Genomic DNA, 72,089 nt, shown 5'->3' with positions numbered 1-72,089 from the left:
AGCTATACCCTTTGGTCCTGGTGGTACCTTCACTCCAGCCAGTACCGGCTATGCTAGGTTATTATGACCGGGCGTACAACCACATATGTATTCTAATTAGGTTTGTCAAGTTTTGTGTTGTCCAAGCATTTCTGTTATATTGGTTTACCATAACCGAACAAGGGAAGTACTTCAAACTTCGGATAGTCAATAACGATTGTTTGTGTATAACAGGGAGTGACCAGGACTCAATGGTCACACCAAATCTCCAACCAACAACCGCCCACCCCCACCCCTCTTCCAAGCAGGTTCTGTGTAATATCTGATAGTGTTCACTTTACCAGGGGTTACTGTTGGGTTGTGATGATGAATACAAGTGATTGCGAGTCTGAACAAGTACAGTAGAGACAGTCTGAGCCAATCCTCATAATCTTTAAACAACAGAATTCTCACACCATTTGAATAGGGCCTATACTTGGTCCTTTCAATGTGGATTACATTCTAACGGCACTATAACTTTAACCTTTAACTAATCAGGAATTAAGTAATAAGATAATAAGACATAACAGCCCTTTTACTGGTCATATTATACCCTTTAATCCTGGTGGTACCCGTTAGTCCAGTCAGTATTCGTTACTTTAGGCTGTACCCTGTAATCCTGGTTGTGTCTATTTTCCAGTCAGTACTTGGTATACCAGACTGTACCTTTTGGCTCTGGTGGTACTCATTAGTCCTGCCAGTTCCCGCCATTCCAGGCTGTACCCTTTGGCTCTGGTGGTACCCGTTAGTCCTGCGAATTTCCGCCATTTCAGGCTGTACCCTTTGGCTCTGATGGTACTCGTTAGTCTTGCCAGTTCCCGCCATTCCCTTTGGCTCTGGTGGTGCCCGTTAGTCTTGCCAGTTCCTGCCATTCCAGGCTGTACCCTTTGGCACTGGTGGTACCCGTTAGTCCAGTCATTATTCGCTATTTTAGGCTGTACCCTGTAATCCTGGTGGTACCTATTTTCTAGTCAGTACTTGCTATTTCAGGCTGTACCTTTTGGCTCTGGTGGTACTCTGGTGCCAGTTCCCGCCATTCCAGGCTGTACCCTTTCGCATTTGTGGTACCCGTTAGTCCTGCAAGTTCGCGCCATTCCAGGCTATACCCTTTGGCTCTGGTGGTACCCGTTAGTCCTGCCAGTTCCCGCCATTCCAGGCTGTACCCTTTGGCTCTGGTGGTACTCAATATTCCAGGCTGTACCCTTTGGCTCTGGTGGTACCCGTTAGTCCCGCCAATTCCCGCCATTCCAGGCTGTACCCTTTCGCACTGGTGGTACCCGTTAGTCCAGACAGTGTTCTTTAATCCTTGCATTATATTTTAGTCCAGATGATATCCTTTAATCTAGAAAAGATAATACCCTTTATTTCCTGCAGTACTCTTTAGCTCAGACTGTATCCATTAATCCAGGAAGTGCACTTTAGTGCGGACAGTATCCCTCAGCCCAGAAGTACCCGTTAGTCCAGACATAAACCCTTAGTCTAGAAATACCTGTTAGTCCAGATAGTCCTATTTAGACCGGTTAGTTCAGACAGTACCCGAAACTTCAGTTTAATCAATAATTAGCATGTCTGGTGTACCTGAGGAAAAAACAATAATTGTTGCAATTACAGTGTAAGTATGTATGATATGTATGATCTTTTCTTGCATAAATAAGAATGAGTTTATAACGGAGAATATGAAATACACGTACGCTGGACGCTTCTTCCACAAGTACATCTGAACGCCATCTTGTAGCTAATCTCCAGTGTGTTTAAAAACACCAAGGTGATAAGTCAGTAATGGGATGGTTGTGGCAGCAGCCATTCTGTTATTGCCCGTGGGCGGAGAAATGTCTAACCCTTCGGGGGAACCAAACTGGGATGAGGTCCCGAGTCGACTTGGGGTAGTTTGGGGAAGTCTTAAAATTGGAAGAAATGAATGTGAATATCATAAAATGTGATATCCACTCAGACACTGGGGCTACTTAAAGCCTTCCCATGCAGACTACACAAAATTGCTGTTTGATAAAAAAAAATATTGCTTTAAATGTGTAAGTTTTCATTATCGAAGTAGCTGTTCTTCTTGAGTGTTTTTCTGCCCGTTGTTATTGTTAGATCCCTGTGAGCGCCGCACATCTGTATGATGCTGTAATGTTGTATGCTCAGGCATTGAGCGAAGTACTTGAGGAGAATGGAACTGAGACTGACGGCGTGGCAATATTCAATAAAATCAAAGGAAGGCCGTTTATGAGTAAGTTCTACCCATGGCGGTAAGTTTTTTTGCATTGTAGTATTAGGCTGCGAATGACATGGTGTGTAAACTAGGCATTGAATAACATTCGCACAGTTTGTGAATGGTCGGTGGGATTAAAACCTGGGCAACGCTTGGACCTCACTAAAGCATTTAAATTACCTCTGTAGAACTCCCAGGAAGTGTGAATCTCCGGCTGCTCACCTCAAAACTCAACTCCATCATCTTGGGAAACCACCCCAAACACTTGCCTCATTTCAAGACGGATTCTTCCAATTACTCTATGTCCTCTGCTTCTCTCAGGCCTAACATGACTTGACACCAAGACGAACTGGTTAAACTGGACGTGGGTTTTTTCTTGACTTCTAGAGAATATATCACCCTTGAACAGCCTTACCGAGGAGTCTAATTTGTCTTTTTGTAGGTGTTCAAGGCCACGATATTTCGATTGACGATAAAGGGGAATCCGAAGCCAATTACACCGTTCTGGGGTTGAAAACAGACGCCGCGGCGAATTTTGGGAAAGTATTGAGAACAGTCGGCAACTTCCTAATAAAGAATGACAGTGAAATCGTGAGTAAATCTCCAGTGTATAGACTGCATCACTCGTCATGAGATGTACGATGGTGAACTTGTTCACTATGGCCACTGGTACTCTTTTTTTCCTAATGTGATTGTACATACGGTAGACCCTGTTGTAAATATTTACATTAGTGCTCAGTACAAATACTTGCTTCAGGTAGACAGTTAGTTCACATGTTGTTGTTTTTCACTTAAGGATCATTATGATTTAAAATTCTTTGACGTTTTCCATTTACACAGACTACATGTATATGTACTAGTTGTAAGTTGGCGAGTGATCGCGATTGTAACACCTAAACATATAACCATCTTGCAGTTCCTATGTGCAGGCGACGTAACTTATTTGTACAGGTAGCTGTAAACTCAGTTGTCGTGTTTACAGTCGATTGTATGTACTATGTGCTTGAACAAACGGGCCCTGATCATACTGATAAACACCATCTTCCGGTCATTCCATTCAGGTCAGTGGCCCGTCTGATTTGTAGCCATACATGCCCAGATATGTACAGACTTCATCACTTGAGGATCATTGTTAACACTTTAGCTGACTTTCATATCGTTGGCGGGGTCTTCGTGGTCTACTGGTTAGCCTGCTAGCACAGCAGAAACACCCAGAACCCTCTTGTTAATGCGATTGATGTAAGTTGAAGTCCAACTCATGCTGGCTTCCCCTCCGCTCGAACGCTGGAAGGTCTTACACCAACCTGCGGATGTTCGTGGGTTTTTCCCGGACTCTGCCCGGTTTCCTACCACCATAATGCTGGCTGCCGTCGTGTAAGTTTAATATTCTTGAGTTCGACGTAAAATTCTACTCAAATATATATATGAACCAAAAGCATTGGCAACGAAGCTTTTCAATGTCGCGAAACAAGATGCTGGTCTTGATTGGTTCTGTGGCAAAAGAATATCCTGGTTGTTCCTGGGACTATCGCAAAACAAGGCACTGGTAGCGACCTTCTTCATTTCTCAGTGAAGATATATATTACAAATACAGACAATGAATGTTTAAGTGTGATATATCAAATTCACTCCTGTCCAGGAAACTTGTTTTGTTAAAATATCTACTTTGCAAGCAACATGAAGCAATAGTTTCTTTTTTCGCACTTGTGTATTTTTGCCGATTATAAAGCTGCACCATTTGGGACTCTTGTCTAACACAGTAATTTCAAACTATATAGGCCAGATAAATGATTAGAGTATTGTGTTCTATGATGGACGGCAATTTGTATTGTATTTGCAATGTCTCCAGCTAAGTCGGAACTTTTCACGTTTCAATAATTTTTGTTGGTTATACATGCTAAAAGTCAGCAGCCTTGTCTATCTTTTTTCACCATTTCTTCATAATTAAGTGTGAAAAGGCTCCAATGAATGACGTGGGTAAATAATTTCACGGAACTTTGAGTGTAGTACTTAACACCAAATGGGTATGATAAGAATTGAATTCAAATCAGCAATTCAGTAATTTTAATGAATGAAATGAGATATAATTCTGCTTTTAGTAAAGTTTAATTTTTCTGGATAGCAAAAATAGTGTATAAAGGTCTTTATTATAGATATTTTGGGAATTTCCAAAGGACTGTCATGCACTGTCATTAAAACGCAACTTATTTGTTACTAAAATTGAATTTTACGAGGCAGTCACTTATTTTCGGTACTCTGTTAAAGCCTGATGGATCTAAAACTTTCTTTAGAATGTTATTTTCTTGTCCACCTTACGCGGAGGACTTTATCCATTCACATGTTGGCCAGTTTGTAGACTTTCTGATTGTGACGCCACGGCTCTGAGAAGATGGTTCACTTTCTGTTCTTCTTTGACTACCCTATTGTAATTAGAGATGAATGCTTCGGACTTGTGCCCATTGAAGGCCATAATATCGCGTGCCTCAAAATTTGCCGAATCCCATGAGGAGATCGTTATAGCACGGATGCTGTGTAGATTCTTGAGAGCTTATTCTCAGAAGATAGGTTCTTCATAAGGGAGGCGAGCGTGTTTACCCCAAGAGCAGAGTTAATATACCAAGCTCCAGAGCTGCACATTTTGCCGCTGGTCTTTGCCACAGATCATTTCTATCGGAATAAAAGTCTGTCAGGCACGTCTTGTAGCCACTGGCCACAGGTGATGTCCTGTTCACATAAAAATCATGCTGTATTTCATCACGGTACGACATATAAATAAAATGTTTTCCACAAGAGGTTTGTCTAGTTTTAGTATGTTTGAAATGCAGCTCAAAATGTCACCGTTACTAATATAAATTAGGTTGTTACTCATATGAGTGTGTTACAAAAACGTGTACTGAAACATTGTCTAAATGAAACATACATTCAGTGGACAAGTGATATTCGACCCTTCGTGCACCTGCCTATTTTAGTTTCAGCCCTGAGAAGATGTCTTTCTCCTTAGTGTCAGATTAAATCAAAACTCAGAGTTAGATTACTACAACGTGAGCAAATGATTTTTTAAATTTTATGTCAAACATAAATACTAACAACCGATCTCTCCGTTTATACATTCGACTGTGCAAACTGCAGTGTCACTGTCTCGATGCTTTTGTACATCTCGTCCTTATGGAACATGTATGTTCATCCATCGCCATCTGTTATCAATAGAAGTTACACCAATATGTCGTTTAAATACAGTTATGAAAAACATATGTATTTCTTACAAAGTATGGTGTATTTTTGGATCAGTACACGAGGCAATGACCGTGGAGCCTGCTATCAATGTGGGCGCTGCCTTCCTCTGCGGCTGAACGTGGAAAGGTCTTGCAGAAACCTGCGTATGGTCGTGGGTTTCTCCGGTTTTCTCATACCACAATGCTGGGCGCCGTCGTATGAGTGAAAAATTCTTCAGTATGGTGTAAACAGACGATCCCAAATATCACTTGGTTGTTTTTTTTTTAATGCCGACCGATGTTCATCTAATCGCCTTCTAAATTGCTTTGTGCCGCCAAATTTAGACTGTGCCCATGACTAATTACGTACTTTTGCCCTTAAGAATTTTTTTTGGAAAACAGGATATTAATTGTTAAAGAGTTTACTTGTGGAAATATATGTTCATGAGACATCAATTCTGTCTCTCCCGCCTGCTTGTGTGAAAAATGACATCGAACCACACCTGTGTTGTATCAAGAGACAAGCCGTCGCTGGTGTACAGTTTGGTGATGCGGTCAACTATTCTTATTAGAGGATAGTGGCGAATGGCGGCTTCACGCTTTTCTTTCAACTCCACAAGAACAGGTTTGTACATTTCCGAACTGCGACTAAATCTTGGGACCGTTGCAATGTCAATCCTGTATTCTTCGCAGACATTCTGAGCCATACTGAATCCAAGAAATGTTAAGCCTGTATTCTTCCGTCAGTTTTGCGAGCTCCGACGAAAGACTTTGATAGGTGTTGATCCGACTGGTCAGATTGTTGATAGCACAGGTGCCACCTCCCTCGCCACCAAACTCCGTTAAGTACTGGTTGAAACATCTCACTGCGCACTCTGTGAACCGCTTAGTATTCTCACTGTCCTTTATATGCAGAATTGTGTGTAAATCTTCTTCGGTTGGCGCTTTGCATTGTTTTGGACCAGCTGTCTGACATTCAGCCGAGAATGCCATCACTGAGACGACTGAAGTAAACAACACTGTTCAGAAGAAGGCACGTGCAATGTCACTACTCAAACACCATCGTTCACTATAATACAATAGCGAATACCACATGATAGTGTCCAGACCAAACAAATCAGACATTCTCACACCTCGATAGAAGTGATGCGCAAAGCACGAGTTCGAGTTCAATAACGCCTGTCGAGAGCTGACAGTTCGTGATATCTCACCCTCAGCCTGCACTACATGTTATATTACAGCGAAAAATCAGTGTACTTGCACAGATAGTACTTAAATCGCTGAATCTGAACATCCACAGCGGAGCTAGGCATCGTCCAGTTGTTTAATTTATATACAGGCAGACGTCGGAGACACACAAGTCTAGGTAATTAAAATAGAATAAAGGCACGTAATCGTTGAGCATTAGCACAAGATTGTTGGCTATCGCCTCGTAAACGTCGGATATTACTTTGTGAGCGTAGCGTTGCTTTGTTTGTTTATATATATATATATATATATATATATATATATATATATATATATATATATATATATATATATATATATATATATATAGTAGACCTGTTTGAGACATTATAAGAATATGTATGTACTTAACACAGTTTTTTGTTGTATGTTTTGTGATTTTTATCTAGGAATTTGAGAAGACGCGAGGTATTGAATGGGTGAAAGGAACTGTTCCACTCAGCGAGCCCCTGTGCGGATTTCACAACGAAAAATGCCCCTCCAAAGGTGATACAAGAAAGAGACAGGAGAGTTCATAGACGGAAATTAAAACCATTTCCTCTAAATCCTAAAGGTTTTTATTTTACATAATAAATGGTTTATTCTGCTGAAGGATGGCAATGGTAATCAACTCAAAGAGTGACATTTTGCCAAATTACACATTATAGTGCCAAGGAAGAACTTCCAAAATATAACGAAGTTTGTGTGTGTGTGTGTGTGTGTGTGTGTGTGTGTGTGTGTGTGTGTGTGTGTAGTTAAACTGACGGTCAAAAGAAACTTTATCACTCATAAATTGAAATTTAACAGGGTTTTCAGCGAATTCGGTCTTCTTAACCCAGTAAAAATCCAATTTGTTCCAGCATATTCCCATAAGGGGAAAGTTACATGTAAGCCCATACCAGTCCGTTGCAACAGAAGGAGAAAAGTTATAAAATCAAGTGACCCGTGGACGGGCCGAAACCGCAAGGTAAAAAAGTGTACAAAATTTTAAAGCCAAGATATCAGACTTGCACAGTGTTAAAAACACCGTAGTGATGCCACGACGGACTGGAGTCAGTCTGAACAACGCGAGAGGGCCTTGGATATGGTGGCTATGAGAGCAACTCATGCTTGCAGTGCAATGTGTAACCGTTACAAATCTGATGCAGCGTTACAGGCAGACAGGACGGACCTCAGACAGAACAGGCAGACGTATGGTAACCACGCCCAGGGAAGACCGGTACTTGAGTGCCTGGCATTTGCGAAATCGTTTCCTGATTGTGACGTCATCATCGCTGAATACCTTAGGCCATCGGCTCAGTCGGCAGACAGTGTCAAGGAGACACCAGGATCACGGAATCCGCGCTTATCGGCCCTTCTTTCGGCTACATCCACGTCGTGTCCTTTACTGGCATGATAACGCCAGTGTCCATACTGCTCGAGAGCTCGAGTCGTGCAGAACTTCCTTGACGCTAACGACGTCAGCGTCTTACCATGGCCTGCACGTTCCCCAGACATGTCTCCCATTGAGACATCTCTGAGATGCCCTGGATCGCATCGTAAGACGACGAGCACAACTTTCAGCTAATCGGCAAGAACTGGCACACGCTCTTGACGAAGAATGGTATCGTATCTCACGTGACCTCACAGACGACTGACTTTCTCTATGCGTCGGAGAATTTTGCATGCATTGAAGCAAGGGGTGGCCACACAAGGTACTAACGAGGCGATTATGTCGAACTGAACAACTTTTTCCTCACTCACCCGATTGGTCATCAAACTGAAATGTCGAATCTCGTTACCCCAACTCAGATAAGCACATGTGATGGCTATATGGGCTGCTGTACATTCCCTTACTTTGGACGTGGATGACCTAAACATATTGTTGTTTTCAATACATTACTTTTCCAGCATCTGTTGTTTTGTGTTATTACAAAGTAGGGCCATTAAACCTATGATAAATTTTCCTTTGGCCGTCAGTTTAGTTGTGGCGTTGGGACACCAGCGGTGTATTTGATGAATTTTGCAGCTAAACACTTTGTCATTTGTTTGCTTTTTTAATTCTCAGCGACGGACTGGACGACAGTGGTCATATGTAGCACCTTGGCAGCTGTCGTGGCTGTCGTTGGTATTTTCCTTGCCAGGTATGGTTTAGAGTGCATATGTTTATATTGTCTTTGCTTTCACACCTATGAAGACCATAATTCACATTGTATGTCGATTCTGGAGAATCGAATTTTTATAATGTGGACCTTGTGTGGCATATCCCACGACAGAACAAATGTGGTGTTAAACCTCACACATTGATTTGATCATTCCACTAATATAGGTAACGTGTATCTCAACAATGTGACATTAGAACTCAAAATATATCGTTTAAATATTATTTTATTAAGTAAAATAAGTTCAAACATTTACATATTTATTTATTTGATTGGTTTTCTGTGCCGGCGGCAAGAATATTTCATGTTAATATGCACAGGTGTGTTGGTGGAATAAAACTGATAGAAGGCGCCCGCTGTACCTCAAAGGTGAAGAGAAACTGTGGCTGAACCAACCAGAGTTGATCTTATTGCTAGAAAAGCTAGCTCCTTTTCAGTACTTGATGACAGGAACTGTTTTTCTTTCTTTTTTTCGCAGACATTACATGTATGAACAAAAACTGGCACGATTACTGTGGAAAATCAACCAGAAAGACATCGTAATGCTGGAGGGAAACATGTCAACAACGACACCCAGGGTGTGTACGATTAATATATAGGCTATAGTTCCCGGGTTCAATTATGTTTTTTTATAATTTTATCGGCGGTTTCTTCGTAGTGAAGAATGTAAACATCTGAATGAAACCAGGGAGGCCGGGCTGACTTTCTGACACTAGGTTTTGTCGGTCTATGGCCAAATTATCTACCTGTAGATCACATTGTCTCCTGTGGACAACGGAGGACCACCAATGGTGGATTGTCTACAATCCAAAGTCTGGACTCTCTTGTATGATCATTTTACCAGAACCTTACGGTATAATATAAAGCAAAGCTTTCCATAAAGATTTTACTGTACTGCGGAAAATTTCCCAGCAGTAAATAAAACGAGGCTTTTCATAATCGTGTTAGTTGGCACTGGTCACTTACATTCCAAATCCCGTTACCCAAATCGAGGCTCTATTCAGCGTTCATGTGGCATTTAACCCATGCTAAAATACGAGAGAGAGGGCTGTGATATATAACATATTATCTTGACCATGGTTCCCCAGAAAAAAGTTCAGAACGCCCGTTGGAGTTTCCTGCTTGATGACCGGGCCGGTGGCGAGACTTCAAAACCGGGTAAGCATCTCTACACCAAAGTCGGGACGTTTCGAGGGAGTCTGGTGGCCATCAAACAGGTGCGAAAAAAGAATTTGGAAATAACGAGATCGGCTAAAAAGGAACTTCAGCTGAGAAAGGAGATGAACCATGATAACATCAACCGGTTTATAGGCGCCTGTATCGACCCACCTCACATCATGATAGTTAGCCAGTACTGCGCCAGAGGCAGCCTTAAGGTACGGCCAGAACATCCCACAAGTCTATCAACATGAAACTCCCATTTGCCTAACAAAGCCGCAGACTTTCATTTCCTTTACCGCTACATTAGTGTAAAATAGAGGACCCCAATTCATCAGTTAGATTCCTAACTGTTAAAATGTCAACTCCATGTAGCTCATATTGCTCCACTTTCACACTGAAAATCTTCATGTCTGAAGAGATGAATATTGGCATTTAATAAACGCCACTGCTTTTATGCTGTAGTTTCATGTTATATTTCACAAGTTTGTCTGTGACAGATTATCAATGCACGTCGTGTGTTTGTACGCACTGAGCAGGGGTTTACTAATGTCGGCTTGAGTCTCATTAATGTTTTTTTTTTTCTAATCGTCAGGACATTCTTCGGAATAAAGATCTTCACCTTGATGATATGTTTATAGCCTCGCTAGTGGCTGATTTAATTAAGGTTTGTACTACCCTTATTTTGGACGTATTTATATTCAGGGAGATTAAATTATACTACTGAGTGTTTCCACAAATGAACATCGCCCATGCCTGAAACTACAAGCATTTAGTTGTTTTGTAACCCTCTATCGAAGTCTATTAAATTCAGTATAATAAACGATTTACAGCATAGAGAGTAAAGTCAGAACAACGACGACAGTGTGATACATTGAAATGCGGCGTCTAGTAAGTCTACCCCAGTTAGGGTTTTATAATAATTGTTGATGTAAATGATTAGTTATTAGCAAATGGCGTGCGATTTGCTAATAATGAAGCATTTAATTCTACTTTAATTCTACTTGGGCCATATGGAACCGTGGCCCAAGTAGAACTAGGTAAAATCAGTTTGATAATTGTAATTAATTTGACGTCAGTGGTCTAGAATTACTCAAAATGCTGGGATGTCATAGCATTTAATACATAATAGTAAGAAAACAATACAAATGGAAAGACTCCTGGTTTGTGCACGAATACGATATAATAAAAAGCTTATAGTATTGAGAAAAAACAGAGCAGTGAGGACAGTTGGCACACGCCGCCGGTGAAATATAGCCTCTTGTCCAATTAGCAGCTCAGATTATATCAATTTTATGCACGTACAAGGTTTGGCGGAAGCAAACATCTTAATAATAATTAGGAGAAACCGTATGATTACTCGGTGTCATGGCATGTACACAGGTAATTCATTTTCAGCGAGATCACATTGGTCAGTCGGGAAAGAAGATCCTATAATACATTTATCACTTACCTTGAATATCTTCAGACTTCGTTAGATCCACTTAAAATTGTGAGACATTTATGAATGAGGAACTACTATTCAGGATAACTGATTTAAAAATTCACAGGGGATGGTGTTCTTACACGACAGTGAAGTAATATCCCACGGAAATTTAAAAAGCAGTAATTGTTTGGTGGACAGCAGGTGGGTTTTACAAATTGCGGACTTCGGACTTCATCACTGTTCCCAATCGGATAATCAGCCAACGGAGAGCGAAGCGAAGTATTACGAACGTACGTATGAAGAAGATACTTACAGTATGGACGTCAACTGGCCTAATTATAAACTTTGCCCACTGAAGAGCATTTTCTTTTGCATCAGACGTAAACTGACAAGCTACACAAGTAAACAAATTAAAATTTGCCCCTTGTCGTCATACCGAATGGCAGAGATATTGGTTCAGAACACAATTTTTTATGAATTGTATAAGGTTTAGTGTATTCAGAAAAAGTAATCTCAACGTACTTTTATCACCTTACTCTTTCCCCATTTTATCATGTCAATAACCAATAGTCTATGCTTTTATATTCGTATTACGTCATGAGGTCTTTGAACAGCTGAAAAGTGCTTCTGATAGATTTAATCACTTCTGGTATTTTCGGAGAAATGGTTTCATCCGGATTTTATCTGAACATTTCCACTTTTCCTTGAACTAGGCTTGCTGTGGACCGCCCCTGAGCTTTTACGAGACCCCAATCGACTCCCTAGGGGCACTCAAAAGGGAGATGTTTATTCCTTTGCTATTATCTTGTACGAACTAAATGGAAGAGAGGGACCATGGGGACACCAGGATATCTCATACAAAGGTAATAGGATACATTTTTATTACCCTATTTCTCGTCTCAAAATTGCCCTGAGAATGTACGTGTTTGTAAGTAGGCGTTAACTTTTAAGTCTTGCTAATAAATAATAAAATTTTCGTCGTAACTCTCACCGTACAGTCATTTGTCTCCAAAGCTATAAATAAAAAAGCCTGCCTTATTTGTCACAGTAGGTCATCAACACGACTTGCCTGAAAAACATCATCAGTTTAAATACGGAGCAATCAGCTTCCTCTAGTCAGAAGAAGTGGCAAGCCCTACTCTTGTATGATTGATTGTACTCACACACAATGAACAAAATTGGTATCTTTGGCCAAGTGGCGTAAATATCTTCTACAGTCTACACCGCTTGTTACATTGACGTGAATATATGAACTTGCTTGTGACATTTTTGTGGGCATATGCACTGGCTTGTGACATTGTTGTGGGTATATGCACTGGCTTGTAAAATTGTTGTGGTTATATGAACTGGCTTGTGACATTGTTGTGGGCATATGCACTAACTTGTGACATTGTTGTGGTAATGTGCGCTGACTTGTGACATTGTTGTGGTTATACTACTTTGAACTTGCTTGTGACATTGTTGTGGGTATACTAGTGTGAACTTGCTTGTGACATTGTTGTGGCTATATGCCCTGGCTTGTGACATTGTTGTGGGTATGCTACTTTGATCTTGCTTGAGACATTGTTTTGGGTATATGCACTGCATTGTGACATTGTTGTGGGTATACTGGTTTGAACTTGCTTGTGACACTGTTGTGGGCATATCCACTGGCTTGTGCCCTTGTTGTGGGTATATGCACCGGCTTGTGACATTATTGTGGGTACATTCTCTGGATTGTGACATTGTTGTGGGTATACTACTTTCAACTTGCTTGTAACATTGTTGTGGGCATATGCAATGGCTTGTGACGTTGTTGTTGGTATATGCACTGGCTTGTGACATTGTTGTGGGTATATGCACTGGCTTGTGGCCATGTTGTGGGCATATGCAATGGCTTATGACATTGTTGTGGGTATACTACTTTGAACTTGCTTGCGACATTCTTGTGGGTATATGCTCTGGCTTATGACATTGTTTTGGGTATACTACTTTGAACTTGCTTGTGACATTGTTGTGGGTATACTAGTGTTAATTTGCTAGAGACATTGTTGTGGGTACATGCCCTTGTTTGTGAGTTTGTTGTGGGTATACTAGTGTGAAATTGCTTGTGACATTGCTGAGGGCATGTGCCCTGGCTTGTGGCAATTTTGTGGGGATATGGACTGGCTTGTGACATTGTTGTGGGTAAATGCTCTGGCTTATGACATTGTTGTGGGTATATGCTCTGGCTTGTGACATTGTTGTTGGTATATGCTCTGGCTTATGACTTTGTTGTGGGTATACTACTTTGAACTTGCTTGCGACATTGTTGTGGGTATACTCTGGCTTGTGGCAATGTTTTGGGGATGTGGACTGGCTTGTGACATTGTTGTGGGTATATGCTCTGGCTTATGACATTGTTGTGGGTATATGCTCTGGCTTGTGACATTGTTGTGGGTATATGCTCTTGCTTATGACATTGTTGTGGGTATACTACTTTGAACTTGCTTGCGACATTGTTGTGGGTATACTCTGCCTTGTGGCAATGTTGTGGGTATATGGACTGGCTTGTGACATTGTTGTGGGTATATGCTCTGGCTTGTGGCTATGTTGTGGGTATATGGACTCGTTTGTGACATTGTTGTGGGTATATGGACTCGTTTGTGACATTGTTGTGGGTATATGCTCTGCCTTGTAACATTGTTGTCGGTATATGCTCTGGCTTGTAACATTGTTGTAGGTATATGCTCTGGCTTGTGGCAATGTTGTGCGTATATGGACTGGCTTGTGACGTGGTTGTGGGTATATGCCCTGTCTTGTGGCAATGTTGTAGGGATCTGGACTGGCTTGTGACATTGTTGTGGGTATATGCTCTGGCTTATGACATTTTTGTGGGTATATGCTCTGGATTGTGACATTGTTGTGGGTATATGCTCTGGCTTATGACATTGTTGTGGGTATACTACTTTGAACTTGCCTGCGACATTGTTGTGGGTATACTCTGGTTTGTGGCTATGTTGTGGGGATATGGATTGGCTTGTAACATTGTTGTGGGTATATGCTCTGGCTTATGACATTGTTGTGGGTATACTACTTTGAACTTGCTTGCGACATTGTTGTGGGTATACTCTGGTTTGTGGCTATGTTGTGGGGATATGGATTGGCTTGTGACATTGTTGTGGGTATATGCTCTGGCTTATGACATTGTTGTGGGTATATGCTCTGGCTTGTGACATTGTTGTGGGTATATGCTCTGGCTTATGACATTGTTGTGGGTATACTATTTTGAACTTGCCTGCGACATTGTTGTGGGTATACTCTGGCTTGTGGCAATGTTGTGGTGGATATGGACTGGCTTGTGACATTGTTGTGGTTATATGCTCTGGCTTGTGACATTGTTGTGAGTATATGCTCTGGCTTTTAACATTGTTGTCGGTATATGCTCTGGCTTGTAACATTGTAGGTATATGCTCTGGCTTAGGGCAATGTTTTGGGTATATGCTCTGGCTCGTGGCAATGTTGTGGGTATATGGACTGGCTTGTGACGTTGTTGTGGGTATATGCTCTGGCTTTTAACATTGTTGTCGGTATATGCTCTGGCTTGTAACATTGTTGTAGGTATATGCTCTGGCTTGTAACATTGTTGTAGGTATATGCTCTGGCTTGTGGCAATGTTGTGGGTATATGGACTGGCTTGTGACGTTGTTGTGGGTATACTACTGTGAACTTGCTTGGGACATTGTTTGGGTATACTCATGTGAACTTACTTGTGTCCATGTTGTGGGTATATACCCTGGCTTGTGACTTTGTTGTGGGTATATGCCCTGGCTTGCGAATTTGTTGTGGGTATGCAAGTGTGAAATTGCTTGTGACATTGTTGTGGGTATATGCCCTGGCTTGTGACTTTGTTGTGGGTATATCATAGTTTTTTTTTGTTGTGGGCATATTATAGTTTCCTGTAGCGAGTTACCTATATTCATCTCTCTGTAAAATCATACTCTCTACCAAAATTGCCTTTAGTCAGTGACACGTAGCAACACAAGCTCTATACATGGATATGTTGGAAGTCTTTACTATTGAAAGGAAAATATATAATGTTGAACACTTTTCATGATTTATAATGTTAAAATCCATGAGCTCGGTTACGCTCGGTTGTGCGACGCCTTGGGCAACGTCATAATTAATTTTTAAAAAAATCAGCGGCATAATGGATATTTGCGGAGTTGAACGTGTGTGAGCACTGGCTTGTGACGTGTGGTTATACTAGTATGAACTGGCTCGTGACATTGTTGTCGGTATACTAGTAGAAACTGGCATGTGACATTGCAGTGAGTATATGCACTGGATGGTGACATTGTTGTGGGTATATGCTTTGGCTCGTAACATTGTTTTGGGTATATGCCCTGGCTTGTGACTTTATTGTGGGTATACTACTTTGAACTTGCTTGTGACATTGTTTTGGGTATGTGCCCTGGCTTGTGACTTTGTTGTGGGTATACTATTATGAACTGGCTTGTGGCAATGTTGTCAGTATAAAATTACGATTTGTCTTGTGACATTGCTGTGGGTATTCTAGAGTAAACGGGCTTGTGACATTGTTGTGGTTATCCTAGAGTAAACGGGCTTGTGATATTGTTGTGTGTATCCTAGAGTAAACGGGCTTGTAACATTGTTGTGTGTATCCTAGAGTAAAAGGGCTTGTGACATTGTTGTGTGTATCCTAGAGTAAAAGGGCTTGTGACATTGTTGTGGGTATCCTAGAGTAAACGGGCCTGTGACATTGTTGTGGGTATCCTAGAGTAAACGGGCTTGTGACATTGTTGTGGGTATCCTAGAGTAAACGGGCTTGTGACATTGTTGTGGGTATCCTAGAGTAAACGGGCTTGTGACATTGTTGTGGGTATCCTAGAGTAAACGGGCTTGTGACATTGTTGTGGGTATCCTAGAGTAAACGGGCTTGTGACATTGTTGTGGGTATCCTAGAGTAAACGGGCTTGTGACATTGTTGTGTGTATCCTAGAGTAAACGGGCTTGTGACTTTGTTGTGGGTATCCTAGAGTAAACGGGCTTGTGACATTGTTGTGGTTATCCTAGAGTAAACGGGCTTGTGACATTGTTGTGGGTATCCTTGAGTAAACGGGCTTGTGACGTTGTGGGTATCCTAGAGTAAACGGGCTTGTGAAGTTGTGGGTATCCTAGAGTAAACGGGCTTGTGACATTGTTAGTTTTCATCCCACCTATAATAAGGATTTTATGGTTTTTGAACTTGAATGCTCTCATATAATTTACTTGAGAGCATATGGTTGTCTTTGCAGTTCTCATCGATAGAGTAAGGCATTTCTACGCCGGAGAGCTATTCCGTCCTGACCTGAGCAAACTGACATGTCCGGATTTTGTACGTGACTGTATTCGAGATTGCTGGAGCGAGGAGCCGGACAACAGACCCGACTTTAAAACAATCAGGTTACGATTGAAAGAAATTCAGCAGGGCCTGTAAGTACTGACCTGAAGTGACCCGCTGCTTGTAGGGTCACCGGGCTACGGAGCAGTTTGCCCTAGCATCAAGCTGTCTCATTGAAAATGCTTACACTCTCGCAAAATGTCAAAAAAAAACACCCAGACATTCCGGCACTTTTTCTTGCGCAAATCCACTAAGTGTACGCTCAAGTTCAGAGTTCATCTCTGACTTGTTTTACGGCTTGTTTGTTCAGATCATTACTCACTGCTCTTGCGAATAGCTTATTTCTTCTGCTGAATATTGAATCACTTAATCTTTTTGTGTCTTTTTGCAACCATCAAAGATCTATATCTACGCCAGAACAACTTTTTCATGTAATGTCTGTGCTAAAAATTGACAAAAGCCTCTTCATTTTGTTAAATATAGGAATAATAAAAATGTTGTGTTATGCTCTTAAAGTCCATCAAAGGAACGAATAGCTTTTGCAGATGGATTAGACTCTGCAATTTCTAACGCGTGTGCTGTGAATTTGGCAATCTGACTTTATCTATGGCCACAAGACAGAACTGTGTCATAGGAAGACTATAAATAATGGTATGGTGAAGAGGATCTGACAACTCACACTTTCTTTCTGTTTTTGTCGAACATAAGAAGTCTCTGTTAATGGGTGAATTTTGGAGATGTTATGTGTTTTAGTCTCTATGTGTTTGCCTTTTTTACAGGAAATCCAATATATTTGACAACATGTTGGCAATGATGGAGACATATGCAAATAACCTGGAGGCATTGGTGGCGGAAAGAACTAGCCAGCTTTCGGACGAGAAGAAGAAGACCGAAAATCTACTTCTGAGAATGTTGCCAAGGTAACCGCACACATTACCTGATTTGCAATTCAAAACCAATGTTTCATTTGTGGAGTTGTGTTTTACTTCAGCAGACTCGGTTCAGGGTAATGGCTGTCTGGCGAGCGATTCTCCGAGGACAGGATAGGTGGCATGAGAAGCCCCACGATCCTTTAAAATAACAGACAAAAACAGCGGCGTTGAGGATGAGTGATAGTAGCTTCAAAGAGATGACACAAGCGTCTGTAGCTGGTCTGTCTACAGTTGTCTCTGATTGCCTCACCATACTCCTGTCTTGCATCCATTCGGATGTTGATCGGGGATTTGGGAGAGAGGGTGGGGGTAGGCTAGGGATCTGTTAAACCCGTCGAAAAACGCAGACATTAGCACGTATTATTTCACGTCAGCAATGGAAATTTTAAAAAAGTAACTAGAAATGACATCTAGCTAATAAAGTTACGGTATGTTACGGCTGGTTATCCCAAAGTAGATTTACCTCTGGATAGGATCACCAACGAGAATTATTACGGCAGATTACTTATCTGTCTTTAAAAAAAACCTAACATGAGGCATTGGCTAACAAAACAGCGACGTGACTACGGGCGGGGATATCAAGTTAGGCTGGTGAATCTTCTTTACGAATATTCGCGTCTCACCTCTGTTGTCGTTGCCTTTCCTTAATCATCACGAGCAGACACAAAACGTTCGTTATCTCGGAGTAACGCGGGCCCATAGCAATATAACGATGGCCCGCCTCGATCTTGAGGACTAATAATTGAGCATCATCTGGAGTAGTCTAATGGTAAAACCTTACATCTTAACACCCACTGCCCTGTCTCTCATCATCGGTCCTTTTCATACCTTTAGACTTTGCCAGTCAAGTCGTGTTCAAATCTATCCAGGTCATAAACGTCCAACTGTTGGTTCCACTTTCCCCCACACATCATGTACATCCTCTGACTGTTGGCTCTACTTTACACACCCCGTCAAGTGCATCTTTCTACTGTTTTACCTACTTTCCTCCACACATCATGTACATCCTCCCTCTGTTGGCTCTACTTTCCTCCACACATCATGTACATCCTCCCTCTGTTGGCTCTACTTTCTTCCACACATCATGTACATCCTCCCTCTCTGTTGGCTCTACTTTTCTCCACACATCATGTACATCCTCCCTCTGTTGGCTCTACTTTTCTCCACACATCATGTACATCCTCCCACTGTTGGCTCTACTTTCCTCCACACATCATGTACATTCTTCAAATTTTGGATGTACTTTCCTCCACATATCATGTTCATCTACGCACTGTTAGTTCTACTTTCCTCCACACATCATGTTCACCTTCCTACTGTTGGCTCTACTTTCCTCCACACATCATGTACACCTTCCTATTGTTGGCTCTACTTTCCTCCACACATCATGTACATCCTCCGACTGATGGCTCTACTTTCCTTCACACATCTTGTACATCCTCCTACTGTTCGCTCTATTTTCTTCTACACATCGTGTGCATCCTTCTACTTTTGGCTTTACTTTCCTTTCACTTCATGTACATCAGTCTACTGTTTGCTCTCCTTTTCTCTATACGTCATCTAAATCCTCCTTTTGTTGGCTGTACTTGTCTCCTTACGTCATGTACATCCTCCTACTATTGGCTCTACTTTCTTCTACACATCATGTACACGTCTTTTTTGTTGACTCTGCTTTTCACTACACGTTATGTACATCTTTCTTTTGATAGCTCTACTTTTCTCTAAACGTCATCTACATCCCCCTTTCGTTCGCTCTATTTTCCTTACACGTTTTGTACACCATCCTACCGTTGGTTCTAGTTTCCTCCACACGTTATGGATATCCTCCCACTATTCACTCTACTTGTCTCTTTATGTTATGTACATCCTCCTTTTGTCGGCTCTACTTTTCTCTACACGTCATTTACATCCTCCTACTGTTGACTCTACTTTTCTCTACACGTCATGTACATCCCTTTTTGTTGACACTACTTTTCTCTACACGTCATGTACATCCCCCTTTTGTTGGCTCTACTTTTCTTTACACGTCATGTACATCCTCGTTTTTTTTTTTGGCTCTACTGTTCTCTACACGTTATGTACTTCCTTCTTTTGTTGGCTGTATTTTTCTCTACACGTCATGTACATCCCTCTTTTTGTTGGCTGTATTTTTCTCAACACCTCATGTACATCCCCCTTTTGTTGGCTCTACTTTTCTTTACACGTCATGTACATCCCCTTTTGTTGGCTCTACTTTTCTCTACACGTCATTTACATCCCCCTTTTGATGGCTCTGCTTTTGTCTACACGTCATTTACATCCCCCTTTTGTTGGCTGGAGATGAAGGATGACTTACAGTTGACTTTGTAGCAACTGAATTACAGTAATAAGTGAATTGACGTTTAAACTTCCATAAATGTACTATCTTCTTGAACAGTCTTTGAAGTAAAATATAAGAAAAGATTCCACAAATCCCATAATGCGGAGACTAATTAGCGCGTAGATAATTTCTGTGGAATTAATTAACCCGTCCTCGTGTTTCTCCTGTTTAGCCTGTCTTAGAGTCCAGCCTGTCTGATTGATTAGCCTGTCTGATTGTTTAGCCTGGATCGTCAGATATATTTTTGTAAGCTCAATAGATGTTGAGCTTACAAAAGATGTTGAGCTTTCGAAATTTGTTTGTTGTGGTCATCTACTCTGCTTGGGGACTAATTTGTGGTAATCACTGATATTACATGACATGCTTTTGTTATATAATACAGAGTAAATCCAGAACAAACATGTGTTTGGCCTGTGATAAACTACCATTTTTGTGACAGTACCTAAAATACACCCCACGTCCAAATATATAATTATATATTTATTTTAAGTATATCGCTTGTAAATGCAATCAGAAGATGAAATAGTGATCTGTGCAATAAAATGGGGTTAGGGAGAAATAATGCAAGGCAGTTTTTTGCGGTGAAGTAAACTCAGCTGATAGCAGTGTTTTCAATTCTTCTCAGATTTGTGGCGGAACAACTGAAGCGAGGGCAGCAAGTTGAGCCCGAGCAGTACGAAAGCGTGACAATATACTTCAGCGACATTGTTGGCTTTACGGCCATGTCAGCGGAAAGCACTCCCATGCAGGTTTGATATGCTTCAACATGCTCTAATATACCCTGATATACTTTACAATGGAACACATCATGCAGGATTGATCTGATTTGATATGCTCTAATATACCTTGATATATCTTGTAATGGAACAAATCATCATGCACGTTTGATATGCTTAGATACGTTGTTAATGGAGCACACCACTTTGCAGGTCTCATCTGTTCCAGTAAGATCAGTAATGGAACATAAAATCATGAATAATGATGTACAGCGTGTCAAAGTTACCCTAACCATTTAAAATTTTCCTGATAAAAGTAAGAAAATGCCTCAGTCCTGAAAGAAATATGTCGCACTTCAAGTCCTCTCTCAATGATTGCTTGTTCCTACAGGTTGTGGACTTGCTGAACGATCTGTACACGTGCTTTGACTCGATTGTGGGCCATTATGATGTGTACAAGGTGGAGACGATTGGTGATGCTTACATGGTTGTCAGTGGCTTGCCCATTAGAAATGGAAACAATCATGCAGGGGAGATTGCTTCAATGTCTCTGCATTTATTAGACGCAATTAAAACCTTTAAGATTCGGCACCGACAACATGACACAATTAAACTTCGCATTGGAATACACTCCGGTGAGTAGTCTGCGTGTTTGCAGTTATATTATATAACTATACTTAGATATTGTTTATGTTACCTTCCATATATATAAGTGAGATTTATACCACATATAACGGCAAGAATGCTTCCTTCCATATAAGTAAGATGTATATCACCATATATCACGGCAAGTGTGTTGTCTCTCATGTAAGTGAGATTTATACCAGCATGTGTCACGGCAAGAATGTTGCCTCCCATATCAATGAGATATATACTATCATATATTACGTCAAGGATGTTACCTCCCATATAAGTGAGATCTTTACAAGCAGGCATCAGGGCAAAAATCGTTTACTTGTATTCCCACATATTACAAATTCTCCATATTGTAATCCATTAAACTTAAGCATGTACTAGAGGACAATTCAGAAGGTATTAGAAGAATGCATCCATGTTAAGGTGCAGAGCGTTCTTTTTACGTTGCCTTTTCACAGCATATCTCAAGAATAATTTTATTACTGGAAAAAGAATGTAATACATTTATTATCTCCTTTCACACATGGCAAAGGATGGATTATGAAAACAAAAATATTAAACAATGCTTTGACAAGCTCCCTTGACCTTTCCATAAGAATTCCACCGTGGTCAATAACAAGGGTGCTGTCCGTCTTGGCCAGTTCATGGCCAGTCCTGATCTAACATACAGCAATTCACCTGCCCCAGTCTAGGAATAAACTATTTCCAACAAATATATCCACATTGTTTGGACATGTAATAGTGTCTTAGCCCTGTCGTAAATCTACACTGAATGACCATTACTTACGGCCCGATCCCTGCTAAGTATCTACTAAAACATCCAAATCATACTAAATCTGTTACTTTTTGCTGACCTCCAGTGAAATCTGGTTGATGTAAATGTTTAATGCAATTCGCGGCGACAGTGTGTCTGGAACGCTTAACATCATTCTAAACTTTTCTTGCCCAGAAGAGTCCACGGAACCTTTCTCCATGACGCAGAAGAAAGCCTTATTGACAGGTTAACAAAATCTTATAACTTCCATGACAGATCAATTACTTTTGTGCCTGCAGGTTGTTTTTGTTATGGGCATATGACGACTATATTCTACAATGTTTCCCTGTTGTTTGTCTTTCTAAATGTGTAGAGATTATATATATCCGAATGAGGGGGTAAAGTAACGATAAGAGAATATAACATGCTTATATTGACCAGTTCTTGCTATTTCAGGACCATGTGTAGCTGGTGTGGTTGGACTTAAGATGCCCCGATATTGCCTGTTTGGGGACACAGTGAACACTGCCTCTAGGCTAGAATCTACCGGCTTAGGTAAGTGCAAGCAATTTATCCCTACATACGCCTTTAACCTCACAGCCCGCCTGCAGAAATAAAACTTCCACCTTTAAGTAGCTCATCTCTGACACCTCATGTCATCTTTCGAGTTTAGAGTAGAAGCCGAACCTAATGTCAGCGTTAACAATAAACTGGTCGGCCATTACTAGACCCGAATCTTCGAGGCTGCTCAGCATCGAGCAAATGCAACAGCTGGTATAATCAATACCTCTGTAGATGCCAGAAATGTCAAAACGGCTAGAAATGTCACGATGTGGCATTTCTGGTCGACTTATCAATCAGAACTCCCGTGATGTGGAAGGATAGATAGAAGGAGGTCACTTGATTCGTCGAGTGGAAAGCCGGATAGACGGAGGTCAGTAGATTGGTCGAGTGGAAAGATGGATAGACAGAGGTCAGTAGATTATTGTAGCATGCGGATGGGTGGAAGGAGGCCAGTAGATACGTCGAGTGGAAGGATGGGTGAAAGGCCAGTAGATACGTCGAGTGAAAGAATGGGTGGAAGGAGGTCAGTAGATGGTTCGAGTGGAAGGATGGGTGAAAGGCGACCAGTAGATACGTCGAGTGGGGGGAAGGATAGAAGGTCACTAGATTGGTCTAGTGGAAAGATGGATAGACGGAGGTCAGTAGATTAGTGTAGTGTAAGGATGAATAATAGGAGGTCAGTAGATGGGTTGAGTGGAAGTATGGGTGGAAGGAGGCTAGTAGATACTTCGATTGAAGGGATGGATAGAAGGTCAGTAGATACTTCGAATGGAGGGATGGATAGAAGGTCAGTAGATGGGTCGAATGGAAAGATGGGTAATGGAAAGGAGGTCAGTAGATTGGTGGAGTGTAAAGATGAAATGAAGGAGATCAGTAGATGGGTTGAGTGGAAGGATGGGTGGAAGGAGGCCAGTAGATACTTCGAGTGGAGGGATGGATGAAAGGTCAGTAGATACTTCGAGTGGAGGGATGGGTGGAAGAGGACCAGTAGATACGTCGAGCGGAAGGATGGGTGGAAGGAGGTCTGTAGATACATTGAGTGGAAGGAGGCCAGTAGATGGTTCGAGTGGAAGGATGGGTTGAAGGGGGTCAGTAGATTAGTGGAGTGTAAAGATGAAAGATGGTCAGTGTAGATCTTCGAGTGGAAGGATGGGTGGAAGAATACCAGTAGACACGCCGAGTGAAAGAATGGGTGGAAGGGGACCAGTAGATACTTTGAGTGGAAGGAGGCCAGTAGATCGTTCGAGTGGAAGGATAAGTGGAAGGAGGTCAGTAGATTATTGGAGTGTAAATATGAAATGAAGGAGGTCAGTAGATGGTCGAGTGGAAGGATGGGTGGAAGGAGGCCTGTAGATACGTGGAGGGAAAGGATGGGTGGAAGGAGACCATTGGAAGTCGAGTGGAAGGATTGATAGACGGACGGTTAAACGAGAGATTAGTGGACTAAAATGTTGACAAGACCACTGAATACAGCACACCCAGTACTTTAATTAAAAGCATGTAATGTCTGTAATACTTTGGTCCGACAGTGTGGATAAATCCTTGTAAATTCTGCAGTGTGACCTTTCTGTCTTATATGTCAGCCAGAATTAACACATTGAGATATTCTAGCGGTGGGAAATTTTTCTTTGTGGTACAAGTATTGTGATGTGCGATCAATTAGTATGCTATATCTGTGTCTTTATCAGCTCTGAAGATCCACGTGAGTCAGGAATGTCGGGACTTGTTGCTGCAGCTGGGCGGTTACTATTTGGACGAGCGTGGCCTGGTCAACATGAAGGTGAGCAAGCGATACACTACTGCTGGTTCTCATGATCCGCCAAAGGCAGTAATTAGTTTTACTGTCCTGAGACCAGCAGTCAAAACTGCACTCTTGAGGTAAAATTCTACACAATAACTCCAGTTCAGAACTTAGAAGAGCTGTAAATAGGGTTGAGTCAGAGGCATGTGTCCAACAATCCGAATTGTTAGACAATCAAAAACAGTATTGTAGATTGTGGATTGTGTGGATCAAACAGAGCTGGATCAAGAAGCCGATTACAAGTCTCAGGATTAAAGCCATGCAATGTTTTAAGCTAAAACTGCACTTATAAAGCAATAAGATGAAGAATGTTTTGTGTTGCGCTGATTTGTGCTTTAACACTGTGTTAAAATTTCGGAAAGCTATTTAGGGGCATTTTTGCTAGAATCATAAAGATATAAGAGATGAAGTACATATCTGCTATTCGTACTTTAGTTTAAAGATTAAGAATATAGTATTTTGGGGAGAAACATCGTGGTAAATCCATTTGACAAATGAAGTATATTCAAGTATGCATGATGAACATATTAAGAATAAGCTAAAAAGTACAAACTATCGAAAATGGAGGTCTGGCAATTTTTGTACTGGACTACCCGTAACAGCTCTCGGGTTCGTTTGAAATTATATTATATTATTGTTCACTCAAGTGTGGTACGCCAGCTGTCTCATGCTGACGGCTTGCAGTTGATGATTTTGATACTTTTGATAAGCCAGCTACGATCAGGCATCCAGTCAGTGATCAATCCATTTATTGCCAAGTAGGGATGGAGGGCTCTCTATCAACCTTGCCAGCTAAAATTAATGATTTCCATAATACAAAACATGTTTTGGGATCAGCTGCCGCGAAAGATCGCTTTTGGACGTCTTGAATGATTGAACAAACTGGAAGCATCTTTTTTGTCAGTTAGGACTTTCCAAATAATAATTGTGCTGGGATTTTGGGGATTGAAATACTGCTCTCTCTGATTTTCTGTGGAAAAAGAGGCTTGCTGCTCTCCTGGTGCCCCTCGTAAATGATCATATCTTGACCTGAGGCAAACCCCCTGGCATCTTACCGACACCATGAAATAAATATTCTTTGTTAAGAACATAGGTAAACATTTTGGTCTGCACAGCTAATTCCCTTGCTGGAAGAATTTTCGATAAGATTTTACAGTATTTATCATTTAATGATTCCGGCCTCATATTAGCATATCACAGAATTTTTCTATAGAACTTCGCTAATCGATTTTCTGGTGACTTTTGCCGAAATGACGTTTTTCTAAGTTATGTCTCCTGAAACAGTTATTTTTTCGGAGGAGCGCTATGTTTGCAAATTTTTGTACAAGTAGGCTCTTCTACGAAATATACAAATGAAACACTAACGAAATCGTGTTAGAAGCTAAAATTTGAACAAGCCATATGAATTCATTTGCCGCTTTATGTTTTCAGGGTAAAGGTGAAGTTCGTACTTATTTTCTGGTAGGAGAGGATAGATCTCACCGCTTGTTTAGGATCTCAGAGAGGACGAAATCGTCCTCATCCGATTCCATGGATGACGTTACAACAGGCTACTTTTCCCACAGCCAGGACTCCTCTATGACAGAAACGACGCGCTATGACACATCGCTATTAAATGACTCTGACCTTGAGCGTGAATCTCTGCTGTGCAATGGCAGTCACGCCAGTTCAGTGTACAAGCTGCTGGACGAGCACACGAAAGACTGTCCAACACAATCTAGACGGAAAAGATTGTCGTATAAAGAGACCAGTTTGGAGTGTGAAACGTTTTCTTTGATCGGTGCACCAAAGGACCCACCAGCAGGGGGAACAGCCGAATATGTATTGTAATAGGTGACAGGACTTTGCATAGATGTCACGGACGCATAAGTTTAGTCAGTATATTTGCTAGATTAGTATCTTATCATGGTCATTAGATCAGACAATTAATCTGACCAAATTCACCTCAGACCAAAAATCAGTTGTTGACTGCTACTTGTGTTATGTAATGAGAAAAACTGGTGGACAGGATTATATCAAATTAACAACGTTTATCGCCCAGAGAATTTGAAAGGTGCTGGGGGATGTTTATTCTTGTGATACATCACGTCGACACATTGTGCGTGTTGCGGCGACACATTGTGCGTGTTGCGACGACACATTGTGTGTGTTACGATATATTGTGCGTGATACTACACATCGTTCGTGATACTACACATTGTGCGTGTTACGATATATTGTGCGTGATACGACACATTGTGTGTGATAATACACATTGTGTATGATACCACATTGTGCGTGATACTACACATTGTACGTGATACTATACAGTGTGCGTGTTACGATATATTGTGCGTGATACTACCCATTGTGCGTGATACTTCACATTGTGCGTGTTACGACACATTGTGCGTGTTACGACACATTGTGCGTGATACTACCCATTGTGCGTGTTACGACACATTGTGCGTGTTACGACACATTGAGCGTGATACGACACATTGTGCGTGTCACGACACATTGTGCGTGTTACGACACATTGTGCGTATTACGACACACGACACATTGTGCGTATTACGACATACTGTGCGTGATAGTACACATTGTGCGTGTTACGACACATTGTGCGTGTCACGACATATTGTGCGTATTACTACACAGGAAAAAATATTGTGTACCAGCCGGCAATGATCGAATCACCATTGAAAGAGACAGTGTAACCTAGGCCATGAGTATCGCCACTGAACGGGGCATTGTAACCTTGAGCAAGGGCATTGTTCCGTTTTACAAAAGATCGTCTCATTGAGACCACGAGTTTAAAATGCTGTTTGGATTGGATCGTTATGAGTGATATAGACAAACACTTGCAGACTTTTCATCTGGCTCAGAAAGCCTTTGTTAAATATTGCAGCATTTTTGACTTCTCAGGGCGTTGGAGAGCGTCACAGACCTGACTGTTTAACAGACGGTTTGTGTGGTATCTTGCTGAAGATGCCAAATATAGACATTTACATAGACGAGTTAAGCTAGTACCTGAAATCCGTAAACTGTAAGCACATTTTAAACATATTTACCTATAGCGTTAATATGAAAGATATTATAATGTGTGTGAATGTAGGTATAATATATATATATATATATATATATATATATATATATATATATATATATATATATATATATATATATATATATATATATATATATATATATATTATACCTCGTATAAGGTATAAGAACCAAATGTGATAATTCTGAAGTGAATGTTGCTGTTGGTACAGTCAGGTGCACACCAGCTTGACGATGTTCACGTGTTCTGTCACGGTCCTACTTACCCTTAACCTGGTATACATGTGTCAATATTTCCGCTGAATGCAGGGACGAGTCCGGTGCTTTTGGTGTGTCTTCATTATAAGCCGCTATGCTGTATTTAACACTGGCTTATAAAGTAAGATAAGTTTACCAAAGGGTCAATCAGAAATCCACGAGGCAGATTTGTTTATATTAAAACCCATTATTTTCACTATTCGGTGTTTCAGTTTCCAAAATTCCGCTGACATGTTCCTGCGGACATGTTGACAGCGTATGTTGTGGAACGTTAAGAAACCTAAAATAGCACAGCTTTTCTTACTTATGGCGTGAAACTCAGGCAGGTTAAAATCTTGAAACGTCGAAGTAATAAATACGGTTCCCATGATGGCAATATATCATGTTTAAATAACGAGAGAATTAAAAATAAAAATTATATTTGTATACTTGAGCAATGTTTTCTGCGATTTTCTGCGATGAAATTGGTGTTTTGTTGAGCTATGCCAAACACTGATAATTGCACTCGCAACATCGTTTTAGCCGCTCCCGTTATTGCCTGAAAGCTGAAAAACCTGCACATCCTGACATCGTGACTCAGATAGCTAACTGACACAATCCGGGCGAACTGAAGTAATCCACAACAATCGTTTAGTTCTCGGCTGCAGTACATTATTGTTGTTGTATAAGTACTGTGACACCGTGCTGTGACACCGTATATTGTTGTATAAGTGCTGTGACACCGTATTTTAGCCATTGCCTGAGTTGTGTAACCCAGCTTTCCTGTAACTATCTTCGACTTATTTGAGGTATTTCTGAGACACATCTATCTTCATCAATGCAAATTTGTAGTCCGTCGCCAAAGATTTTTTTTAGCCACTGCATGTCACTTGTCGATATATCAAAATACTCCAATCTGATGGCATGCCTGTGATGTCCAGTCTCACGGCATGCCTGTGATGTCCAGCCTCACGAAATGCCTGTTGTGTCCAATCTCAATGCATGTCTGTGATGTCCAATCTCACGGCATGAATGTTATGTCCAATCTCACCACGTGCCTGTTATGTTCAGTTTCAAAGCATACACTTCCTTTCGTTAACCCCCCCTAAAATATACTGAAAAAAGCCTGGGTTTTACACGCTGGTAGTTCTTTAACTCGTTGACCTTGTATATCGCCAGCTGAGTAAACCATATCCGCCTTGTCATCTACAAAGAGACACTGAAATAGTCTAAGGGAGGTAATTGTAGTATACTGAAAAGAGATCGCGATCATTGTCGCGGCGCCATTAACGTGGAATGTTATTTGGCCACAGACCCCTATTAGTTTTCCATAAGCGACAATGTTAACGTTTAGCGCTGTAGCTCAGTCCCAAACATTCCGTGGCCAATAAGCTTTGGTGCATACCTGGCCCAGCCTGTGAGAAAGGAGCCATAAAAACCTTGACATAGGTTGACCGTCAAAATCTGGACCTTTGCATGCCGGCAGCTGGGAGAGGTGCCTGGCAATGCCAAGGGGACGTCACTCGCAGCCTCACCACCACCTGTCTCCTTGTGTCCTCTCGCCCAGAATTTCAAACTTTCATCATTAAAACTCATACCTGCCCAAAGCTTAGACAATTTCCATCATTTTGATACCAATCATGCACCTGTGCACCAAAAACGGCAGGCTGACAGCAAAAAAAAGACTTTACACTCTAAAATACACAGAACTACAATCGTCCCTACTGAAAAACGGAAGTTGTAATGGGGGTCTGTGTCCTATCACACCAGCCAACTTTTTTCAAAATCAATAATTTTTGCACCACATAATTCTTACCACCTCTAAACCTCACACATAAAGTTAGGGCTTGATACATGCAAAAACTTTTGAGTAGGAGGAATCTAACTTGGGGCTTGTCCTCAAGCACGAAGTTCAAAGCTCTGTAGTGCACATGCTGTTCAAAATATCTCAACCAGGTCAAATGTTTTGGAAAGCTGGCATGTATATTTGCAAGAAAAATGAAAAAATTCCTATGACAAAGTATTTTACATTTTCCAATGACAAACATTTAGAAAATTATGGGTTTTCAAGTAGATTTTCTTGTTTACAGCAGTGTTAAGAAAATACTTAAAAGCCAAAAGTGTCAAAATATATATCAAAAGATAGGTAATTTATCTGACAATTCACTTACAAAATATAGGACCTGCCTTTTAGCAACTTTGTGCAAAATTTGATACAGTAAAAAGTGATACAGGTGGGTAGCAAAGCGGATTTTCAAAATTCCAGAAAAGTACATTTTGATCACCATCAAAGTAAACATATGCATGAAAATTGATATAGAAATGTTCATAGGCACAGTTTCCATGGATAGGGCTAAAGAAAAGACTAGTATCCCTTTTCCATAGTGATTCACATGATAAAACCCTTTAAAAGAACACCCACTAGCCCCCCTCCCCCGCCTCCCCCATGGCTGCCATTGGTTGGTTGGCTTACCTCAACTCACAGTGCAAAAGAATCCCACCACCTGTGTTGTTGCCTCAGACTAAATTAGTACTTTCCACATAACAAACACCAAAGTGTGATACTGGCATCTACAAGAGATAAATAGAGGGGAGAAATATGAATTTGCCACTTACAAAAATAAAGCCACACAGTACATGCACATTGGTCATTCAGACAGTCAGCATGGCAACCCTCCCAAGACATGTTGAAGGGACCCACGAAGAGGGGAAAAGCTATACTTTTTAACCTGTAACAACACAGAAATCCTCAAATAATCAGTGAGAAATTACATCCGTAATCAGGTTCCACACTGGGTGTTCCTGGGTGGGCATGAGGAATGGTCATTCAAACTGTCCGTACATATATGAGAAACCTGTGACGTTTCCCCGGTTTTGTGGGGGGGGGGGGGCTGGAGGGGTATGTGTCATGGTGTAGTACCGGACCAATGACGGGGATTCTAGGTCGGCCAAGGGAGTGGAAGACTGCATCCGATTGGTTAGGCCTTTGAGGAAGCTGAACGGCTAGCAGACCCCACTCACCTAGGTAGATCCCAGTTCAATATATGCATAAACCAGGCAAAGTTCACTGACGCCATGTTTGGGAGACAAGTTCGAAAGAGGGGAACCAAGAAGAAAGCTCAATAGGTATTAAACTAGGATGTGAAAGCCATATGTAGCTGTCTATTTTCTCAACTTGTGTGTGATGACATTGGAAACATAAAAAAAAATCCCAGTTGCCTACTGAGGTGGATGCCACACTGGGCCAAATACTACAACAAAAACTCCTTGAGATGTCGCAGGAACAGCGTACTGTGTTCTGGTGGAGAAACAGACACCTGGTGGAGCAGAGACTCATTTTCACAAGGGCAATATTCCAACAGATCACACTTACATGTATGCTAGATACTTGAAATTGATCATTTTTGTTCCATCGCCACACATAATGTGTGAGTGCACATGTAACTTGTCAGAAGAATGAATACACACATGCAATGAAAACTACATGCCTACAGTGATTTATTTTGAAGTTTAAAGAGGAAAATTTACCTTGTCCACTTCAAGTCTATGCCCAAAACAGCAGACAGTGTTGCAGCAGAGATGCCTGTTTTTAATGTTTTGTGACTGCAGGATGATTTGATGCACATTTACCTAGTATGTGGTGGCACACATGGGAGGAACCTGACTTGGTTTGTAAATTAAATGCACACTGGCCCTCTTTACTACTCTAGCCAAGTAAATTAATCTGCTGATGTGTTTTTATCCACATGTGTGAGGCTGGGCCCTTATATGTGATGCAAGGCCATAGGTTGACCGTCAAAATCTGGATCTTTGCATGCCGGCAGCTGGGAGGGGTGCCTGGTAACGCCAAGGGAACGTCACTCGCAGCCTCTCTCTCAACCTGTCTCTTTGTGCCCTCTCGCCTAGAATTTCAAAGTCTTTTGTTTTTTTTTTGCTGCCAGCCTGCCGGTTTTGGTGTACACGTGCATGTTTGGTATCAAAATGATGGCAATTGTCTAAGCTTTGTGCCGGCATGAGTTTTAATGTTGAAGGTTTTAAGTTCTGGGCGAGAGGACACAAGGAAACAAGTGGTAATGAAGCTGTGAGTGACCTCTCCTCGGCGTTGCCAGGGACCCCTCGCGGCTGCCGGCAACGAAAGATCCAGATTTTGACAATCCACCTGTGTCAAGATTTTTATGGCTCCTTTCTCACAGGCTGGGCCAGGTATACGCCAAAGCTTACAGGCCACGGAATGTTTGGGATTGAGCTACAACATTAAACATTAATATTGTCGCTTATGGAAAAATTACTGGGGTCTGAGGTCAGTTTTCCGCCATCATTGTAATACGTCAGGGTGATAAAAGCTGCGCTATGATTGGTCACTGGTTTGCTTGCGATGAATGGGAACGAAGATTTTATCACCCTGCCGGTTGAATTGACGGCTGTGCTTTTATGGAGTCAAAACAGAGAAAGCCGCATGACTTCCGTAGACTCTAACCAGTCAAGGTATTTCCAAGCGTTTTATTAAAAGAACATTCTACTTGGTCGATGGTAGAAATATGATGTTCTCGCGGCTTTCATCGCTGAGAAATCAAGCTAGAACTGTCGCGTGACGGTTTTTTTCCTTTTACCGGATTTACGCGATTAAACAAAAAAACTACAAGTTTACGGGCTTCCAACTTCGAGGAACCATGTGAAAGCGTGTTTGTTTGTCGATTCTTACACCAATGAAAAGGTTAATGCATCAGCTTTCGAATGAATGTCATTTGGCTGAGATTATATTTATGAGTAGTAGTATTTTTCCGTATTTTATGTCCAGTTATGTAAAGTTGGGTCTTCTGTCTCGGGCAGTGAAGGTATGTACATCGTTATATATATACTAGGTATAACTAGCGTTGGGACATTTCTGCCACCTATGCTGTACACGTCTTTCCAGCATACAATCTCCGTATCTTTCGAAATATTTGTTGTAAACTGTTTTATTACAAGGTGTTCAGGGAGCTAATTAAGAGAGGTACACGTATGGGTAATTATAGATTATATCATACGATGACTTCCGGAAAAGCACACAGTGTGTATGGTAGGCCTAATGCATGGACTAGGCAATGCTTAGTAGGGTTTTTCAATACGTAATACCGACAGGTCTTACTGGCGTGACGTCCCCACCAGGGGTCCACGGTCAACAAGGTGACTATAGGGTCCAACTTTAATGGATTTTTAATAGATTAGTTAACACATGTTTTTTAATGCATTTTACAGATTAACATAGCATAAATATTGAATCCAGGGAACATTTAATATGGAAATAAAGTCTCCTTTGACATAGTGGATGTAGCCAAAGAAAAGATCAATACGTATGGAAATTTGCAAAGTTGGAGAGTGACTGACAGTAGCAGTTAATCTATAGACATTTGTTAATCTACGGATGTTGCTATAAATAGCTTTTATAATGAAGCTGGCAGCATTATATACTAATGATATTAGAGGATTTGAGGATTAAAGATAAAAGTAAATTACTTTAAAACAGTTTAATGACACTTAATGACAAACGGTAATACACATTTCAAAAGGGGCTGAAGATATATCCAAGAAGCAGAAAAAGATATAAAAGTATAAAAGCCTAGTGTCAGCAAATAAACAATGACAGGTGAAAATATACAAAAAGGGAATAAAAATAAACTACAATATATTTCAGTTACGGTCTTAATTATTAAGGCAGAAAAGAAAATATTGCAGTCGAACATAAATAGCAGTAATGTTATCTAAATAACTGCAGTTCTTTATACGCCGTCGTTCAAGTGAAATATTCATGAGCACGGTGTAAAAAACCAATCAAATAAATAAATAAATTATTTTTCAGGCTTTGAGGGAAAGATATTTATATTCTTGGAATGATTCACACGAGTACAAGTGAGAATGAATTTCACTATTTCCGTCTGTGTGTTCTTGGAGGCGCGTTAGAGACAACGATCAGTTATAACAACGTAAGAGCTGCAACCAGGACAGTCAAACCGGTAAACTACATACATTCTCAGGTGGAGTGGTGCATAGTCTTTGTCGTTTACTATAAATGTATCGTATTGGAGTTACTACTTCCCATCCGATTATTGTGCAAGGCAGATTTTGTGAGGTAGCGTTAAATATCCCTAAGGTACAGATGTTCACCCTGTTTTCCAACATAGGAAAACAAGTCTTAGCTGGGACAGGTATATCCGAAAGATAGCCTGTCAAAATGTTAGTGTTATTGGCTATCTTATCGCTGATAGGGATGAGATAAAATTTATCAGTCATTTAAAAGTTTTTTTTATAATCTGTACTCTTATGCGCACTGCCCTGTATCTTTTCATTTTAATTTATCTTTTGAAGACAAACTAACTGAACTAAATGACGTAACATATAGACGTGAAACTGTAAGTCATCAGAAGTAACATAAGAGATGGAATGCAGCGCATCCAGATTCATACAATAAAAATATAGATATCGACAAAATATATGTGCTTTTCAATGAACTTTACAGTTTGAACTATTTCATACAAGTGAGTATTATTTGTGTGTCAAACGGATTTTCGGAAGTTCTTGTTACGGCAGCCTGTAAGACTTTTTTAGCTAAAACTTCACACACTACGATATTAGTATCTCTACAAAATAAGGATAACAAGCGTTGGTGAGCGTACCTGCGTTGAAAAGCGAAAGTATTATCACTCGGTTAAAAAACTTTATAATAAGCGTATAACGTAACCTAATTAAAAACGACTAATGCAGACCAGTAATGATTATACAAAGAATTTAACAAGAAATATATAGAGTATTGCCTACAAATTCACAATAACTTTGGCATTTTTAGAAAGAGTAAACCAAAAGATTTTTGGAAATATATATTTAAAACCGAAATGGAAAACAAAAAACACAGAACACCTATCATTGCAAAATATGTACAGCTACTGCAAAGATATAAATTTCGCTCCTCATGAACTACTCTAAACGTGAATTGCACCTAGTGAAACAAACGACCATTTAGAAAATAAGAGCAGAGGAAAGAAGATATATAACTAAACATTAAAAAAATGATAAGTTGTTTTGAATCGATTTAGGTCTTAATGAATACATCAAAATACCGTCGGTACATTTATGCCTCTGCGTCTGAAATGGTTTAATCTAACATTGGATTCTGATTTAATGTCAATAATTGGGGAATTGGACAACTGCCTAATTAAATCCATTTACAAACATATGCTGATTTAATCTCAGGCAATTGGACAACTGGCATTATTAAGCCCATTTATAAGCACTATAATTATGTACAGAACCCTGAAAGTTACCCAGCCATAATTGTTAAGCTGTGTTGGTAAAATCTTTGCTGGAATATTAAATAACAGAATGAATGAATCTCTAGTTAATAATGATATTTTAACACAGTCACAGACAGAATTCCAAAATGTTTACTCCGTAATGGACCATATATTTAGTTGAAACTGATTGATAGATATCTTTGAACAAAAAACAGAAAAAAATATATTGTGCATTTATTAATCTGTGGTGGGTGTTCGGCACGGTGTGCTTTTGGAATCAAGTGTATCTGATAGACTTCCAGATGTAATATTTTTTTTTCATTGGTGTTTTATGCCGTACTCAAGGATATTTCACTTATACGACGGCGGCCAGCATTATGGTGGGTGGAAACCGGGCAGAGCCCGGGGGACACCCACGACCATCCGTAGGTTGCTGACAGACCTTCTCACGTAGCGACCGGATTAATTAGAGGCTTCTGGGTCACTACGCTGCGCCAGCACGCTAACCGACTGAGCCACGGAGGCCCCTTTTTCCACATGTCATAAAGAATATGTACAAACATACCAAATCATGTGTAGCAGTCATAATTCTTTCTCAGATCAGTTTGTTTGAAATATTAGCGTACACCACGGAGAAAATTTATCATGACTACTCTTTTCCCTGTACACAAAAGACCTTGAGAATTATTTTCGCATTAGTGATGACTCAGGAGTTGCCACAGGAACATATCTGTTTGAGGTCTTATGCAAATGAACGAATATTGAGTGAAACCGGTTAGAGTAACATCATGTTTGAATCTTTCGACAACCGGTGGTTCTGTGAATATTGTGTCTCGTTGTATCAGAGAACAGTTTCAGCAAAACTGGATTGGTAAAGTTCAAGCGTCTAGCAAAGAAATATTTTTACATGGATTAAAAGTAACTTCGGCCTTGCAAACAATTAGTTATTTTACCATTTACTTAAGACAAATATTCATTAAAATTTCGGACGTCTAAACACTACCTACTAGTTGAAACTGGTCTCTGGTCCAAAACTCCTAGGTCACAAAGAAATCAAACAAAGTAAATTATGTAATTTAGACATTGGGGATGGATACCATCCATGTTGAAGAGTGTGTTAAATTATACAAAGAAAGATTCCTTTCTCTGCCAAAGTCTTGTGATACACGAATGTTTAAATTAAGAAATCTTTTTCATTAAAAAAACATTGTACTTCAAACTAAACCGCTGTCTAAGTTCTACAAATTGTCCATTTGGTCTTATGTCATGTTCTTGGGCTGATCCGTAATAAAGTTACATGTATATTCAAAGAAAGGCCAACCAAATATTCAGGCGTTCGTCGTCTTTACGCTTATTAGCATTAGCAAGGAGTAGATAGTCAGTAAATTTTCTGTCAATTAAAACGTCATTGTTGCAAGGTTTCATGTTCTTGCAAGCTCTCTTTTGTTAACACGGGGTGTATCCAGGCAGTTTCAGTTTTCCATGGTAGAAGCTGTTATAATGGAAATATAGTCTAGACCAAGTAGATTTCCGGTAAATTGTGGTGGACATTCCAGCAAAGGTTTATATATCCAAAAAGTGAAGATCTGTATACGGGGTGGGGGATGTGGGGGGCCTTCATCGGCGAATTTTAGAGTGCGGTTTGTTCCATATCGTTGGGTATAGTTCTTGGGTTTGGCAAGTACATGTGTGTCATCAATATAGTGGGCTAAATGCTTCCACCAAGTATTAATTTCTAAATCACTGTCTTTTCTATAACAACGCCATTGGCAGATTGTAGACTGGTGACTCGGCTTTTCTTGTAGTCAGCTTTTTTCACGTGTCGTCAGGCACAGAGGTCACAACGTGACGTACCCAGACCGGCCAACCACGTATCAGAACTGCAGTGCAGGGCAGGGCAGGTTGATGCGCGTTCGTTAGTTATGTCACAGACCCACCACGGCCACCCTTAGAGCTACAACAATACCCGGACGTGTAGGATTTCAGAACACATAGTTTTTAAAAGTCTCCCAATTGGTTCAGATCGCAACGTAAGGAACCATCTACCCATATGTTCAGACCACACAGTGAGGAACCGTCTACCCGTCTGTTCAGACCACACAGTGAGGAACCGTCTACCCGTCTGTTCAGACCACACAGTGAGGAACCGTCTACCAGACTATTCACACCAAACAGTGAAGAACCGTCAACCACTCTGTTCAGGCCACACACTAAAGAACCGTCTACCCGTCTGTTCAGATCACATAGTGAAGGACCTTCTATTCCTCTGTTGAGATCACATAGTGAAAAACCGTCTATCCGTCTCAGCACTGACACTGCTGGCCAGTCTCAGTGTTGATACTGTTGGTGGATACTCAGTGCTGCCAGCGTTGGTGGGTAGTCAGTACCGACACCTTGAGTTGATAGTCTGTACTGACACCGTTGGGTGAGTACACAGCACTGACACAGTTGGCGGGTATTCTGTACTGTTAGTGTTGGTGGGTATTCAGTACCAGTTCTGACACTAGTGGTGGGTACTCAGTACTGACACTGTTGTTTGGTACTTAAAACTTACACTGATAATAGATACTCAGTACTGACAAGGCTATGGGTAATCAGTAATCGTGCTCTTGGCGGGTACTCAGTATTGACCCTATTGGTTGGTACTAGTACTCAATATGGCAGTGTCAAGGCTGAGTACACACCAACAGTATCAGTACTAATACTCACCAGCAGTCACAAGACTGACACTCACCAGCAGTGCGAAGACTAATACTCACCAGAAGTGTCAAGACTGAGTACCCAGCAACAGTATCAATTCTGAAACTCACCATCAAGATCAGTACTGATACTCATCAACAGTGCCAAGGCTCAGTACTAATCCGCAATATTCAGTACCTACCATCAGTGTAAGAACTGAGCACAAATTAACATTGTTAGTACCGAGTAACAGCGTGAGTACTGAATATCTCGAACAGTCATTGTTAAGCATCGATCAACTGTGTCTGTTCTCAGTGTCAAGCAACAGCACCGGTACGGTGTGTCTAATCACAACCAGTGTGAGCACCCAGCGCCCGCCAGAAGTGTCAGTACTGAGTTCCAGCCAACAGTATCAGTATTAAATATCCACCAACAGTGGGAGCACTGAGAATCTATCAAAATTGTGAATACTGGGTACTAGTACAACCAATGGGGTCAATACTGAGTACTCAGCTTTGACACTGCTGTTGTGTACTCAGCCTTAACACTGCTGTTGGGTACTTAGCCTTGACACTGCTGGTGAGTACTCAAGCTGTTCTCGGTAAGGTTTAGCTTAACTTCATGCGTCAGTGGTTAACAGATGTAGCACTCGCTTACGGGGATAAACGATCATTGCCGACATGTAACCATGAAAAGACGGAGATTTGTAAAACCAAATGCGCACGCGTATAGTTATGTTTGCCAGAGAAAAAAAATTAAACGGACGCCATTTTGCTTGCTGTCATTGAACATAACACAACGATCTTCAAACCTTACGACATGAAATATATATCTCCCAGGGATGAGTTTGCCAAATGGAAAGATTTAGATGTTCTTCAGTTGCTAGAGGACTACACAGAATTTGAGGAAGACCCTGACACCAAGAGTGAAACTGACGCTGAAGTTCAACCAGAACAACCTTGTAAATCGTGGCAATATCTATGTCCAGAAATCTATTGCCAATAGGTGTATTTATCCATTGCCGCTTTTCGGGAAAACATCAAGTAGAAACACGACTGATTAGCGTGAAAGGTCATTATTTATCTATTTATTTATTTATTTATTTATTTATTTATTGAAACCGTCAAATTTATCCTGGCTCTGCTAATCTCTACTGTGTTATTTCCACATTTATATTTTCTTTACGTAAACTAATACTTGACATTGAATATTTACCTTCAGGTAAACCTATAATTATGTATACTAATTCTTGAATCACGTAGTTCTCAAATACGGCATAAAACACCAATCAGATGAATAAATAAATAAATTAAGAGTGTGTCTCTGACGTAGTATGCAATAAAAAATGTATATTTCCAGTAATGAAGAATTGTCGCTGATTGGCAGGAGTGAGAGTCCGGCAAGCCCAGTCAAGCTGAATTTACATTTGTCACATTTTTTCAAGGAAATTTCATCTTCACTGTAGTTAACATCGATAACTCTATCAGTGTAGATTTTTCATAAATAAATTGGCCATAATGTTGGTATTCTGCAAGTCGATCAGGTTGTTGACCTCAACCCAGACAACTGTTACTCTTACTCACTTCATAACCAGCTTATTAGCAGAGTTTATGCAGAAAAGCAGTGCAGAAAAGCAGACCATCTATGCACTTTGGATGTATGAAAGACAGCCTTCCTAGGACTTCTAGTGGGAGCATTAACACGAATCAAGTTGGATCCACATAACACCAGTGGTCATTCAAGGGATGATGCAGCATTGCCAAGGATTGCTGCCGTAACGTTGAGCAGTGCGGATACATGGATGAGGCTGCTAAATCCTTTCCATGCTGAAGTCGAAAGCCTCGTTAACATGGAAGCTGCTCGATAAGCTTTGTCCACAAAGTTTCATTCCTGAGGGTAAACCCAGAAAGTAGTCAGCAAATGTTCACAACTGTTCGCAAAATTTTGATCAACAGGGAAACTGATGTGGTCATCCCACAGTTAATAATGTCTGTTTCTTGATGTACTTGATCGAGGCAAAGTCACGAAACGTGAGGAACAGTCACAAGAGTTTGTCATGAAGGGACATCCTCTGACACAGACCTGGTACAGGAATACTCCATGATCTATTCGCATGTTCTGCTTCCAGGAGTGTTTCTAACAGATTATCAGTGTTCAATGAATTTAATGACACACAGTTCATGTCCACATAATCTTGAAGTATCAGCTTTGCTGATAAAAACAAGTCAACAGCTTCTTTCTAAGGGTATTTGAATCCTCCCCTCTCCAGTTTGGCCGTCCAGGTTGCAGGAAGGTTTCCCTTGTAGATATTAATTTATTTATTTATTTGATTTGTATTCTACGCCATACTCAAGAATATTTCACTAATACGACGGCGGTCAGCATTATGGTGGGAGGCAACAGGGGAGAGCCAGGGCGAAACCCACGTCCATCCGCAGGTCGCTGAAGGACCTTCCCAAATACGGCCGCACAGGAAGCCAGCATGAGATGGACTTAAACTCGTAGATCTTAATGACTTCAAGCGTAATACAGTTGTCACTGATGAAAATGCATATGAAATTTCCCACTGAAAAAATATGAAAACGGGAACACTGGTCCTTATCATTTTTCCATCTAAATTGTCGAAGAGTATTTTAACGAAATTATTGGATTAATTCATAGTGTTAGTCACAAATTTTTGGTTCATAGTGTTAATCACAAATGTTCGGTTCTTAATTTCTGGCTTTATAGTACCAGGATGTAGGATATTTTCTCTAGCACGCAAGAACAGTGAGGAAGGGGATCTAGTCCTATATGTGAATGAAAATATTCAAACGTGTACTCTCGGAGGATTTGAGCTACATTAAAGACGGTTATGAATTTCTGTTTGTCGAAATTGAACATCAGAATTCCAATTATTTTATTGTATATCGCCCTGCTGGTGAAATTAAGCAACCATTTAATTTCACTTGTTCAATCTAGTCGCTGTATGTAATCATGTGTAATCATGAGTGAATTTAATCACGAGTGAATTTAACATTAATTTATTTAAAGCTGAGCATCACCACCTGTCCAAAGCGTTTCTCGAAAATAATGAAATCACATGACAGTATCAAACGTGCATGGAAGATTCTTCACTAAATGTTAAATACGAAAAAATGTGGCAACTTATCTTCTTTCAACATAAATGGAATCAATACCACTGACAAACTGACTATTGCTTAGCAGTATTTTAGCACAATGGCCCCGAAGCTGGATTCAGATTCTTCTGCAGTCATGTCTGTAGATATGGTAAGTTTTCAAGATTTTATTGAGCTCCCATTTCAGTTTTTCAGTAGAAACTCCGGCCGACATATGCGCTACTATGCCCTCCTTAAAGTAATGTGCATCAGGTGGGGCAGATGAAATTCGCATATATCACTCGTAAAACTATATACTACCCGGCCACATATCCACCCTTCGTTCAGCTATTATAAACCTTTCCCTCTCAAGAGGTGTCGTGCCCGATTTGTTCAAAATAGCCAAATTAATACGGGTTTATTAAAATGGTCCCTTGAACACAGAAGAAACTACAGATCCATCTCCTGCCTTTCCTTGTTCAAATAAAATTCTGAAAAACCTAGTTTGCTCTATGATGCTTCATCACTTAGACAATAATGATGTAATATCGGCTAACCAGTATGACTTTAGGCCAAACCCCCCAACGTCCCTTGCAGGGTGCTGTCTGTACGATCAACCTTTGAAGGCCCGTGACAGTAAAAAGTACAGCATTGTTTCCTTCCTAGATTTATCAAAGTAACCGTGAAATACTTTTATCTAAACCCAATCATACTGGCTTCATAGGACCTGTCAGAAGCTATCTGTCAGGAAGGATAAATCTAATGCATCAAATCTACTTTCTTTCATTCTGTTTGCTAACATCATGAGTTCAGACTTTTCGGACTTCAGACTCAGCCAGTGATGCCACAACCATGATGTAGAATGAGCTTGATAAAGTACATATATGGATCTGTTCAAATCGTCTCTCTCTCTTAACACACAAAAACCTAATTTATGATAGTGAAACCTAATTCCAAATCCATACCCAGGAATCTTCTAAAACTGACCATAGCTAGAAATGCAATTGAACACGTCACTGAATTTAAGTTTCTTGGTCTTTTTTTTTATTGATGAACTTAAATGGACTTTTCAAATTAGCTACATTTGCAAGAAAGTTTCTAGAAATCTGGACATCATGCGCCATATAAGTAGATCCGTTAATAAAGTAACCCCTCTCACCCTTTTCTACTCACTAATACACTTGTATCATATGGTAATATTATATGGGGAAACACATATAAAAGCCATTTACAATCATTGGCTTACATACAAAAACGAGCTATATGCATCATTACATTATCAAATCGTCTTAACCTTTAATTCTTAAGCTCAACACCTTGCCAGTAAATCCCCTGAACAAATATTCTGTGTAACTGTTTACATATATCTTTCTATCAGGAAGAATTGATACCCAAAAGCTTCTGTAGATATTTCGTAAGAGAATCCAGTGTCCACTCTCCTCGATCAAGGGCCAGTCTCTTCAATTTCGTTAAGCCTTTCTTTGGAAATGATTTCTTACATTATTCTCTCAAATCTCTGGTCATCTGAAAGAAGTTAACCGATCAGTTAAAATCTATTGTTTCTATCTCACTAATGAAATCCAAATTAAAATCACAATTATTAAATACCTGACAACTAAATAATTGGGTGGTCACAACGTGTTTGTGTTAAACACTGTTTATTGTTACTTATCAACATTTAGTGTCACCATTTTTCTTCATTTTCAAACAACTTTATATTCTTGTTTTGGCGTGGGAAAAGTCTCTTGGGGCTTTATCCCGCCTAATTTCTTCTGGTTATTTATGTTATGTTCTTGTTTGATTCATAGTAATTACTATATTATTATACATGTAATATTATGTGGTGAATAAACAAATACTCAGGACTGATACCGTTGCTTAGTATTCAGCATTAATACTGCTGGTGAGCACTCATCCTGAACACTGCTGGTGAGTCTCAGTATTGATACTGTTGGCGGATACACAGCCTAGACACTGCTGGTGAGTCTCAGTATTGACACCGTTGGTGAGTACTCAGCCTTGACACTGGTGGTGAGTCTCAGTATTGACACTGTTGGCGGGTACTCATCCGGGACGCTGCTGGTGAATTTCAGTATTGATACTGTTGGTGAGTACTCAGCCTGGACATTGCTCGTGAATCTCAGTATTGATACTGCTGGTGAATACTCAGCCTGGACACTGCTGGTGAACCTCAGTACTGTTGGTAGAGTACTCATCCTGGACACTGCTGGTGAATCTCAGTATTGTCACTGTTGGTGAGTGCTCAGCCTGGACACTGCTGGTGAATTTCAGTACTGTTGGTAGAGTACTCATCCTGGACACTGCTGGTGAACCTCAGTATTGTCACTGTTGGTGAATACTCAGCCTGGACACTTCTGGTGAACCTTAGTATTGACACTGTTGGTGAATACTAAGCTTGGACACTGCTGGTGAATCACAGTACTGTTGGTAGAGTACTCAACCTGGACACTGCTGGTGAATCACAGTATTGTCACTATTGGTGAATACTCAGCCTGGACACTGCTGGTGAACCTCAGTATTGTCACTTTTGGTGAAAACTCAGCCTGGACACTGCTAGTGAGCCTCAGTACTGTTGGTAGAGTACTCAGCCTGGACACTGTTAGTGAACCTCAGTACTGTTGGTAGAGTACTCATCCTGGACACTGCTAGTGAATCTCAGTATTGTCACTGTTGGTGAGTACTCAGCCTAGACACTGCTGGTGAATCTCAGTACTGTGGGTAGAGTACTCATCCTGGACACTGCTGGTGAGTCTCTGTATTGCCACTGTTGGTGAATTCGCAGCCTGGACACTGCTGGTGAATCACAGTATTGTCACTATTGGTGAATACTCAGCCTGGACACTGCTGGTGAACCTCAGTATTGTCACTTTTGGTGAAAACTCAGCCTGGACACTGCTAGTGAGCCTCAGCACTGTTGGAAGAGTATTCATCCTGGACACTGCTTGTGAATCTCAGAATTGTCACTATTGGTGAATACTCAGCTTGGACACTACTGGTGAACCTCAGTACTGTTGATAGAGTACTCATCCTGGACACTGCTGGTGAATCTCGGTATTGTCACCGTTGGTGAATACGCAGCCTGGACACTGCTGGTGAACCTCAGTACTGTTGGTAGAGTACTCATCCTGGACACTACTGGTGAATCTCAGTATTGTCACTGTTGGTGAATACTCAGCCTGTACACTGCTGATGAATATCAGTATTGGCGGGTACTAGGTATCTCACACTGTGAACACTCAGTAGAGGCATTTTTGGGTACTTAGCATTGACACTGGTTTGTCTCAGTGACTGCTGGTCACTGCTGGTGCCGCTTCGGTGGCCTAATGGTTAAAGCGCCTCGAATTCGGCAAGCCCGGGATCAAACCCGAATCAGGTCATACGAAAGCCTTGTTTGCTGCTGCTTAGCTTGGTGCTCAGCACTAATGGGTTAAAGCAAGGAAACATGATTGGTTGGCCCGGTGTCAGTATAATGTCACCGAGAGGGTGTCATGTCTGGTGTCTTCCGTATGATACTTTAGTGGCGGCAGCACTTGGACAGCGTAGACTCGCCACGTCACAAGAAGACAGAATACATAAATACACACTTAATGACTCCTTGTCGCCATGTGACTGGAAAATTGTACGGTGTTAAACCCCAAGCATACTCAGTACTCACACTATTGGTGGGTACTCAGGACTGATACTGTTTGTTGGTACTCAGTACTCACTCTGTTGGCGGGTATTCACTTCCTACCCTAATAGTTGGTACTCTGGCACTGTTGGTGGGCTCTTAGTACTGGCACTGACACTGTTGGTGGGTACTCAGTACTGACAATATTGTTTGGTAGTCAGTACTGACACTGTTGATGTGCACTGAGTTCAGGTACTGTTGATGTGTTCTTAGCACTGGCACTCTTGGTGACTACTCAGCACTTTTATGTTACTGATGGGCACAGTATGGGTGCTGGAAGTATCGTGACAAATCAGAGAAACGCCGGAAAAGTGATAAGTGATTTGACTTTAGACGAGAAAACTTACTCACAGGTTCTCCAATGTCTTGATTTACTTAAATGCATGATTAATTTGACTACGTCTTACCAGCGCTTTGGAAGTAAATATTGTCTTGTTATACTATCCAAAAAAAGAAACGCATAACCCGGTTTTTTGCGGAGGTGATGCAGTCTTTTCAATTATGCATAACTAAATAAGAATTGCTATTCTGCAAATATTTTTTACACAGATTAAGGACGGGTCCATATCTAGACAACAAGGAAATCAACTTGAGGTAAGACACTCACAATGAGTCCCCCACTTGAGTGGAATGTCAGTATCTGTTGTGACCACCACGGGCATGAATAACAGTTCTGACACGCCTTGTCATGGACTGGGTGAGACGCTGGATAGAGGCCTGGGGAATGTTCTGCCACTCCTCCTGCAAACATGCAACTTGCTCTTGAAGCGTTTGAGGTTGAGGTTGACGTTGGCGTAGACGTCGATCAAGTTCATCCCACAGATGCTCAATTGGGTTAAGATCCGGGGAACGGGACGGCCAGGGTAGCACATTTACATTGTTTTCGGCGAGGAAGTCCCTTGTGACACGTGCCGTGTGCGGTCTGGCGTTGTCCTGCTGGAACAACTCCCGCTGAACGTCAATGACAGGTAAGAGGTGTGGCTGCAGGATGGTGTCTCGGTAGCGTACGGCCGTAAGATTTCCCTGAACGTGGACAAGATTTGTACGACCAGTATACGATATTGCTGCCCATATCATCACACTCCCTCCACCAAATCTGTCCACTTGGCGTACGCAGTTAGGGGCATAACGTTCGTGAGCACGTCTGTAAACCCGGTTTCTACCATCACGTCTCTGCAATAGGAATCTGGACTCATCACTGAACCAAATGCGTCGCCAGTTGCGTAGATTCCATGCAGTCAGTCACGTTGTTACACCATCGGAGGCGATTGGCGCGATGGTGAGGACGCAGCACGATCCCAACATAGGGCCTCCTGGCCCTCAGTCCATGTTCATTCAGCCTGTTCCGCACTGTCTGACCTGATATCCTCCTCAGTCCCGGTATGCTGGCTGCTGTGCTTTCAGCTGTAGCACAACTGTCACGCAAATGGAAGACCCTTATGTAGCGATCTTGGGCTGCTGTAGTGACACGTGGTCGACCTGAACGCCGACGGTCATTTGTTGTCCTAGTATTGTTGTAGCGGGCAGCAAGCCGTGAAATCGTGCTCTGGCTGACGTGTAGACGCCTAGAAATGGACGATTGGGACTCTCCAGCTTGAAGTCTTCCAATGGCAATATTTCTTGTGACAGTGTCAAGACGTGGCATGTTGAATCAGCTTGAAAACACCACTTGAAAGACGCCGATTTCCGGCCCGAAGTTGCGGTTTTATAGTCACACACTGCATGCTTTTTATGCGTAAGTTCGGCGTGTAAGACTGCACGTGATGCAGTGTGGTGCTGTATTTTTTACTTCTTCCAAAAACGGCCTCCAAACTCAACATTTTCAACCAAGAAATGTTTTGAGGAATAAAATGTGTGCTAACTGTGACTATTAGCAATATTAAAACACATTTTGCTCATGAAATGAAGGCAAAATGTATTTATTTCATTTTAAAATAAAACAAAACACCTATGCGTTTCTTTTTTTGGATAGTATATTACAGAGCAAAGGAAGTGGCTACATTGGTATGCTTTATCAAGAACCTGTATTAAAAAACGGTTTTGGGGTTTGGTGCAAGATAAGGCAAGGTTAAGATTAGATTAAGAGACTTACACATATTTATGATCTGTCGTAAAAGAGATCAAACTAGGTGTTAACCACCTTGGGTAACATTTGGCGAAAATCCTCTAACCAGCGCGATATTCTCCGTCGGTTACAAACTTGGCAGATAAATGGTATCTACTCTCATTTGTCATATGTTGGCGTTGGCAAAGTATTTTATTCACGTTGTTTATCAGTTCTGATCAGTCATTTGTCAATAGTGATCACTGTAATAACTATGTCAATAAATCACGTTCACACAAACTTATAAAGGGGTATAATGGAAACGACGGGCACAGTATTGTACACGTCCACAGTGACTTTGGTCTGGGGATACAATGGGAACGACGGGCACAGTATTGTACACGTCCACAGTGACTTTGGTTTGGGGATACAATGGGAATTTGGTCAGGAGATATTGAGAAACGACGGAGTCGGTACTGTTAACAGAATTAACAGAACTTTACCTCAGACATTTACAGATACCATAGTCAAGCTGTCATTGTCTTCACTATCATCCATCAGATTGTTGATCTTGACAGGCTGAGGGAAACCAGGACTTCCTGTCTGCCCATTAGTCCCGATGCGGTTTTTACTGAATGGATGGTCATCTGTCTTTGACTTGGCCTGGTAAAACTGAACGTTTTTCTTGGTCAGCCCTTCAGCTGGCCTTGTAGGGCTGGAAGTTGGACGATACAAGCCACTAGACAGGGAGTTCATCCGACAGATGTGCTCCCGAACATTGTCAGTTAGTGATGCCAAAATGCTCTGCTCAATGACTACACTGTCGCTGTCATCAGACTTGTTGACATGGGCGGTGCTCCAACTGTGCATAGACCTTTTGTCACTGACACCAGAGTCACTTGTAACTGGGTGTAAAGAGGCTGGGGCCAGTGTTTTCCGTTCGCATACTCCTACCACTACTTTAGAATTCGAGATGTTCTTTAAGTCTGGAGGCTTCATTTTAGATGACTCTTTCACTACGAACGATTTGCTCTGGTTAGAAATTTCTTTGCTACCTTGGTCGACTTTAGTTATGTTGACACCAGTGTAGCCGTTCTGTTTATTCTGTGTTGTGATCAGTGACGGAGCATCAGACTCCGACCTCGTACCCCTGCCACTGTCCCCCGAATCTCCGCGGCGCTCCTTCCGCACTCGACTGTCCTCGTCAAGCAACCAGTATGTTAATATTTCTCCCTTTCCCTAAGATAACAATGGTTAAAATGCTTTAACTGTAATGTTAAAATTTTTAATAAATGTTTTCATTTACATTTTTTAAATCTTTGTCCAGATAACAGATGTTAACGGACTTACCCAAGGGCTTAAATATATTTTGTCGGGTGTAGCTTTTTGTCGTATATCTATTGCAATGTTAGGTATAACTTTCAGCGGTGAAACTTCACTACAATTATATTTGCAATAAGAATAAAGTTACTCTTAAAACCGCTAAAATAACTAGTCCAAAAGGACTGAAAGCACACATGGTTATGGTGAAGTAGAGTAGTTGTAGAGTAGAGTGACTAGATGTTCTGCTTACTTTCATGGCAACCAGGCCTCGCTCTGTTAGGCTATATCCTCCTAGCTTTTCCAAAAGGGCCCGGCATTCTGTACTTACATGTATTTTCAACGCTGAAGGCAAATGACAAGATTGCAAATTATCAATTTGCGAATCAAAACAAGTAACTCAGGCCATCACGGAAATAATGGTACGTTATCTCACACCCATTACACTACCCGATTTCAGCTCTTATAAACATCAACGTCAATAACACTAATGAAGAAGTCAAGATATTCCCATGGAAATTCAAACTGTTAAACAAGCTGTCCATCCTCATGCAGGGATCTTTATGAAGTGCAAAGATTCATGCTCGATTAGAAATCTAAAGCAGTATATAATCAATGTCAATATTTTTTTCAAACACATTTAAACACATCAATGTGTGACTACTATATCATGCACTATGCAAGGGGGATACTTTGGTGTATACAGTCCCCAACTACAACTATGTGAAAAGATACATACGCTCGCCATTAGACTCCATCCTGGAGGCGGTGTTGACGGTATCCCCGAACAGGCAGTAGCGAGGCATGGTAAGGCCCACCACTCCCGCAACACACGGGCCTATGAGAAAAGGGTAAGGCGGTTATTAATATTAACGTCACACGCGAGATTTCTCAACAAGTGTGTTACAACCAACAATAGAGTAATAAACATGAAAATAAAAATCTTCCTTGGTCGTAAGACACCGATGTATATACATATATCCGATGATTTGCTCATTTTTGTCCACCATTTGATCTGACCATCGTTATAAAAGTGAAGAAACGGCGTTAAACATCATTCAGTCATCGAACCAGCTCTGTGTGAGGTAGCTACAAAATCTATTTAAGCATTATTGACAGCCATTGAGACTATGACAAATTATAGTGCAGCCAACATTGAAAGGGTTGATAAATGGCATTTAGAAAGCTGTTTGAAGTATAGTATTATCGTTATTTGAGATTACAATTTCTGAACAGCACATATTCTGGGGTCGAAAATAGGCTCTGCCAAATTATCACAAATAGAACCCGGGATATATCCCTCTTAAGGGTAACACATACCGCTGTGTATTCCAATCCTGAGTTTGAGAATGTCGTCGGGGCGATGACGGATGTTGAATTTCTTAATCGCTGCCAACAGGTTTAGAGACATGGATGCAATTTCTCCAGCATGATTTTGTCCATTCCTATTTGGCAAACCGCTAACCACCATGTAAGCGTCCCCGATTGTCTCCACTTTGTACACGTCATAGTTTTGGATAATGGAGTCAAAACATGTGTACAAATCGTTCAACAAGTCGACTACCTTTGAAAAAAAATAACATAAAAATGATACATGAAACAATGTGTCATTTTTGTTGAACGAAATTACAACTGATGTGATGTCTTTTGTACTGATTTGTAAGAGTGACGGTTCATAAGTTAAACACAATGTGACTTAATTTAAAGCATGAAACATAAAATAATATGCAAGCATATTCTAACTACGGTCAAACCACGATTTCACAGAAGCTGAAAACTTTTTGTTCCTTTTATACATTCATTTATTTATTTGACTGGTGTTTTACTCTGTACTTAAGAATATTTCATTCATACGACGGCGGGTAGTATTATGGTGGGAGGAAATCGGGTAGAACAAGGGGAAACACTCGACCATTGTTTTATACATATCTCAAGAAGCTCTTTGGTAGTATTATTTATTAACTACTACATTTTCGTTTCTTTTAAGAAGGTCCAATTTAAAGTCATCCAGGATGTTTGTAGTCAAATACAAAACTTCAGCATAAACGTTTTCTTGAACGTTAACGTTTGGTTTTAATTTCATGTGTGTCTAACGCACCTGTAGTGGTGTGCTCTGAGCGGAGAGCGCTGTGAAGCCACATATGTCACTGAAGTAAATCGTTACAGACTCAAAACACTCGGGCTCCACGGTACGTCCCTGTTTTAGCTGGTTAGCAACGCTCCTTTTTAATGGAATAAAAATCAGAAAGTATTAAGTAACTGTATGGAAATGGCAACTAATAAATTCAAGACATTTCAGAGATCTATTCATGTAAGGCCTATTCATTGCAATACTGACCTCCATGACGTCATGACCCATGAGCCAGCCACAAATGTAAATACTCACACTCATGATCTAAAAGCTCAAACTCATGACCCTGGGGATAGCGACACGGCCGAAAACTCTCATATATAACACTGGGACTCACACTTAAACCAGCTGAACCAACAGCTGAATCCATGCACGTCGATATTCACATTTCTAATTAACTTTATATAGCATTTCGCATTCAAATCAGTTTTATAAATACTATGCGGGTTATACCGTGTGCTAGAAGATGGAGTTGTCAAATAAACGTTGCTTAATTAATGATGGAATTTTGGTTTAATTGCCTATTCATTGGTTGAACCGTACAAATCCAGCCGTCTTATATCTGCAGCTCATGCATATTTCAGCTTGCTATCAAGATGCCTTAGCTTTATATCTCCACTTGGGGGTTGGGGGCGGGGGGATATTTGCAGTTGAGCATTTTTCGTAATTAAAGCAATATTTGATACATCAGGCCAATCTCTTAGAAATCAAATATTGAACTCCGGTATTTCAAACCTTGAGTTATGATGAATACATAAGAATACAAACAACACTGGAAGCAAAAAATTTAAAACGGGTATTAATTTGCATGTCACCCAAGTTTCACATTGTGGGTAAGATTTTAAAATTACTCTCTGGTGCTAATAGCGGCAGAGCTGAAGGCTCACTTTCATGACCCTGAGATCAACGACAGAGCTTGAGACTCACACTCATCACCATGAGAATAGTGACAGAGGTGAAGATTCAACTCATGACCCTGAGAGTAACGACAGAGCTAAAGACTCAAACGCATGACCCTGAGGTCAGCGGCAGAGATAAAGACTCGCACTCATGATCCTGAGGAGAGCAACAGAGCTGAAGATTCAACTCATGACCCCGAGGATAGCTACAGAGCTAAAGACTCGCACTCATGACCCTGAGGATAGCGATAGAACTGAAGATTCACATTCACGGCCCTCAGGACAACGACAGAGCTAAAGACTCACACGCATGATCCTGAGGTCAGGGCATAACTAAAAGGCTCGCACTCATGACCCTGAGGATAGCGATAGAGCTGACGACCTACACATATGACTCTAAGGGCAGCGGCAGAGCGGAAGGCTCACAATCATGAACCCGGGGCTTGCGACAAAGCTGAAGACTCACACTCATGACCCTGAAGTCAGTGGCAGAGCTGAAAACTTACATTCATGAGCCTGTGGTCAGCGGCAGTGTGGAACACCCGCACCCAAAAATCTGTGGCAGAGGTGAAAACTCACACTTATACTCCTGTAGGATGGTTACAGAGCGGAAGATCCACACTCATGACCCTGAGGCCAGCGGCAGAGCAGAAGACTCACATTTATAACACAGATGCCAGCGACTGAGCGAGATTCAAAGTCATAACACTGAGACCAGTGACAGAGCGAAATACTCACGCACATGACCCTGAGGATAGTGACGGGGCGGAACACTCACACCCATGCTTATGAGGATAGTGATAGAGCGCAAGACTCGCACTCATGACACTGAGACCTGCGGCAGAGCGGACGACTCACACTCATGTTACTGAAGATAGTGATAGAGCGGAAGACTCACACTCATGTTACTGAGACCTGCGGCAGAGCGGACGACTCACACTCATGTTACTGAAGATAGTGATAGAGCGGAAGACTCGCACTCATGCTCCCAGATCAGGACACAGAACGTTACATAGCAGAAAACTCACGGTGGAAGCATCCTGTTGAGCAGAGAATCCGTTCTCTTCTTCTCCTCCACGAGCTCCGCTGTTCTTTCTGCCACTATCCCTTCCAAATTTGAGGCATACCGCTCCATGATCGACATCATGTTGTCAAATATGTTCGATTTCCTGAAATACATCACACAGTTGTGTTACTGGGCAAAATGTAATACATCACTAGGTAACCGTACGTCTTTAAAATGGCTCTTTGACGATCAAAATGACTCGGTAGCTGCCAGGCTGGACGTTCTAGAACTTATTGTTGTTGACCATGACCAGCGTTGTCAGTGACCGAAATCTTTAATGAGACAGAAAAATGGCAATATTTGGAATCGTGTATTCGAATCCACCCCGCCCGTTATATAGATATACGACTAATATAAACGGACTCAAGATTGAATTATTTCAACCATTGATTTATCATTCTTGTGTATGACTGGAGCTAACCGTATAGTACCGCCCTTTGGGACGTAAACGAACTGTTGTCCTTAGTATTCACAGATTTAAGACACAGAGTGAGCGCAGAGTATATGTTTTCCCTATGTAACTGTGAGTAAGAGTGCTATCGGACAGCCCACAAGAGCACCAATGCCTTAAAAAATCAGCCCTGAACTGGGATCAACCAACAACGTGTGGGTCTAACAATCAAAGGACAAGCGCTTCAATAAGCGTTGCCACGATCTGCTTACAAGTAATATTTAAAACGACGTATTTTCGAAAGTATTAATCAATTTGCATGGATTAGTTTATACTTACAATCCTTTTTGCATGGGCTTGAGCAGCCTCCTGCAGGTCTTGAAATCCGGTCTCTCGTTAGGGTCTTCGGCCCAGCACATTTTCATCGTGGTTACGATAAAATTGGGACACTTTAGGTTACTAGTGTCTGGACGAAACTCGCCAGGTTTGGATAGGATTTTATTCACTATTTCTTAAAAAAGATCAAAGATTTAAAAATCCCATCAAACTGACAGATTGTTGAGATGTAAAATTGTATATAAATGTAAATAGATAATAAAGATCAGACGATACAAGTCAAAATCAGATCAGGGACAGATTGTAACTGGTCATACGTCACCGAGGAAATCCGACCTTACTTAGGGCTTATTCCAACAGTGCATGTAATTATTTATATGCTAGCAACTTGGACGCTGCCTAGAATCATGTTTAAGAGAAAAAATCCAATGATGTAATAATTTATCAGACAGCAACTGTTTAGAAATCACGATCTTGACATCTGGCTTGTAAAACAGGGTTCATAAAGGTATTTGAGATGCATTTGGTAGGGTTTGGCCGTCTGTCATTAGCAACCTCTTTGCTAAGGCGTAACCTTTTCATGACCTCGTGCAAAAGCTGTTAAGCGATTACCTTTGGGGGTAAGTTCTGTGTCTCCGAAGGGTCCCGACCGTCCCTCAATCTCATACAGAATGATGGCAAACGAGTAGACGTCTCCTTTCTGGGTTCCCTTAAGCGAACGAGACTTGGAGCGGAGCAATTCGGGAGCAGTCCATAATTTTTCTGTAAAAAGGAAACACATTTACAAAATGATCACGAGAGCCTCATTTCATATATATATATATATATATATATATATATATATATATATATATATATATATATATATATATATATATATAGTTGTTTAAATACTCGTCTGAACAGAACAAATGTTTTTATTCTTAAAAATGTGGCGTGACGTCTTTGTTAGCCAATGTTGGATGAATCTTGCAGTTTTCTGTAAATTCCACCTACTTTTGTATTTTGCATATTCTCCCTCGTCCACATGTTCTTGACCAGACTTGAGCTCAGTCAGCCCGAAATCGGCTATCTTCAGTACCCATCGACTGTCTATGAGGCAGTTAGACGACTTAAGATTACCATGACTCTCGATATCAGAGCTGTGCAGATATGCCATGCCCTAAAGAGATAAATGCAAATACAAAAATTTGTTGTGAGAAACAGATGCTTGGCGCAATTGCCATACGCTTAGCCCTGGTAATTGATGAATAGTTCCAGGAAGGTCAAGCCGCCAAACGTAAGGCAAGACATCACGTTACACCTATATATCCTTAGAAAACCTTACAATCCTTTCTCACTACATCTATCTTTAATGGACACTACAGCGATTGCGGGTAAAGATTTGAAATAAACTTAATTCTCTTTGTTATGTTATGATGACCGCCGGACACAAAATGAAGAAATGTTGCTCATACTAAAACCATTACGGCGACAACAGTGTGATAGTGGGTTACACGGTCACACGTGACGGTTGAAATACGGCCTGAATTTTCCATAGTTAAGATGATATTATACATCTTCATACAAATGCACAAATAGTAGCAAACTACACATCCGGTAGCACTAAGGCCTAACCTGATCTAGAAAGACTCAAAATGGTGTGTTGTCATCACATTTGATAAACAATAACAAGAAAACAATAGAAAGGGACAAGGCCTCGGGGATGCCGAGCCTTCCAGCGGAATCCTGGTTCATGCAAGAATACAATACATAAATATAAGCGCCATGTCCGATATTCGTATACCATTCGTAGTCCGTAAAGGGTGTTTCAATTTGATAATCGCAAGATCCATTTCCAAAACAACGTTTAACACTAGCTCCCAAAGACACAGGTATGTAAGAAATTATACAAATAGGAAATAAAGCTGGTAACACACAAGAGAGAAAAGGTCATCAGTTTTCAATGATGCCCGGGCAGACAGTGGATATTCCAGGCATGAATTTCATATAATACCTATACACTCTAAGAAGGTTTGGTCAGTTTGACCCCAAAAAAAACCTAGTCAGTATAGACCCAAAAAACTAAGGTATAGACATGACGTACCCAAAAACCTATTCTGATTTCGAGCCAAATTTAAAGGGACGCTCCGACCCAAACCATAAACTTTACCCCGATCCAGCAATAGGGTTCCCCAAAATAAAGCAGAATGACATCGTTATACACGTCAGATAACAATCCGAGTTATTCACAGATTCACAGATATTATTCGTGTGAAATACAGAACGTTGAGTACAACATCACGATAGTGTCTTCAGCTTGCCCATTTAGCTGTATTCATGAAAGGCATTCTTACGCTGTGTACCTGAAGAGGGGAAACTAATAAAATAAAAAATTAAAATAAAAATTAGATTGTCATTATCATTAGATAGCATATAGGTCTTTAGATGATATGAAATGTCTTAAATGGGGGGTAATTAAGAAAATAACAATTATCTACATTTATACACCATACCTAAGATCAGGGAGATTAGAAAATCTGAACTTTCAATCCATATATGAGAGCCCAATATACAAGATTTTTTTAAAAGCTGAACTTTCAATCCATGTGTGAGAGCACAATATACGAGAGCTACAAAAAAACTGAACTTTCTATCTGAGTATGTCCGTCTGTACATCATACCTTACACTCGAGAGGGCCGTAATTCGGAAGGTCTGTCAGAGCCTGCGGATGATCGTGAGTTTCCCCTGGGCTCTGCCCGATTTCCTCTTTGATATTAGTAAAATAGCTGTAGAAATTCATACTCTGAAATACTATCTTGTTTCAGGCTCAAGCTATAAACTCCCATGTGAAATGATATACTACCTCATGTAGCGCTACATGTATGTAGCCTTATGTCTTAAACTGATACCCTCAGTACTCTCAACAGTGACCGAATTTGCAGGTCTATACATAGCCACCAGGAAAATAATATTTTTCACACTTTAATATTTATATCAGGATAGAGAAAATACGTGTATATCAAATTAAATCACTAAAAAGTTGAAAACATACTGCAGAGCATACAACAAATAAAATTACAGAACATGCTGCAAAACATATAACATAAAATTTCAGAGCACGCTGCAAAGTATAAAACAAATAAAATTACAGAACATGCTGTAAAGCATATAACAAATAAAATTACAGAACATACCGCAAAGCATATAACAAATACGATTACAGAAAATGCTGCAAAGCATATAAAAGACTGTCTGATGCTGTATGTAATCGTAATTCAACATATAAACTGTCATGTGATGGGGGAGGTATATTGGTTTTCTCCAGGCTCAACCATGTTTGTTTAAACCATACAATTGATTGATAAGACATACAAGTGAAATGCTCCATTAGAATTCGTAAAACACCCACGTGACAACTAACCACTTTAGAAATGTAGCGTATATCTTTATCACAATCATTCACAAGACTAATTTGATTTGTGTACTAAAATAACTTGTTTGCACTAATGATTGCACTAATGGTTTCTATATGTAATATATGAAGTAACACACAAAAATATCATATTTTGAAAAATCAACACTGATACAAATTGAGAGATCAGGTACCCCATACATTTGCAGGACAATATCTGCCATATATCTGCATTAACAAAAACGTTTATCGTGAGAACATTGCAACCTCTGACCATGAATAAGGCTAACCATGGGGCATTACAAAATCAGTTTGTTCATGTAGTTTAGTGATCATATAAACGTCAGAACATGTATCAAAGACATATTTATTATTTACCTACCAAAAATATGTACATATATTGTAATATACAGGTACATGGATTGCAAAATTAAAATTATGTACATGTACATAAATAATCTGGTATAATGAACGGATTTCTGTTGACATCTGTTTGAAATCGTATTTTGAAGCCACTCAGTGTAGGCTATATTAACGTGTAATATTCAAACTAGAGACGAGACAAAAGTTAAACATCTTTCATAATGGTATAAGTAAAATAGTTTACATGTGTATAAATGCAGATAATGAAACCTCTTTCATGAACGTCATTTCACATCCAGCCTGGAATACATTTACTTTTTTATTGATGATATTAGCCGTAATCAAGAATATTTCACTTATTCGACAGTGGATAGTAATTAAGAAAACACAAGGGTATCCCCACAAAACGAATGCACGAATGTGTATTATCGTGTTTCCGGATGTATTAGCAGATTGGCAGGGAATTTCAGCCTTGTATCGCGAGTCATCACAAAGAGTCTTCTCGCACATAAGCTCCATTTTTATACTTGTAGTCTCGTTTTGAAATTTACACCGCCTACTAGTCTCAACAATGTACCACGATTGAAGATTTAAGCGACATTATGGAATGCATTATGAAGGAGTTGGGAAGTGATCCAAAACTATCTCTGAATATTTAATATGGCAAACAAGTTTTAAACAAGATATTCATTTACTGGTTATATTCTGGAGTAAATCACAGCCCCGTTATCAGGTACAATCTGTACCCAGTTATGAGTTTTATTTGTGGATAGATCCAATAGAAAATCCTGAAAATCCAGGTATATTGTACAACAACGCCAACAACAACAAATGTTATCTTTATACAATTAAGTGGTTGGTTTCTGGCCGGGGTAGGAATATGCTGCATCAGAACACTTCTTCCAAGACAGTGTCCTGTAGGCATATGTGTCCACCCTTTCAAGTTAGTTTAGACGAAGCGTCTCCTGATTGAGCTATGGCAATGACTAAATCATACACATGCCTTCATTTCTTTTTAACTTTTTGTTGATGCTGTTTTTGTTTCTTTTTCAGACCTGAATGCCTTGGAAGAAAGCTGTTCATCCTACAGAAACACTGCAAATTTGTGTGAAATAAATGTCAGAAAAGATTCTGTGATAGACCGAACTCAATCTTTTCTGATCATTTTTCGTGAGATGGACGTCAGAAAAGATTCTTCTTAGTGCAGACAAAACAGCAATGGTGTGGCTGCCCAAATGTGTGCAAACAGTGTTCATTGTATCAGCACTACACTCTGTTTCTATGTGTGTAGTGTATAGTGTACATGTTGCACAATTTCAAACTATGGACTTCACCCAGATCCCATTCCTGGGACTACAATGCAGAAAGGATGACAGACTTTATCAAGAGCCTTAGTATTTACCGCAAGTAACAGCTTGCTTGAAAACGCTGAAGTGTGCAGAAATGCAGACGGTGTGTGACTGTGTGTGATACAAGTTAGTTTTGATTCACAGATGGATTTAAACTGAATTAGATGCAAAGATGAACTGAATTAGACCTGCATGGGGAGTGGAATATTATGTGCCAATTTGATCTTTTGTTTTCATGTCTTGTCGATATGTGGAATAATATTTATTGTAACAAATGTTATTTCAGTTCAAAATATTCTAGTTTCACGTTAATAGAGAATAACAGATGTTATCATTTGATGTCTTATATTTTAACCTAGATCACACTCCTTACATAAAAGGCCTGGAATGTAGCTGGAAACGAAGTGTTGTTGTAAACATTTTTTCTTTTGGAAAATCTAGTGGTAATGTTCCAATGTAAATAGCATGCTGTGCTTTTTCAGGTAAGCAAGCACACCTCTCCCGCAAAATCAGACACAGCTCTTTGGCTTTATATTAAATGCATTATATGCACCATGATTTGTGCATATTTGTGGGTGGCAGCTAGCCGACTTTAAAAAATAGTTCTTTGTTATTTGCGGTTAGAGGAACGAGGTTATTTGTAGTTAGACGGACCTTGTTATTTATGGTCAGTCCGGTCAGGTTATTTGTGGTCATATTTTGGTCGAACTGACCAAAAATTAAACTTGGTCGATTCAGCCACAAAAAAAGAAATCTTGATTGAGAAAGCGACAAGGAATTTTTGGGTCGGTCACGTCTGTACCAAGTATTTTTGCTGCTCAGCAAACATGAACAAAAAAATGCTGAATGAAGCAGATTACGCGCGTAACGGAGTACAAAGAATCTTAACTCAATTGAGTCGCGGCCAAACAGGCATGTTTTACGGCATTTGTCGAGCAGAATTGAACAAAGGTAAGAGAAACTTACATATTGTTATAATAAATCATTTTCAATACATTTGACCGGCATCAAGAATGTCTTATTTATGGGGAGAATATTCAAACTAAATGTGCACTTCTTGCAGGCTTGAAAAATACTTTACCTTCATCATATCGGAATCCAGGGAAGCCTTGAGCATCTTGTCAATCTTGATATCCTCATTACCCAGCACGTCCTTGAAGAGTGAAACATTAAAATTGTAATAGGTTAAACACAAATAACGTGTTCTGGTTATACTTTGTACAATCAGTGTATGTCACACTTGATGACGAAAGCAAACATGTCAAATGTAATTTTAGACGAGGATAAGCTACATTACTATGTAAGGTGGTAGCCTTGTGTGGACAGATCCTACTGATTTGTAGAACAAAGAGATCAGAACACGAAACACAGCCCTAAACCGAGTCACAAGTCAAACACCGGCCACTCATCCTTGCAGGAAGTATTCAACTAGGCATCTACTTTTATTGATTAAGTTCAGTTTGCTGTCATGATACTGATCGGGGATTCACTATCAATGTTTGACTATTAACCACGATAATCATAACAAGCTCTACACAGACATGTATTCCTTTAAAATGTCCATATCTGAAAACAACATTTAAGCACTAATAGTTTTTGGTTTAATGATTACAATTATAGACGTACAGCATTGAGAGTAAGACCAGAGCAGCGACGACAGTGTGATAGCTGGCAAGTGGTCACACGTAACCGGTGAATTACCGGTCTCTTTTCAATTTAACACCAAAGAGATATCAAAAGTCTTGTCTGACTGCTGTTGGTTAAGTTTTAGTTCATATGCTTTTAATAGTCTTGAACGAATTCATCAATTTGCAATAACCTTAGCATACCAGATCACGTTACTCAGTTTTGTTTCCTCGCTGATAACATAGGCGCTAAAGCACGGTCACATCACTCACAAATGTACGCTCAATGTTATTCTGAGCGCACATACATGGTCACATCACTCAGAAGTGTGGGGCCTCCGTGGCTCAGTCGGTTAAAGCGCTAGCGCAGCGTAATGACCCAGGAGTCTCTCACCAATGCGGTCGCTGTGAATTCAAGTCCAGTTTCCACCCACCATAATGCTGGCCGCCGTCGTATAAGTGAAATATTCTTGAGTAAAACACCAATCAAAAAAAAAATCACTCAGAAGTGTACGCTCAATGTTATTCTGAGCACACAGGCATGGTCACATCACTCAGAAGTGTACGCTCAATGTTATTCTGGGCACACACTAAAGGCAATTCCGATTGTTCACCTTTGTATAAATTACGAAGCAAATCTAACAAACTCAAATTATTTCATTTGTAGATATAAACAGTACGAACTCACATTACTAGGGGTTAGGGTTACCGACCGGTGTGTTGCGTGACACACTCAATGTTGTCTGAAAAGTCGCATTTATTTAATATGTATGTTTGCACACGACCCGCAACTAACAGTGGGGTAGAATCGATGATAACCTATGCGCACATACACAGTCACACCACTTAGTAATGTACGCCCACGTATAGCCTGTGCGCAAATTTTTGGTCACATCATTCGGTACTGTGCGCTCACTGATAACCTAGGTGCACGTATACAGTCAAATCACACAGTAGTGTACCCTCACTGATATTCCAGGCGCAAATATACTGTCACATCACGCAGTAATGTACGTTGTCTGATAACCTAGGCGCATATACACGGTCACATCTCTCAGTAGTGTACTTTCACTGATGACATAGGCGCGTGCAGGCCGTCACATCACTCAGAGGTCTTACTAATACCTAGACGCACACACACTGTTACATCACCAAGCAGTCTACGCACACACGTACACATCACTCATCACTCAGTAGTGCACGCTTATTCATAGCCTAAGCGCACATACACGGTCACGTCAGTCAGTGGTTCACGCTCATTGATAACCTAGGCCAAAATACTCGCTCAAATCACGCAGGACTGTGAGCTCATTGATAACTTAGACGCACATAAACGATCACATCCTTCACATATGTACGCTCGCTGATAAACCTAGGCGCACATACACTTTTACACATCACTCCGCACTGTACGTTCGCATATACACGGTCATATCACCCAGTCATATCACCCGGTATTGTGAGCTCACTGATAACCTAGGCACACATACACTGTCACATCATTCAGCATTGTACACTCAATGATAGTCCTCGCATATGTATAACCAGTCATATCACTCAGTGTTGTGCGCTCACTAATAATCTAGGCGCATATACACGGTCACATCATTCAGCATTGTACACCCACTGATAGTCCTCGCGTATATATACACGGTCACATCACTCATTGTTGTGTGCTCACTAATAACCTAGGCGCACATACACGGTCACATCACTCAGTAGGGTAATCTTACTGATGCCCTAGGTGCAAATGCATGTCACATCACTTAGGATTATGAGCTCGCTGATAACATATTCGCACATACTCGGTCACATCTTTCATCAGTGTACGTTCACTGATACCCTAGATGCGAATAGTCGATCACATCACTGAGGAGTGTACGCTCACTGATATTCTGGGTGCAAATACATCACTTAATACTGTGCACTCATTGATAACCTATGCACATATATATGTTACATCACTCCGGAGGTGTACGTTCACTGATAACCTGGGTGCAAATACACGGTCACGTCACTCAGCAGTGTACGCTCACTGATATTCTAGCCGCAAATACAAGGTCACAACACTGAGTATTGTTACGGAGCCAGGTAACACAATATTATAAAAATCGTACATAAAGCCTAATCCCCAGGGAGAGCCTTGTTTCGAGCAGGGGCGAACCAGAACACACTGGATAAGTTTGCGAGAGTTTGTTGAAGATATACACAGAGAGGTAATGCGCACGCACCGGCGTGAGCACTCGGTCCGGCCCTCGTAATCAGGACAAAAGCTGGCGAGATAAGCTCCGATAGCCTTCTGCAGGCTGTAAGTTTCGTTTAATACCCACCAGGCTTTATTCAGGACATTGCCTCAGTATCCTTATTCAGGAAGAGAGACGAGTTCTCCGAGCGAGCTCTGTAAGAACTGTCGATGTACAGCTCGACATTCATTCACGAAACATATTATTGTAAGCAAAACAATACAAACATTTAACAATAATACAGAAACATATTAGTGTTAAGACATTGATAAGTTATACGCACATATACGTCACATCGCTCAGGAGTGTATCCTCACTGATAACCTAGGTGCACATACACGGTCACATCACTGTGTAACGTTTATTTATTTATTTATTTATTTATTATTTCATTGGTTTTTTACGCTATACTCAAGAATATTTCACTTATACGACGCAGCCAGCATTATGGTGGGTGGAAACCGGGCAGATCCCGGGGGAAACCCACGACCATCCGCAGATTGCTGTAAGTTTGCAGTGAAAAGTGCAGGCAATTTTGTGACCAGTTCTTTTCACTGTAGATTTACAAGATGTGCTGTTTAACATTTACACCCAAAATAGTAGTATGTCACCACATATACCATTTTAAATAATCAGTTAACTCCATTGCAAATTAACAAAATCTACATATCTGCCAGGAAAATCGGTGTTCATTTACACCCAAGTGCACTGTAAACGGTCAAACCGCTACAGTTTTACAGACAATGCTGTAAATATACGTCGACTAAAATAAAATTACCCCACATAGGTGCAGAATTGCCCTGGAAAATAGTGTAAATTATTTATTGTAACACTATACAGTGTTATAGGTTGTGAATTTGCATTCAATTCTTACAGTGTACATTGTTAAATGCTAGGTGCATGTACTGGGTCATAATCAGTCACATCTCTTATTAGTCTACGCTCCCTGACATTCTGGAACATATACTCTGTCACACCACTCTGTTGTCTACGCTCCCTGACATCCTAGACACACATACTCGGTCACACTACCCTGTCGTCTACGCTCTCTGACATTCTAGACACACGTACTCGGTCAAACCACCCTGTCGTCTGCGCTCCCTGACATTCTAGACAAACACACTCGGCCATATCACTAAGCAGGGTACGATCCCTGACATTCTAGACACACATACACTATCACACCACCCTGTCGTCTACGATCCCTGACATACTAGACATACATACGCGGCCATATCACTCAGCAGTGTACGATCCCTGACATTCTAGACACACATTCTCGGCCATATCACTAAGTAGGGTACACTCCCTGACATTTTAGACACAAATACGCGGCCATATCACTAAACAGGGTACGATCCCTGACATTCTAGACACACATACGCGGCCATATCACTAAGCAGGGTACGATCCCTGACATTCTAGACACACATACTCGTACATATCAATCAGCAGTGTACGATCCCTGACATTCTAGACACACACATACTCGGCCATATCACCCAGCAGTGTAAGATCCCTGACATTGTAGACACACATATTCTATCACAACACCCTGTCGCCTACGCTCCCTGATATTCTAGACATACATACTCGGCCATATCACTAAGCAGGGTACCCTCCCCGACATTCTAGACACACATACTCTATCACACTACCCTGTCGTCTACGATCCCTTAAATTCTAGACACACATACTGTCTTACATCTTAGCAGTGTACGATCCCTGACATTCTAGACACATATACTCTATCACACTACCCTGTCGTCTACGCTCCCTGACATTCTAGACACATATACTCTATCACACTACGCTGTCGTCTACGCCTTCTGAAATTCTAGACATACATACTCGGCCATATCACTCAGCAGTGTACGATCTCTGACATTCTAGATATACTTACTCGGCCATATCACTCAGCAGTGTACGATCAATGACATTCTAGACTTACATACTCGGCCATATCACACAGCAGTGTAAGATCCCTGACATTGTAGACACACATACTCAATAAGACCACCCTGTCGTCTACGCTCCCTGACATTCTAGACATACATACTCCGCCATATCACTAAGGAGGGTACGCTACCTGACATTCTAGACACATATACTCGATCATATCACTAAGTAGGTTACGATCCCTGACATTCTAGACACACATGCTTGGCCATATCACTAAGTAGGGTACGCTCCCTGACATTCTTGACACAAATACGCGGCCATATCACTCACCAGTGTACGCTACCTGACATTCTAGACACACATACGCGGCCATATCACTCAGCAGTGTACGCTACCTGACATTCTAGACACACATACGCGGCCATATCACTCAGCAGTGTAAGATCCCTGACATTCTAGACACACATACGCGGACATATCATTAAGCAGGGTACACTCCCTGACATTCTAGACACACATACGCGGCCATATCACTCAGCAGTGTACGCTCCCTGACATTCTAGACACACATACGCGGCCATATCACTCAGCAGTGTACGATCTCTGACATTCTAGACACACATGCTCGGCCATATCACTAAGTAGGGTACGCTCCCTGACATTTTAGACACAAATACGCGGCCATATCACTCAGCAGGGTACGATCCCTGAGATTCTAGACACACATACGCGGCCATATCACTCAGCAGTGCACGCTCCCTGACATTCTAGACACACATACGCGGCCATATCACTCAGCAGTGTACGATCCCTGACATTGTAGACACACATACGCGGACATATCACTAAGCAGGGTACCATCCCTGACATTCTAGACATACATACTCGGCCATATCACTAAGCAGGGTACGATCCCTAACATTCTAGACACACATACTCTATCACACTACCCTGTCGCCTACGATCTCTGACATTCTAGACACACAAACTCGGCCATATCACTCGGCAGTGTACGTTCCCTGCCATTCTAGACACATATACTCTATCAAACTACCCTGTCGTCTACTCTCCCTGACATTCTAGACACATATACTCTATCACACTACCCTGTCGTCTACGCCTTCTGAAATTCTAGACATACATACTCGGCCATATTACTCAGCAGTGTACGATCCCTGACATTCTAGACACACATACTCGGCCATATCAATCAGCAGTGTACGATCCCTGACATTCTAGACACATATACTCTATCACACTACCCTGTCGTCTACGCCTTCTGACATTCTAGACATACATACTCGGCCATATTACTCAGCAGTGTACGATCCCTGACATTCTAGACATACTTACTCGACCATATCACTCAGCAGTGTACGATCCCTGACATTCTAGACACACATACTCGGCCATATCACTAAGCAGTGTACGATCCCTGACATTCTAGACACATATACTCGATCATATCAGTCAGCAGGGCACGATCCCTGACATTCTAGACACATGTACTCGGTCGTGTCAAGAACAGTGTTCTATCCCTGATGTTTTAGACACAAATACTCTATCACACCACCCTGTTGTCTACGCTCCCTGACATTCTAGACATACATACGCGGCCATATCACTAAGCAGTGTACGCTCCCTGACATTCTAGACACACATACGCGGCCATATCACTCAGCAGTGTACGATCCCTGACATTAAAGACACACATATACGGACATATCATTAAGCAGGGTACGCTCCCGGACATTCTAGACTCACATACGCAACCATATCACTCAGCAGTGTACGATTCCTAACATTCTAGACACACATGCTTGGCCATATCACTAAGTAGGGTACGCTCCCTGACATTCTTGACACATGTACTCGGTCGTGTCAAGAACAGTGTTCTATCCCTTATGTTTTAGACACAAATACTCTATCACACCACCCTGTTGTCTACGCTCCCTGACATTCTAGACATACATACGCGGCCATATCACTAAGCAGGGTACGCTCCCTGACATTCTAGACACACATACGCGGCCATATCACTCAGCAGTGTACGATCCCTGACATTCTAGACACACATACGCGGCCATATCACTCAGCAGTGTACGATCCCTGACATTCTAGACACACATACGCGGCCATATCAATAAGGAGGTTACCCTCCCTGACATTCTAGACACACATACTTGACTATATCACTAAGCAGTGTACGATCCCTGACATTCTAGACACACATACGCGGCCATATCACTGAGCAGGGTTCGATCCCTGACATTCTAAACACATATACTCTATTACACTACCCTGCCGTCTACGCCTTCTGACATTCCAGACATATATACTCGGCCATATCACTTAGCAGTGCACGATCCCTGACATTCTAGACATACATACTCGTACATATCAATCAGCAGTGTACGATCCATGACATTCTAGATATACTTACTCGGCCATATCACCCAGCAGTGTAAGATCCCTGACATTGTAGACGCACATATTCTATCACACCACCCTGTCGTCTACGCCCCCTGACATTCTAGACATACATACTCGGCCATATCACTAAGCAGTGTACGCTCCCTGACATTCTAGACACACATACTCTATCACACTACCCTGTCGTCTACGATCCCTGACATTCTAGACACACATACTGGGCCATATCTCTTAGCACTGTACGATCCCTAACATTCTAGACACATATACTCTATCACACTACCCTGTCGTCTACGCTCCCTGACATTCTAGACACATATACTCTATCACACTACCCTGTCGTCTACACCTTTTGACATTCTAGACATACATACTCGGCCATATCACTCAGCACTGTACGATCCCTGATATTCTAGATATACTTACTCGGCCATATCACTCAGCAGTGTACGATCAATGACATTCTAGACACACATACTTGGCCATATCACTCAGCAGTGTAAGATCCCTGACATTGTAGACACACATACTCTATCACACCACCCTGTCGTCTACGCTCCCTGACATTCTAGACATACATACTCGGCCATATCACTAAGCAGGGTACGCTCCCTGACATTCTAGACACACATACTCGATCATATCACTCAGCAGTGTAAGATCCCTGACATTCTAGACACACATCTGCGGCCATATCACTCAGCAGTGTATGATCCCTGACATTCTAGACACATATACTCTATTACACTACCCTGTCGTCTACGCTCCCTGACATTCTAGACACATATACTCTATCACACTACCCTGTCGTCTACGCCTTCTGACATTCTAGACATACATACTCGGCCATATCACTGAGCAGTGTACGATCCCTGACATTCTAGATATACTTACTCGGCCATATCACTCAGCAGTGTACAATCCCTGACATTCTAGACACACATACTCGGCCATATCATTCAGCAGTGTACGATCCCTGACATTGTAGACACACATACTCTATCACACTACCCTGTCGTCTACGCTCCCTGACATTCTAGACTTACATGCTCGGCCATATCACTAAGCAGGGTACGCTGCGTGACATTCTAGACACATATACTCGATCATATCACTCAGCAGTGTACGATCCCTGACAGTCTAGACACATGTACTCGGTCGTATCATGAACTGTGTACGATCCCTGATGTTCTAGACGCACATACTCGGTCACATTACTCTGTGGTCTATGCTCAGTAATATCATAGGCTCATATGCACGATGACAATTATTTTGTAGGATTCCTCCCATCATAACGATGCCGGCCGTTTTATGAGTGAAATATTTTTGCGTATGGCTTAAACACCAGTCAAATAATAAATAAGTAAATAAAAGTTGGTAATAAGCGTTGATATAAAATTGAAATTTAGTTTGGTTTCCTTTAAGCTGGGCTGTACACAGCTTTATGCTATATAGTACTTTGTGACTCAATCAACAGAAGGTTTACAGAAGGTTTGATTTGCTTGCCACCATTAAGCGCCCTTCGCAGGGAATTTGGGAACAAGTTAACAGATGTCTCTGACACCTAATCCTGGGTCAAAACCTTGATCGGTTCCAGATTTGCGATAAGGGCAGTTCATTGTTTACCTACCTCCAGACTGCCACGATGACAGTACTCCGAAACTATAGCTACGTAAGGTGGCGTCACGCATGCCCCTATGAATCCTACAATATGGTCATGTCGAAGATCTCTCATCTGAAAAAAAACAAAACGTTAGATCATTTTATTATTGACTTTAAAACTGGTAATATTGGCTTTGATGTATAATGGATATGATTTGACATCATACACGAATGCTGTTGGCAATATTTCAAGAATTTTCAGTGATTTGCGGCAATGTTTGATGTTGCCTGGAATGGTTTAGTGGTAATTTTAACGTGTCATTGATTTCATCTTCCAGCAGCAACCGATTAACGGCGCGATAACGGTCCTATGATGGCATGATTCGGGGACGTTTCACTGCGTTATTTTATTGGACTATACGGACGAAATGACATCGAAGGCCGTACAAAGAAAACAACCATTTCAAATAAATACTATTGCTTATCTTTGCCTGCAGGTGCAAATGTTCACGTCTTGTGTGTCCGGCCTCTCGCCAGACCGTAATCGAGCTCCTTTGTGCCGCACCGGAATCCCATGAGACCCTATCAGGTGGATCGATGTCATTATCTCGGGGACCAAGAGGTCACAAACGTCTTTGTTAACCTAGAAAGTTGTTCAATAAACAAACAGTAAACACATGCCTCACCTGTTTTAACTCTAGGCGTACGTTGCGGTTTATGTCTATGTTCTTTTTCCGTATCCACTTGAGGGCCACTATGTTTCCTTTATACAGTCCCGTCTTTGTGAAGACTTGTGCCCGCCTGGACCTCATCGAGCATATGGTCTCTTGACTACCGTGGTAGCTGCAAGTCTCATACTGTTTACAGGAAAACTGCTCAGTATACTATTTAAAGTCACTAAAACTAGACAATTTATGGGACTAAAAACAAGTAGATTTTATCATGTTGTGTAATTATCTGAAAAATATGCTTATATGCTTGAAAATCTACATTGTTGACATTGTTTAGATGCAGAGTAAAAGTAAGGTTATTCTTCAGTTTTACAGTATATATACAGAGTAAGAGTAAGATTATTCCTTAGTTTTACAGTATATGTGCAGAGTAACAGTAAGATTATTCCTCCGTTTTACAGTATATGTGCAGAGTAGTGGTCAGGTTTTTTTCAGTTTTACAGTATATATACAGAGCAACAGTAAGATTATTCCTCAGTTTTAGAGTGGAACATTTTCTGATGCGGACTTACGTTACTCCCTACAGACATTGCAGATGTCATGACGTGACGAAAGTCAATATCTTGTATATTGATTTTCCATAAAAGATTAGCCAATTGTTGTTCAAAGCGCCAATTTCTGAAATGTTAACCACACAGCAATAAAGATATAGTCACAAAATAAAAGGTTTTAAAATAAACTCATATGTTAAACTCATAGTTTTATTACTCAGTTTTAAAATGATCATTACCAGCCCAGCGATGAGAATATGTCGTCAGCCGCAGAATTGTTATTAGTTCGCACAATTCACAAAAAACACAAATACAGTTTTGGAGGTTCATCGTCACTGCCGGAATGGATAATTTGTTCCCACAGTCAACACATTTTACACAATTTTACAGCTTTAGAGGCCGATCGTCACCAGTAGAATGCTTAATGGTTCGGACATTCACCACAGAACACAATTTTACAGTTTTAGAGGTGGATCGACACCAGCATCTACAGTTTATAACAATTCTACTCCGCAATACAGAAATGGTCATAAACGGTATAATGGTAAAAAAAAGATGTTTACAGAAGACAGCTCTACTCCGGTATAGACGAAAAGTCGTCACCAGTATAATAGTACACAAAGGTATTTGCAAAAAACAGTTCTACTCCACTATATAAAAATGGTCATCACTAGTATATACTAGAACATAGTTCATACATAGTTCCAGAAGACACCTTTACTGCGCTTCAGAGGGATGGTAGACAAAGATGTTTAAAGACAGTTCTACTTCGCTATAGAGAAATTGTCGTCACAGGTATAATGGTATACAAAGGTGTCTGCAAAAGAGAGTTCTACTCCGCTATAGAGAAGTGATCGTCACTGGTATAATGGTATACAAAGATGTTTACAGTAGAAAGTTCTACTCCGCTATAGAGAAATGGTCATCAACGGTATAATAGTAAAAACAGATGTTGACAGAAGACAGTTCTACTCCGCTGTAGACAAAAGGTCGTCACAGGTAAAATGGTATACAAAGGTATCTACAAAAGAGTGTTCTACTCCGCTATTGAGAAATGGTCGACACCGGTTTAATGGCAGATAAAAATGTTTACAGGAGACAGATTCACTCTGCAACAGATAATTGGTCGTCACCCGTATCATAGTAGACAAAGATGTTTACAGAAGAGAGTTCTACTCCGCTACAGGAAAGCAGTCGTCACCGGTTTAACGGTAGACAAAAATGTTTACAGAAGAGAGTTCTACTCCGCTATAGGCCAAATATCATCACAGGTATAACACATAAGTATTTACAGAAAACAGTTCTGCTCCACTATATAGAAATGGCCATCACCAGTATAATGGTAGACAAAGATAGTTACAGAAGACAGCTTTACTCCGCTACAGAGGAATGGTAGCCACCGGTAGGATGGTAGACAAAGATGTTTACAGATGACAGTTCTACTCAGTTATAGAGAAATGGTCGTCACCGGTATAATGGTATACAAAGGTGTTAACAGAAGACAGTTCTACTCCGCAATAGACAAAAGGCCGTTACCAGTATAATGGTACACAAAGGTATTTACAGAAAACAGTTCTACTCCGCTATAGAGAAAGCGTCTTCTTCAGTGTAATGGTAGACGAAAATAGTTACAAAAGACACCTTTACTGCACTTCAGAGGGATGGCAGTCACCGGTAAAATGGTAGATAAAGATGTTTTCAGAAGACAGTTCCACTCCGCTATAGAGACATTGTCGTCACCAGTATAATGGTAGATAATGATTTTTACAGAAGACAGCTCTACCCCGCCATAGAGAAATGGTCGTCACAGGTATATTGGTGGACAAAGATAGTTACAGAAGACAGCTCTACTACACCAAAGATGTTTACAGAAAAGAGTTCTACTCCGCTATAGACGAAAGGTCGTAACCGGTATAATGGTACTCAAAGGTATTTACCGAAAACAATTCTACTCCACTTTAGAGAAATGATCAAGACAAGTATAATGGTAGACTAAGATGTTTCCAGAACACAGCTTTACTTTACTATAGAGAAATGGTCGTCACCGGTATAATGGTATACAAATGTGTTTACAGAAGACAGTTCTACTCAGCTATAGAAAAATGGTTGTCGCCGGTACAATGGCAGATAAAGATTTTTATAGAAGACAACTTCACTCTGCTTCAGAGAATTGGTCGTCACCGGTATAATAATAGAAAAAGCTCTTTACAGAAGACAGTTATATTCCTCTATAGAGAAATGATCATCAACGGTATAATGGTAAAAAAAAGATTATTGTACAAACGACAACTTTACTCCGCTACGGAGGAATGGTAGCCATCGGTATAATGGTATACAAATTTGCTTACACAAGACAGTTCTACTCCGCAATAGAGAAATGGTGCTCACCGGTATGTTGGTATAAAAAGATGTCTACAGAAGATAATTCTACTCCGCTATAGAGAAATAGTCGTCACAGGAATAATGGTATACAAAGGTGTTTACAAAGGCAGTTCTACTCCGCTGTGAAAACATGGTCGTCACCGGTATAATGGTATACAAAGATGTTCACAGAAGACAGTTCTACTCCACTATAGAGAAATGGTCATCACCAGTATAATGGTAGACAAACATAATTACAGAAGACAGCTTCACTCCGCTACAGAAGAATGGTAGCCACCGGTATAATGGTAGACAAAGATGTTTACAGAAGGCAGTTCTATTCCGTTCTGGAGAAATGGTACTCACCGGTATATTGGTACACAAAAATGTTTACAGAAGACAGTTCTACTCCGCTATAGACGAAAGGTCGTCACAGGTGTAGTGGTATACAATGCTGTTTACAAAAGAAAGTTCTACTCTGCTATAGTGAAATGGTTGTCACCGGTATAATGGTATACAATGGCGTTTAGAAAAGATAGTTCCACTCCGCTATAGAAAAATGGTCGTTAAAGGTACAATGGCAGAAAAACATTTTACCAAAGACAGCTTCACTCTGCTACAGAGAAATTGTCGTTGGCGGTATAATAATGGAAAAAGCTGTTTACAGAAGACAGTTCTACTACGCTCTACAGAATTTTAAACATCGGTATAATGGTATACAAAAGTGTTTACAGAAGACAGTTCTACTCCGCTATAGAGAAATAGTCGTCACAGGTATAATGGTATACAAAGGTATTTACAGAAGACAGTTCTACTCCCCTGTAGAATAATGGACATCATCGGTATAATGGTAAAAAAAGATGTTTAC

The 72,089-nt window shown here is 40.8% G+C and overlaps 2 protein-coding genes across 7 annotated transcripts in view; one reads left to right on the top strand and one right to left on the bottom strand.

Moving 5' to 3' along the window:
- LOC135481975 (guanylate cyclase 32E-like) overlaps window positions 1–27,602 on the top strand; it is an 82,285-nt gene extending 54,683 nt beyond the window's left edge. For 4 of the 5 annotated variants that reach the window (XM_064761771.1, XM_064761773.1, XM_064761774.1 and 1 more), the window contains 16 exons: window positions 2,113–2,248; window positions 2,673–2,821; window positions 7,080–7,176; window positions 8,717–8,792; window positions 9,289–9,388; window positions 9,899–10,186; window positions 10,564–10,635; window positions 11,519–11,684; window positions 12,108–12,257; window positions 16,671–16,848; window positions 17,536–17,676; window positions 20,673–20,796; window positions 21,155–21,398; window positions 22,610–22,708; window positions 24,406–24,497; window positions 25,950–27,602. In XM_064761771.1, the coding sequence (XP_064617841.1) occupies window positions 2,113–2,248; window positions 2,673–2,821; window positions 7,080–7,176; window positions 8,717–8,792; window positions 9,289–9,388; window positions 9,899–10,186; window positions 10,564–10,635; window positions 11,519–11,684; window positions 12,108–12,257; window positions 16,671–16,848; window positions 17,536–17,676; window positions 20,673–20,796; window positions 21,155–21,398; window positions 22,610–22,708; window positions 24,406–24,497; window positions 25,950–26,348 (2,511 nt within the window). In that variant the 3' untranslated portion in view covers window positions 26,349–27,602. The remainder of the gene's footprint in view (window positions 1–2,112; window positions 2,249–2,672; window positions 2,822–7,079; window positions 7,177–8,716; window positions 8,793–9,288; window positions 9,389–9,898; window positions 10,187–10,563; window positions 10,636–11,518; window positions 11,685–12,107; window positions 12,258–16,670; window positions 16,849–17,535; window positions 17,677–20,672; window positions 20,797–21,154; window positions 21,399–22,609; window positions 22,709–24,405; window positions 24,498–25,949) is intronic. The other variant, XM_064761775.1, reaches the window with a different exon arrangement.
- A 14,290-nt stretch (window positions 27,603–41,892) lies between these two features.
- Window positions 41,893–68,983, bottom strand: LOC135467652 (speract receptor-like). Of its 2 annotated transcripts, XM_064745448.1 has the most exons (14): window positions 68,882–68,983; window positions 68,325–68,495; window positions 67,667–67,771; window positions 58,915–58,986; window positions 53,723–53,888; window positions 53,339–53,488; window positions 52,730–52,901; window positions 51,962–52,102; window positions 50,002–50,125; window positions 49,224–49,467; window positions 48,643–48,741; window positions 48,157–48,248; window positions 47,087–47,822; window positions 41,893–42,372 (listed from the first exon to the last, which is right to left on the bottom strand). In XM_064745448.1, exons 1-13 carry the CDS (start codon window positions 68,909–68,911, stop codon window positions 47,088–47,090), a joined length of 2,301 nt encoding a protein of 766 aa, XP_064601518.1. In that variant the 5' UTR covers window positions 68,912–68,983; the 3' UTR covers window positions 41,893–42,372; window position 47,087. The 2 variants fall into 2 exon arrangements, with proteins under 2 accessions (XP_064601518.1, XP_064601524.1); XM_064745454.1 differs by lacking the exons at window positions 67,667–67,771; window positions 68,325–68,495; window positions 68,882–68,983 and adding an exon at window positions 59,853–59,898.
- Window positions 68,984–72,089: the final 3,106 nt, after the last annotated feature.

This window comes from Liolophura sinensis, chromosome 1 (assembly GCF_032854445.1).
Source record: "Liolophura sinensis isolate JHLJ2023 chromosome 1, CUHK_Ljap_v2, whole genome shotgun sequence".
Taxonomy (NCBI): domain Eukaryota; kingdom Metazoa; phylum Mollusca; class Polyplacophora; order Chitonida; family Chitonidae; genus Liolophura; species Liolophura sinensis.
The sequence above is the reverse complement of the archived record's forward strand: the minus strand, read 5'-3'. Positions and strand labels throughout refer to the sequence as shown.

What these genes read in the sequence shown, in the direction of transcription:
- LOC135467652 (XM_064745448.1), bottom strand. Translation starts at nt 68,911, where the DNA reads ATGACATCTGCAATGTCTGTAGGGAGTAAC. An exon ending in GTCATCGTGGCAGTCTGGAG is followed by an intron (nt 58,987 to 67,666) that starts GTAGGTAAACAA and finishes TCACTCTTCAAG; the next exon opens with GACGTGCTGGGTAATGAGGA. An exon ending in CTCAGAGCACACCACTACAG is followed by an intron (nt 49,468 to 50,001) that starts GTGCGTTAGACA and finishes TTTTTTTCAAAG; the next exon opens with GTAGTCGACTTGTTGAACGA.